Here is a 70,386-nt window from a genome sequence, read left to right on the forward strand (position 1 = left end):
CCCTGCAGCCTGCTCCCCCAAACCCCCACTCTGCTCCTCCCCACCCCCTGCCGCCTGCTCCCCCCAACCCTCCCTCTCTGCTCCCCCACCCCCTGCAATCTGCTCCCTCCACCCCCCCACTCTGCACCCCCCACAAAACTCCCCTGCAGTCTGCTCCCGCCTAACCCTCCCACTCTGCTCCCCCCACCAAAACCCCCTGCAGTCTGCTCCCCCCAACTCTGCTCCCCCCACCAAAACCCCCTGCAGTCTGCTACCCCACAACCCCACTCTGCACCCCCCACCCCACACCAAACTGCCCAGCTGGCTTGTGCGGGACAGGATGTTGCCTTACAAAGTGCAGCGGGGCAGCGTGAGGCCGGTTGGGGGTCTGCCTCTGCTGCGCCCTGTTTGAAAACACTGAGGCTGTGTCTACACCGGCGCGATGTCGCGCCAAAACATCCGCTCTTGCGCAGAAACCTGCTGCCTGTCTACACTGGCCGTGTACAACCAGGGCTTCTGAGCACGAACAAGGATGTTCCTGCTTAGGAAGAAGCCTCTTGCGCAAGAGCCCTTCCAGCACAGGCCAGTGCGGACAGGCACCAGGAATTTCTTGCGCAACAAAGGCCGATGGTTAAAATGTCCGGCAGAGCTTTCTTGCGCAAGAGAGCGTCCACACTGGCATGGATGCTCTTGCGCAAAAACACATGCCAGTGCAGACGCTCTCTTAAGAATCCTAGAACCACAGAGTTGGAAGAGACCTCAGAAGGTCATCAAGTCCAGCCCCCTGCGCTAGGCAGGACCAATCCCAACTAAATCAACCCGGCCAGGGCTGTGTCAAGCCGAGACTTAAACACCTCTAGGGATGGAGACTCCACCTCCTCCCTAGGTAACCCATTCCAGTGCTTCCCCACCCTCCTAGTGAAAGAGTTTTTCCTAATATCCAACCTGGACCTCTTCCACCACAACTTGAGACCATTGCTCCTTGTTCTGCCCTCTGTCACCACTGAGAACAGCCTTTCTGCAGCCTCCTTGGAACCTCCCTTCAGGAAGTTGAAGGCTGCTATCAAATCCCCCCTCACTCTTCGCTTCTGCAGACTAAACAGACCCAACTCCCTCGGCCTCTCCACTCCGTCCACCTCCTTTTTGTAGTGGGGGGCCGAGAATTGCACACAATACTCCAGATGTGGCCTCACCAGAGCCGAATAAAGGGGAATAATGACATCTCTGGATCTGCTGGCAATGCTCCTCTTAATGCACCCTACTATGCCATTAGCCTTCTTGGCTACCAGAGCACACTGTCGTCTCCTATCCAGCTTCTCATCCCCTGTAGCCCCCAGGTCCTTTCTGCAGAACTACTACTTAAGCTGGTTGGTCCCCAGCCTGGAACTCGTCTGGAAGAGCTTATTTTGTTTCCCGAAGAAAAAGCTGAAATACTGGACCGTCCAGTTCAAAGCCGGTCACCTGGTGTGACGGCACGTTGGGGGTTCCCCGTCTCCTGCACCCCGAAATGGCACAAACAGACTTCACCAGCCGGTGGAATAGAGGAAGTTTATTGCCTCTCCAGGATACAGCACAGCACAGATGTAGTCTGGTCACAGAGCTGGGCTAGGATGCCTCAGGCCCCCTTGAGATGGGGGAGACTGGGCCCCTAAACTCCAGCCCCTTCTCCTAGGCTCTCCTCCATGCTCTCCCACAGTAACTAACTAAATTCCCTTGCAGCCCTGCCCCCCAGTCAGGGCAGCATTCCACCTTCCTTTGTTCCTCTCCATGGGGGGTGTCTGGCCACTGGTTCAACAAGTTTGGCATTACCTCTGCCTAGCGAGGTTTTCCCTGCTGGGTCTTGCTCCAGACAGCAGGGGTCACCACAGCCCAGCAAGTACCCCCACTACGTCACAGTTCTCCCCCCTCCGAGAGCGAACTGAGCAGGGTCACTCCGCTCGTGACCTAGGGAAGTTCGGGTCCTCTGCGTGGGAACCCGCCCCGGGGACATGGGTGCTCCCCTTGACTCAGGCCGGCCGTGGCAAGGCCCCACATGAGCTGGCTTCCCTCTGTCCACTCACCGCCCCGCTCCAGGGCGACTGGCGCAGGCCTGTCCTCGGGGGTCACACCCACCCTTCCGCTGGCCTTGATCTCTGGCCAGGGTCTCTCGGGCCGGGGCCATGAGCCCAGTGAGCCTTCTCTGGACAACCAGGGCGGCTTCCACCCCCGAAGCTCCATCCAGGGAGGTCTTCCCCTCCCATAACTCTCTCTCAGCAAGCCCAGAGGGTCTATCTGGGGTAGAGACCCCCAAGCCGCTTTCCTCCTGTCTTGGGCCTTCCCGCCCCTCTGGCAGGAGTCACAGGACCGGCAGTACCGCTGCACGGCTGTAAAGATTCCCGGCCAATAGAAGTGCTGGAGCAGCGTCAGCCGGGTGCTCCGGATCCCCCGGTGGCCCCCAACGGGGACATCGTGGGCCAAATACAGCAGCTTGAGGCGATACTTTCGGGGGACGACCAGCTGCCGCTGGACCCCCCATGCCCTCGCCTTCCTGGGGGGGAGCCACTCACGGAACAGGAGCCCACGCTCCCGCAGGAATCTCTCCTGGCCACCCTTCCCCCGGGGCTGAGCTGCATGGAGGCCAGCCTGGTCCCTCAGCCTCTGCAAGGAGGGGTCTGCCTGCACCTCAGCCTGGAATTCAGCTGCTGAGGCAGGGATCGGGACCTGTCCCCCACCTCTGCCTAGGTCCGGAGTCCCAGCCTGGCTGGACCCCGTGTCCACTGGGATGGGACCCTGAGGACGCTGCCAGGAGTCCTTCCCTGGACCCACGTTGTCAGCCCCCCGCTGGCTCTGGCTCCGGGTAGTGACTAGAGCCCGCTGGGATTCATGGGGCCACTCCTCTAGGTCATTCCCCATCAGCACCTCGGTGGGCAAGTGCGGGTGCACCCCCACTTCCTTGAGGCCCTCCTTGGCCCCCCATTTCAGATGCACCCTGGCTACAGGCACCTTAAACGGGGACCCGTCTATGCCCTTCAGGATCAGCTGCGCGTGGGGTAGTATCCGCTCCGGGGCCACTATGTCGGATCGGGCCAGAGTCACCTCCGCCCCCGTGTCCCAGAAGCCCGTCACCTTCCTACCATCCACCTCCAGGGGTATGAGGCACTCGCTCCGCAGGGGCCGTCCTGCCCCCACCCGGTACACGGAGAAATCCGCCTCCTGAGAATCAGACCTCCCAGGGGAGGTGCACTGAGCATCCTTCCCCTCCCTCTGAGCTGAGGTTTGCCTGCCAGCCTCTGCCTCTGGGGCAGCCTGCCCTTCCTCCCGCCCCAGCCAGTTAACCCTGGAAAGTCCCCGGTGCTGGGACCTGGTGCACTGAGCCCTCTTGTGGCCTTTTTGCCCACAGCGATGGCAAGTTAGGCTTTGGGCTGTCTCTGTCCAGGCCCTGGCTGGTTCTCTGGGGCGCAGACGACCTGTTCCTTGGTCTCGCCCCGTAGTTGACTCCCTCCGTCGCTCAGCCGAGATCCGGTCTCTGCGCGGTTCCCTCTCTCTCCGGGACTCCCGTTCACACCCGGACCGGCTCTCCGTGAACTCATCCGCCAGTCTCCCGGCCTCCTGGGGGTTCTCTGGTCTCCGGTCCTTGAGCCACAGCCTCAGTTTGGGTGGGCACGCTTCATAGAACTGCTCCATCATGACCAGCTTGAGCAGCTCCTCTGCGGTCTGGGCTCCGAGTCCAGACACCCACTTACGGCAGTATTGCGCCAGGCGGGAGGCCAGGTCCACATAGGTCTCCCGTGGCCCTTTCTGTACCCCCCGGAACTTCTTCCTGTACATCTCGGGGGTCAGCCCGAACTTGTGCAGCAGGGCCTCCTTGACTCGGTTGTAATCCCCTGGCTGTAGGTCCTCCAGCTGACTGAGCACTCCGGCCGCCTCCTGGTTCAGTGCGGGGATGAGCTCCTGCAGCCAGTCAGCTGGGGGGACCCGTTGCAGTCCACAGGCCCTCTCAAAGGCACTGAGGAACCCGTCGATGTCACCCATGTCCTTCAGTTGGGCCACCACGAGCCTCTCCAAGCGTCTGGCAGTCCTGGGACCCTGGGGCCCATCCGCACTTGACGCAGCCGGTGCCCCGCCGGTTCTCCGCTCTGCCATGGGCAGCTCATGCTGTCGCTGCCTCTCTCGATCTTGGCGCTCCTTCTCTCGATCTTGGCGCTCCCTCTCTCGGTCCTGGCGGTCCTTCTCTCGGTCCTCTACTTCCAATTCCCTGATCCGCAGCTGGATCTCCAGCCGCCGCAGCTCCGCTGGGCTGGCCCCTGCCCTAGATGGGCTACGGCTTGCAGGCCTCCCGGGAGACGCTGTCTCATCTCTCCGGTGGGTTCCAGCACTCCTCCCCCTCTCTGAGCCTGACACACTCTCGGGGGGGTCTGGCTGCTTCTCCTGGGGACAAGATCCTGGCCCCGTGGCTGGTCATTCTCTTCCAGCTGGGTAATCAGCTGGGCTTTGGTTGCTTTCCGCACAGGCAAGCCCCTCTCTCTGCACAGACCCACCAGCTCTGCCTTCAAGAGTCGGGCGTAGGCCATCTGCCCGCTGGGCCCCTCGGTGCAGACTCACCAGTCTAGTGCTGCAGCGCCCCACGACTCCCAGGAACCGCTTCGCTCTGTCTCCAGCACGCCTGGCCCCAGGGCTCTTGCTTCTACTGCGCCTTGTCGCTTGCCGCTGGAAGCTCCATCCACGGGGTGCAGTGCATCCCACTTCTGACACCAGTGTGACGGCGCGTTGGGGGTTCCCCGTCTCCTGCACCCCGAAATGGCACAAACAGACTTCACCAGCCGGTGGAATAGAGGAAGTTTATTGCCTCTCCAGGATACAGCACAGCACAGATGTAGTCTGGTCCCAGAGCTGGGCTAGGATGCCTCAGGCCCCCTTGAGATGGGGGAGACTGGGCCCCTAAACTCCAGCCCCTTCTCCTAGGCTCTCCTCCATGCTCTCCCACAGTAACTAACTAAATTCCCTTGCAGCCCTGCCCCCCAGTCAGGGCAGCATTCCACCTTCCTTTGTTCCTCTCCATGGGGGGTGTCTGGCCACTGGTTCAACAAGTTTGGCATTACCTCTGCCTAGCGAGGTTTTCCCTGCTGGGTCTTGCTCCAGACAGCAGGGGTCACCACAGCCCAGCAAGTACCCCCACTACGTCACACCTGGCAACCATAAGCAGAACGGTGCCTTGTCGGAGCGGTTCCAGCCTCCATAGCCGCTCGGTTACGGTCTCTGGTGTCCCTCCTCAGATCCCCCCGTACCACAGGAGCTGGGGGGTTACACTGGCTGCACCGCCGCAGGAAACCTCCGACCCCAGTCGCTGTCCCAGCCAGGCACGCCGAGTCTGAACCCGTCCCGCCTGGCCCCGTGTCTCCCTCTGCCTGTCACTCGCAGACCCGGTGCCAGCTGAGCGCTCGCCGGAGCCAATCGACTCCGAGCCCTGTTCCCGGGGGACGCGATTGGGGCACGTACCTGGGCACCTTCCGGTCACGGTTCCCAGTCGGTTGCTGTCAGGCCGTGGATCGAGCAAACATCACTTCCGGTCCCTGGGACGGGGCGCGGGCGTCCACCCTGCGAGGGATGCGAGACGCACAGCTCCTGCCTCGTGCCACAACGCGCCACGGGAGTTCCAATCCCCCAGCCTACATCAGTGCATCATGGGAGACCGAGTGGGGTTCCCATGTGTGAACTGTCAAAACAAGAGACCCCCTGAGAGGGCGCGTGTCCGTCTCAGTGTCTGCCAGCTCCCGCTGTAGTCACGGGTGGGGCCCTGAGCCCGAGTCCCTGTCCCGCCTGCCTCTTCCCTCTGGCCCTCTCAGACTGTCTGGGCCATTGCAGGCTCCGGCTGGGGAGGGCAGGGGTGTTGCTCTCCAGGAGTGGGACCCCAGTATCCGCCTGGCACTGCTGCCATGGCTCCGTCTGACTGTCACGCCCCCTCTCTGCACACTCCTCAGGCACAGGCAGCAGCATGGGCAGGCAGGCAGGCAGCTCTGCGAAGCCAGCACCAGCTCCTGCCTCCCCCTCTTGCCTCTAGAAGAGGCAGCAAGGGGATTGACAGGTGGGTCCATGAAGCCACCACACACAGTGCTCATGCACATCAGTTCCCGCCTTCCTCCTCCCACCATACTGCTTCCTCTGTATCAGAGGCAGCAGCACAGAGGTGGGGGAATAGGCCGATCCAATGCTTGTGGGGCGCTGATCAACTGTACAACCGCGCCCTCTTGTGACAAGCTGACTTCAAAGCTGGCTTCCCACAGGTATCAGCTCACGCCTCCTCCCTCCTTGCTGCCTCTGACAGAGACAGCAGGTGAGAGGGGAGAATGCGTGTAATCCACAGGATTGACCAATAAGTTGAGGCTTATTGGTTAATCGTGTAGTCCTCTGTACATTGACATTCCTAGAGAAAGCCACTAAATCTGGTGTGGTGAGCTTAGCCCCTAACCAGCCAGCAGCGAGCAATACCTCTGAGCTGATAAGTGCTGGGAACAGAACAGCTAAAAAGTCAGTGATAACATCTAACTCTAAAATGGTGAGCAATAAATTAAAACAGAAGCTCTTAAATATGAATAAACTGCAACACCCGTGCAAAAGAATATGAACAGAAGACTAGGCATTTAGATTTCTTTCAAAATTAAAAGGTTTGTGTATTACTAGGGTAAAACATACATAAAAATGCGATGTTAAACTCATGTAAGCGATTGCTGGAACATGGATTACAGCAGGGGTTCTCAAAATTCGTGATACCACTACCCCCTAAAATGCTAAACGAATTTGTGTGGCCACCCACCCTCACTGCCCTGGGTCGCTTCCTCCCCCCCTTCTCACCAGACTCCTTGCCCTCCTGGGGTTCCTTCATGGCATGTGCAGTCCTTAACGCCCTCCCCCCTGCAGGCTCCTTTCCCCCATCTCTTTCTCCTCTGTGCCTCTTTTCTGCTCCGCATCCCACTCTCCAGCTGCCTTGCTCCTGGAGTCCCATGGCCCCGGCCACGCTGTGCGGCTTGCTGGCAGCGGCCTTCCGCCGCCCTGCCGCTCTTCATAGCCCGGGGAAGAGGGATCGCAAGTGAAAAAGCCAATCCAGCTGCAACCCCCCCCCCCCCAAGTTGCTCACAACCCCCCAAATAGGATAGTCAGGGCTCCCTGAAACAACCAGTTTCCTATGCCAGAGAAATTGGACAAGTTATTTAGCCATTTCCACAGGGAACTTGGCTCTTCGTGGGGATGGTACGCAATCTGTTCCAAGTGGCTAGCGCGATCTATTACATCATTGGTGTTGTCAGGTATATATACACAACGTTCTTTGCCAATGAGAGCTCAGGTCCCTCCTTTTGCTGCCAGAACTATACCCAATGCCTGACGGTTTTGGAGGGCCAGCTGTCAGATCGCTCCTGTTTCTTTGGCCAGGGCCCTTAAACTTTCTCTAGTTTCATTTGCCATGATTTCAACTACTGCTTGTAACCTCACAAGCCTTTTTGCATGATGTATTACTCCCCCAAATGGGATAAAGGAACCACCAATAGTCTCTTCCCAAGTTAAGAGGCTTATGTGATTCACATACCATTGGGCATCTGACAAGTCCCTTCTTTTTCGCCTAAAATGACGGAGGCGTTCAAGTGGGAAGGAATTGTGGGAAGAGTTAGGCCGGATAACAGATACCCGACCAGTTAACTGGTAACGCAGTATAGGCTTTTGTCCCGCAGACCCACTGAGGCCCTATCAAAGCTGGGAAGGGTCGGTTGCACCCCTTTGCCATATAGGTGTCTACAAAGGAGGAGTAATATCCCCCGAAGGGCACACGGTGATTCTCCTTACGGGGAGTGGTGTTATTTGCATGGCATTGAAAGATTGTACTGTTCTCACTAGGGTGGCTGTAGGGGGAGCATGAGAGTGATTTCATTCTCCAATCTTAGACAACTGCTCCTCCCCAGATTCAGCCCCGTCCCATTCCACACCCAACACCAGTGACCTTTTCCCTCCTCCACACTTATCCATTTAGATACATTGATTCCCACTACTTCCCAAGTGTCGTTACTGTTCCATGTCTTGTTAAACGGATGAGGTCCTCCGGTGAGGCCTGGGGAATTAAGTGGGATTGCCAAGACAGGAACCAGCTTGTGAGTGGGCTGGGATGTGGCTGCAGACCCAGCAATTAGAGATATTAAGGGTCTGAGCGATCCATACTTGCTGGTGGATAAAAGAATTGTCATTGTCATTGTGGATTCCCCAGACCTTAAGACACCAGTGGCCAAGGAACAGGCCCCACCAGAGGCACATGTTGGAGGCAAGACCCTTTTGGTTCTGGCAACCTCAGCTGAGGGAACCGCAGTCACGGTTTTATGTCCACCGGGCAGCAGGCGCTAGGCTCACTACTGCTTCTTCTTGGGCCTTCCTTTTGGTCCTCGTCTGCTTCAGGCAACCCTTACGCGAACGTAGGTTGTAAGGTATCGCAGGCTGTTCCTCTACGTCTTCTTCTGGAGTCAAAATTGACTCTGCGTGGTCCTAAGGCGATGATTGGTCCGCAGGGGGTGGTGCCTTCTTACTCTGCGAAGCCTGTATCCATGCTGCGATGCCGGATAGCTTAACAGCCGTCTGGGTAGAGAGCAGCACCTGATGCGGGCCCTTCCACCGGGGTTCCAAGGCGTGTTTGATGGTGGTGTCGTACGTAGACCCAATCATCTGTCTCGAGAGCGTGGCAGGCATCAGAGGCGGGTTCCGTCGGAGGCATCAGAGGTGGGAACCTGTGAATGGAAGTGACTTACAGCTTCCATTAGTCCCTTGCAGTACTGAAGGAGTATACTGTGAGTCAAGTTCAAAGTCTGAGACTGGAGTAATGGTAGCCATTGTTCTCAATTTCAAAAGGACTTAATTTATGTCTTTGGGATGGGGTGGATTGAATTTCCATAAAGGCCAATGGTAAGGCTGCTGGCCAGCTTAACCCTGTAGAGTCACAACATTTTTTGCAAGCTTATTTTTTTTAATCACACCATTTCATTTTTCAACTGCACCTGCGCTCTCTGGGTGGTAGGGACAGTGCAGCAGGTGTGTGACATGTAACACACGAGCCAGGTGCTGAACAAGTTGTTCAGTAAAATGTGTACCCCGGTCACTGGACAGAGTGGCAGGAATTCCTTTGGCAGGCATAATATGATTTAACAAACATTTGGCAACAGACAGTGAATCAGCTTTGCGACAAGGAAAGGCTTCAATCCATCCTGAAAATAAGCATACCATAACCAAAATAAATTCATATCGTTGACACTTAGGCATTTGTACAAAATCAAGCTGCCAATGCAAGAACGGTGCTTGGGGCAGGCCCCAGAACCCGTGAGCTACCTTTACAGGTTTGCCAACATTGTAGCTTTGGCAAGTGGCATAGGCGGTAAAGTGGCGGGCTGCAAAACAGCTGAAATGTGGGGCTCACCATCCTGCCTTAGTTACAGCAGAGACCATCCCCTCCTTTCCGACATGCGAAACATCGTGAAGGGGGGTTGAGGAAAAGGGGGCCACAAAGGTACCAGTAGGCGAGCACCGACGGGAATCGGGGTATAGAGAGCAACCCTGGGTGACCCAGGAGTCTTTTTCTGCTTCTGGGACAGAGTCTTGAAGCAGGATGAGGTCAGAAAGGTGGTACAGAAACAGAAAGGGAACCGAGAAACGCACCTGGGGAAGGTTCTAGGGCAGTATTACGCCTAGCAACATCAGTATCTGCTGTGGAGTGGCCAGGGCACTTAACAGCTAATGCAGATGGGAGTAAAACTGCATACAGGAGAGCAGCAATGTAGGGGCCATTCTTGATAGGGGCACCAGCAGAGGTAAGGAAACCTCGAGCTTGCCAGAGGGTGCCAAAGTCACGTACAACCTGTAGAAGCTATGTTTAGCTAGAAGCCATTTTGTGTATTAGAAACCATTTTAGCTTTTTTTTTTTTAAGCACGTAAACCAGAGTGAATTTTTTTACCCCGTGAGAAGAGGCCTACAGGATGGGGCCTATTGGTATGTGTTAATTGGGCTGGTTGGGACAGGAGATGTACTCCCTCGTACCTGTCCGCCATCTTGTTGATAAGGCTTTGTTTTTCCAAATTTAATTAAGAATTTCTGTAATTGGATGCCCTGACGTCAGACTGTTTGGCTAAGGGTATAAAAATACTAGGATTAATTGTATTAGCAGCTTTACTGGGCGGGCCCGGCTTTGCTGGGACCACGTTTGGCTCACTTTGCTTTACTAATTAATAAAGCAATCAGTTGTTAGCCGCCTAAACAGAGAGGAGCGTGTTTTTGCTTCGACAGGAATCTCGGTGGAACCTCCAAATTAACGCGCCACTTGCCTGTATGGATGGACCGGCACTCCACTTCCAAACCTCTCAGAGCGCTCAATAAAAGGTAAAGGGAATACCTGTTACGAAATCTCCTGGTGAGGGCTTGGGATTTGGAGTGACGGCCGGCCATCGGGGTAAGGGGAGCTACGAAATTCAAATTTTGTGAAGCGGCTAACATTTTTGTCTGTCTGTGTCTGTCTTTGTCTATTAGGCCTGTCTTATGCATCACAGTTCCAAAAGGGCACACCGGTGTCTCTAGTAAGGCAGCCATGCGCTGGATCCTCTGTGTTCGGATGCTAAAAGCTGGTGTGGTGCCAGTACTCTCTCTCGGCACACGGAAGCTTTGCTGTCTCTCTCTGTTATTTGTGGGCGTAGTACTGACCTCTGAGGCTAACCCCAGGCCATAGTACCCCATTCCGCCAGGCTGTCTCCAGGCGCCAGGACGTGGTGTTCTGCCGGGCTGGGGCAGGTGCCGGAAACCCCTGCGAGCCAGGTGCACTTTAAGTCCAGTGCCTCGCAACCAAAAGGGGGAGGGGGACCAGTGCGAGCAGGTAAATTCTTAATTCGGTGACTCGCAGAGCGAGCAGGCAGATTCTGATTCAGTGACTCGCAGAGCGAGCAGGCGGATTCTGATTCGGTAACTTTCAAAAGAAGGTGTAAGCAGGCGGACTTTTAGTTCGGTGCCTTACAAAATTAAGCGCGCGCAGAAAATGGGGGTAGGTCAGTCTACAGGAATTCCAGTGCCTTGATAATAAAAGCCTTCTGGTATAGGATCCTAATAAAGCCTGATATTATGTGCCGGATGTCTTAGGGCAGCGCCACTTAATAGAAACACCCATAAGAATTGAACAATACAAAAAAATGCATCTAAATGTGGAAACTGTAGGAAAAATGTAAAAAAAGGAAACAAAAATTGTAAAAAATAAAGAAAAAGTGTGTAAAAAATAAGTATAAATGTAATAAGTGAAAAATAAATGCCTCTGCATAGGTCTAAGACTTAAGCTAATCCCAGCTGCACCAGGGCTCTCCCACAAGGGAGCTCTGAACGCAAGGGGGGGAGGTCAGCAGAGCCTCAAGACTCAACGGATATGTGAGAGCATAAGAACGGCCGTACTGGGTCAGACCAAAGGTCCATCTAGCCCAGTATCCTGTCTACCAACAGTGGCCAGCACCAGGTGCCCCAGAGAGGGTGGACCGAAGACAATGATCAAGCGATATGTCTCCTGCCATCCCTCTCCAGCCTCTGACAAACAGAGGCCAAGGACACCATTTTATCCCCTGGCTAATAGCCTTTTATGGACCTAACCTCCATGAAATTATCTAGCTTCTCTTTAAACTCTATTATTGTCCTAGCCTTCACAGCCTCCTCTGGCAAGGAGTTCCACAGGTTGACTACACGCTGTGTGAAGAAGAACTTTCTTTTATTACTTTTAAACCTGCTACCCATTAATTTCATTTGGTGTCCTCTAGTTCTTCTAATTAAGAAATAATTTTTCTTTATCAGCCCTCTCCACACCACTCATGATTTTATAGACCTCTATCATATCCCTCCCCAGTCTCCTCTTTTCTAAACTGAAAAGTCCCAGTCGCTTTAACCTCTCCTCATATGGGACCCGTTCCAAACCCCTAATCATTTTAGTTGCCCTTTTCTGAACCCTTTCCAAGGCCAAAATATCTTTTTTGAGGTGAGGAGACCACATCTGTACACAGTATTCAAGATGTGGGCGTACCATAGTTTTATACAGGGGCAGTAAGATATTCTGGGTCTTATTTTCTATCCCTTTCTTAATAATTCCCGGCATCCTATTTGCCTTTTTGACCGCCGCTGCACACTGCCTGGAAGATTGCAGAGAACTGTCCACGATAACTCCAAGATCCCTTTCCTGATTTGTCGTAGCCAAATTAGCCCCCATCATACTGTACGTATAATTGGAGTTATTTTTCCCGATGTGCATTACTTTACATTTATCCACATTAAATTTCATTTGCCAACTCCCCTTATTTCATAAGCTGCTAAGGTCTAACACTCTAGACCCGGCAGACTCTCTCTTTGGAGTGTGTAAAGTTAGTTTAAGTGGGGGTTAGTCTAAACACCCCCCACTCTGCCAAAAGGCTCCCCTGTGTACTACATGTACGTGCATAATGGTCCAAGGACCTGTAAGCATTTAACAAATTGAAAAAGAGGAAAAATTCAAGCCCTGAGGAATAAAAGTAAAGCTCAGAAAAGCAAAAAATCCTCCCTGCAGTAAAATAGGTAACTTAAAAGTTGCTGCAGCACCTCTGTGACAAAATAATGCACAAAAAGTTAAAAAAAAAAAATTCTCAGTTAGCACACCCATATCAACCAAGCTTGGGGGGAAAATCTGGCACAACATCGCCCCTCTATTCCTCTTTACAACGCATACACAGGTTAAAAAAAAATCATAAAAAATAACTAAAAGAAATTAGCTCTTCCCTTTAAAAACACGGGCTCCTGTAAACAAACTTGCCCAATCCAAAGCAAAACACAAAGTTTAAAATAAGTTTAACAGTTTAAAAAAAGTGTTTCTCCAAATCCTAAGGGGGAGGGGAAAAAAAAACCTGCTTTAAAAAATAACTCCTTGTTTCTTGCAGCCTCTTTTAATCACCTTAGCAATAAAACAGTCAAGTAAAACATTTGGCTACAAACACTTTGTTAAATCTATTGAAAAAAATAAAAAATTCTACTAAACCTTAATTGGTTAACCGCATAAAAAAATAAAATCTATACATTGTAAATTTGTAAAACCTGCACCCTAAGGGTTAAATGTGTCTTCCAAGAAACCTAATTATTGTTTAAAAAATCCAAGCCCAAAAACTTCACAGTGTTTCTGTTCAAGGCTAAGCTAATAGCACTTTTGGCTTGCTTTCAAATCCAAGGTCGTGTGTGTCTGCAAACTGCCTGTCTGTTCTGGAAGGGGGGGAGCACTGTCCCCTATAAGTAAGTCTGTAACATTGCATGTAATTCTTTTCAGAAAAAAAAACTTTTTTTGCTTGCTGGAATAGTAACTAGCAACCACCTTGTTCTAAAAAAGTTTCTGTGGCAGTAAAAACAAATAAAATAAAATAAAATAAAATAAAAAGCCTGGTCTGCAGTACAAGAGGGAAACTAAGGCATGCCACCTTTAACTTAATAATTAAACAATAAAGTAAGTTACTCAAATGCTCTAAAGCTAGTGTTCAAAATAAAAGCATACCATTGGGTAACAGCAGGCTGATCAAAAAGTAGCAAAAAGCTGTAAAAAAAAAAGTGTTCTAAAATATAATGCACCACCCCAACATGGGTAAAAAATGTTTTCTTTGTCTTTCAAATCATCAAGAAGCGCTAATATCATCTAAAAATTAACTAAAAAAACCCCACGGTTCTGTGTCATAACATAATAAGTTTGTGTTCTGGGTTCTGTCCAAATTTGTCTTGTGTGTGTCTTAATTGTAATATATGTATTTCTAACATTGTTGTGTGTACAATATTGTTGTTTTAATAAAAAAATAATTTAAGTCCCTTAAATAATCTTAACTTCGTGCTTTACACAGATGGCTTTTTTGCTTTTATAATTTTAGTAAAGTTTTAGTAGCAGGCTATGCAGTTTGTATTGTCTAAAATGTAGTAAAATCTGCTCCTCTACCTGCTGTTTTTCCCTTCTCTCCTACCATCGCCAGCTCCTTTGCCGTCTCTGTCAGAACTGGCCCTCCTGCAACACCAAGCCCCAGAATCGGAAAAGCAAAAGTAAAAACCGGCAGGGTGCACATTGCACCCAAACCACTTGTGGTACAGCTCTAATGGCCACATTGTTGGCCCAGTGGTCTTGCTAACTCACCTTGCCCCCGTGCTCCATAAACTTTCGCACGTTGGCAAAGGGGGTAGCAATCCTTAAAACAAAATTGGTTTGCTCCCAAATTCTCCCAAGCAGCCAAAGATTACTGTCTGGCTTGCCCTGTCTGCCAAGCCCACAACGTGGGTAAACCTGTAAAAACAGTTCCGGCAACCAGACCTCCGCCTTTGGGACCATTTCTGAATTTACAAATGGACTTTATTCAATTGCTTAAATGTCAATCTTTTTAATAATGTGCTGGTTATTGTTTGCTTGGTTTTGAGAGGAGTAGAAGCTTATTCCTGCAGGAAAGCTGATGCCATCACAGTGGCAAAGAAACTTCTAAATCATTACATCCCATCATGGGAAATACACCTTGTGATCTCCAGTGATAAAGGTACCCACTTTACTGGGCAAATTGTTCAAAAAAACTGGGAAAGTACTACTCTACCAGACAAGCACTGCACTGTGCACGACACCTGGAGAGCGCAGAAGCAGTAAAAAGATGAAACAGGATTTTAAAGAACGAACTTGCTAAAATATGTAAGAACTCTGGCTTAATATAGACAGTAGCACTCCAGATTGCCCCAATGAGCATGAGAGCCACTCCTAATCAGAAAACTGGACTCAGGCCACATAAAATTGCACGTGGCCGACCTATAAGACTGTTAAGCAGCCCAGAAATTAACCTGGCTGATGCCACACTTGTTAAAGGCAAGAATTGTCAGGAACTTATGAGGTGTGTACAGTCTTATCATTCACAGGTTAAGAACGCCTTCCAGGAGGCCCCGACTGAGCCGTGCCATAAACTACAACCAGGAGACTGGGTTTGCGTGAAAGTTCACAAGCGAAAGACTGCCCTGGAACCCAGGTGAAAGGGGCCCTACCAAGTTCTTCTGACCACTCATACTGCTGTAAAGTGCAAGGAATTGCCCGCCTGGATTCACACCTCCCACTGCAAACCAGTTCCAGCCCCTACAAAGGTTGGCCCCAACAAGGAGCACCGCAGACCTGGTACCAGAGACCCAGGTCCAGAAGCAGATGGGAATCACCACAGACCTGGTACCAAAAACCCAGGTCCAAAAGGAGACAAGGATCAGCGCAGCCTTGGTACCGGCAATCCAGGCCCAAAAGCAAACGAGCCTTAAAAATCCAAGGCTAAGGTACCAGCTGCGGCCCAGAAGAACCTGCCAGCGATAGGAGAAGCAAACTACGAAGTCCTAAAAAACAGCCAGCATAAGGCTGAACAAACAATTCATGTTAAGCTTATGCTTAATCTTGGTTTTAATACCTAGCAGTAATAACCTGTATAGTTTAAATGTGTTTATGCTTTTAATAAACCAAGTTTCCCAAGAATTTAATTCCACAGGTTGCTGGATATGTGCTCACAGTCCTGTACATTCAGAAGGAGGCATCCCAATAATTCCAGTCCCACTAAACAACACTCAAATAAATGGCACACTGTTTAGTAAACTAAGCCAAATAATACTTGGCAGGATAAAGGCTTTACTAACCCAGGGTATATCCGCCTAGCCTTGACCCCAATTGTTAAGTACTGCTGGACATGTAATGGTTCAGAAGCCAGGGTAAAAAAAAGCCAAAACCAAATGGCCCTAAACTATGTCCTAGCTAGTAAGGGCGGGGTTTGTGCCTTAGTAAGAAAAAAATGCTGTGGGTATATTTCTGACACCAGTAAACAAGTAAGAAAAAAGGTCTCAAAATTTTTAAAAAAACTGTGAAACTGTGAAACGCCTAAGGGGGAAGACTGAACCCTCTGGGATTGGTTGGGAGGCTGGTTTGAACATGTGGGAACTTGGATTTTGCAAGGTATAGTTTTAGTATTAGCTATATTCTTTTGTGCCTATTTTTGTTTCTTGCTAATCAATTGCTTTATTTCTTGTATTCTAAAAAACACAAAACAGACCCTTACCAAAGGGAATGTGAAACACGTGATGTTAAAATAGAATAAGCAGAGAAAGGAACAAGAAATTTACATAAATACTTTAATGGAAAATGAAGGTATAAAATGGTTTCAAGGTTAGCCTTTAAAAGGCTAAAAGGGGGGAGTTGTAGAAGCTATTTTATGTTTAGCTAGAAGCCATCTTGTATATCAGAAACCATTTCAGCTTTTCTCTCAAGCACGTAAACCAGAGTGAACTTTCTGTCACCCCGTGAGAAGAGGCCTACAGAATGGGCTATTGGTAAGTGTTATTTGGGCTGGTTGGGACAGGAGATGTACTCCCTCGTACCTGTCCGCCATCTTGTTGATAAGGCTTTGTTTTTCCAAATTTAATTAAGGATTTCTATAATTGGATGCCCTGACATCAGACTGTTTGGCTAAGGGTATAAAAATACTAGGATTAATTGTATTAGCAGCTTTACTGGGCCCGGCTTTGCTGGGACCACGTTTGGCTCACTTTGCTTTACTAATCAATAAAGCAATCAGTTGTTAGCCGCCTAAACAGAGAGGAGTGTGTTTTTGCTTCGACAAACCCCAAAGGCATAACGAGAATCAGTATAAATGGTGGCGGAGTGCCCGTCAGCCAGAAAGCAAGCGCGGGTTAGGGCAACTAGTTCAGCGACTTGCGCTGTCACAGAAGGTAATGGCACAGCTTCTAGGGTTTCAGAGAGTGATACCGCAGCATATCCTGCAAGGAGACGACCTTGTCTATCCCGAAAGCAGGAACACAAGGTCGGAGTTAGAGAGAGGGACTTCAGAAAGGTCAGGGCGCGGACGGTGACAGCAGAGACAGCTGCAAGGCAGTCGTGGGGTACACCGTCATCAGACAGAGGAAGGAGAGTGGCAGGGTTCAACTGAGAACAGCGCTTTATGGTGATATGCGAAGCCGAAAGCAGGAAAAGTTCGTACCTAGTGAGGCGGGCGGAGGAAAGGTGAGCTGTATTACGTTGTAGCAGGAGAGTTTCTATAGAGCGGGGGACCATGAGAGAAAGAGGAGAGCAGAGGACAAGGGACTCAGCCATTTCGACTAGGCGTGCCGCAGCAGCCACAGCACGCAGGCAGGGGGGTAAACCCTGGGCAACAGGGTCCAAGGTGGCAGAGAAATAGGCCACTGGATGATTTTTGTCACCATGCTCCTGAGTAAGAGCCCCAAGTGCACAACCAGATTGCTCATGGCAGAAAAGAGTAAAAGGCTTACAGTAGTTAGGTAACCCTAAGGTGGGGGGGGGGCAGTGAGAAGCACTAAAGAGTCAGTTTCTGAGGCCGATAATGAAGGGGAACAGAGGAGTAGATCATTTACATATTGGACCAATGTGGACCCAGAGGGGAAGACCAGGTCAGTGAGGTCTCTGGCTAATGCTTGGGAAAAGAAAGACGGGCTTTCTGTATACCCCTAGGGAAGCATGGTCCATGTGTACTGCTGCCCCTTGTAAGAAAAGGCAAAAAGATACTGGGACTTAGGGTGAACCGGGACAGAAAAGAAAGCAGAACACAGATCAACAACAGTAAAAGGAGTTGCATCTGGTTGGATAGGAGCCAGAATAGTTGCTGGGTTAGGGACTACAGGAAAGGTGGGTACAACAATGCAGTTAATGGCTTGAAGATCCTGAACAAACAGCCATGATTTCTCATCAGGCTTTCAAACTGGGAGGATAGGGGCGTTACGGCACTGGAACACGGGACAATAATGTCTTGTTCCCGCAGGGTGAATATGACCGGAGCTGAAACCTCTAAATCCCAAAAACCCAGTCCCACGACCCCTTCTCCGACCTCATCCCCGTTCTTGGTACCCTCCCCGTTCCCGGTACTGTCTGCCCTGCCCTGAATAATGCTGTATTTGCAGAGCCATTAACTTTTGTGAGGACTGCTCCTCTTTCCCTTTTAGAGTGCGGTGGCAATGCTCTGCCACTGCTTGCAATTTGTCCATGGTCTTGGCCTCCCATCCAACACTTATTGGCTTTAACATACTGCCAATAGCAGGTAGGAGGCCATTAACAAACGCATGCGCCAGGGCGCCCTGTCCATTTTCACCCGGTCGCTGTATACCAGAATGTTGCAGAAAAAAAGCCCATCGGTCAGTCGGGTATGATAGTTCCCCGGGTTTTCTCTCTGTTGCTGTTTACAGCAATGTATGGCCGCCCAGTTGGTTTTTGGAGTCCATACTTGGGGAATGGCCTCACGCAGGCACTTAGCTTGATTCTTACATTTGTTCCAGTAGGCAGCGTCAGGACCAGTGTCTTGTAAATTAGAAGGATGCTCAGTGGTGGGCCAATTTGCTATCAGGAGCCTTTTGTTTTTCTTGCTCGCTAGGGTTTTTAAGTAGCTTACACAGTTGCAGGAGGTCTGCTTCAGAGGATTCGTAGGCATTGCGCACTAGCAAAAATTCCTCTGCAAATTTGGTAGGGTTTTCCTGGGGCTTTGGAAAACCTTTTACAATTGAGTGGAGCTCCCTGTGGGTCCACGGTTTATAGCTCCAAGTGGGACCGGTCTGAGTCTTCTCGGAGAACGGGGTAAAGGGAAGCGCTTGGTCTGGTGGTGGGAGAGGAGGTTTCCAATAAAGCTTTTCACTTATAATTAGAATTTTTAAGGGAGGCGAGCTTCGATTCAGTCCATCTAAGATTTGCCTCAAAGCAATCTACCTCTCCTCTAGCCAATTCAGCTTTGGGAAGGCCAAGTTTGGCTTTTAAGACGTCCACTTGGTCTTTGTTCCAAGATCCTAACAGTGGCCACTGAGTTTTGGGATCCCCCAGAGTCAATCTAGATCATTTTTCTAGAAATGTACAGGGGTCTGGACCCTTTCTAAAATATATAAACTGAGCCGGGGTCGCTTTAGGGAACTATCCCTGCTTAGACGTCTGCTTACCCATACAGGAGGACTTCATACACCAATCACACAAGGAGGAAATTCGGGTTCGTCAGAGCGGTGCCCAGTGCAACACACAGAAGAAGCCCACAGGCTACTGCCTCAATCGCCCTTGCGCTCACTCCAAGGATTTTATCCAAGGTGCGGTGCGGCTGCGATTGTGCAGATTCCAGTCACACAGACCGCGGGGACAGGAGCCCCTTGGTCAGCCAGTCCCCGGACAGGGATGGCTCCCAGACTCACTCACACCCCACAGGGAAGACGGATAGACACAGAGACAAGACAGTCCTCAGTCCGGACAAAACATAGAAATAATTACCTGATCAGAGTCCTGATGTTAGATCCCGGGATCCCTACCAGAACAGAGCGGGAACCAACAGGTTCGATGGAGTAGACTTCGCTGTGGTTGTGCACCTTTCCATTCTGGCAGAGAACCGCTCCAGCCAAATGCCCAGGTGCCGGCTACCACGGTCATCCTGAAAGACAGTCAGGGATCACACAGTTCCAGCGAAGACAGTTGCCATCTCGGTGGAACCTGCAAATTGTCAAAGTCAGAAAGAACTCACAGATTTGTCTGTTTATTAGCAAAGCTGCTCTGCTAAATGCACTCAGAAAATGTGAGTGCCATTCAAGTTTCAAACCCCTCGATTTATACAGTCAAAAGAAAGTCAAAAGTATCGCTGTCCTGGTCAGGTGGTCGGTAATATATCCCTACTGCTAATTTCTTATTATTGGAGCATGGAATTACTATCCATAGCGATTCTACTGAACATATTTTTATTTCATTTGATTCTACATTATCTTTCACATACAGTGCCAGTCCGCCACCCACCCGGCCCGCTCTATCCTTTCTATATATTTTATATCCCGGTATGATTGTGTCCCACAGATTTTCCTCATTCCAGCAGGTTTCAGTGATGCCTATTATGTCAATCTCCTCATTTAATACGTAGTACTCTAGTTCACCCATCTTATTAGTCAGACTCCTAGCATTTGTGTACAAGCACTTTCAAAATTTGCCACTGCTTCTTTGTCTGCCCTTCCCTGATGCATTGGATTCCTTTGGATGCGGTTGTTTGTCTGCTCTGGCCCATGGTTTGCCCTCTCCCCTCCTCTCTTTCTGCTTACAGCTTAGAGAATCTCTATCTATGGATTCCCCTCTAAGAGAAGTCTCCCTCCGATTGACGTGCATCTCCGCACCAATCGGCTTTCCCCCATCTCTTAGTTTAAAAACTGCTCTACGGCCTTTTTAATGTTTAGTGCCAGCAGTCTGGTTCCACCCTGGTTTAGGTGGAGCCCATCCTTCCTCTAGAGGCTCTCCCTCTCCCAAAAGTGTCCCCAGTCCCTAATAAATCTAAACCCTTCTTCCCTACACCATCGTCTCATCCACGCATTGAGACTCTGAAGCTCTGCCTGCCTACCTGGCCCTGCGCGTGGAACTGGAAGCATTTCCTAGCAGCCTAAATTTGGCCTCCAGGACATCTCTGCTACCCTTCCCTATGTCATTGGTAGGGGACCATGACCACGACCACCGGCTCCTCCCCAGCAGTACACATAAGTCTGTCTAGATGCCTCGAGAGATCCGCAACCTTCGCACCAGGCAGGCAAGTGACCATACGGTTCTCCCGGTCATCACAAACCCAACTATCTATGTTTCTAACGATCGAATCACCCACTACTAACACCTGCCTCTTCCTAACTGGCATTCCCTCCCCCTCAGAGGTATCCTCAGTGCGAGAGGATACCGCAACATCCTCTGGGAGGAGGGTCCCAACTACGGAATGGTTTCCCTCTGCTCCCATTGAATGCTCTTTTCCCTTGAGACTGTCATCCTCCTTCATCTCCTTGGCGGAGATGGAGTTCACCTTTCCAGGAGCGGGAAGGCCTTGTTTGGACACAGACTGGCTAACCTTGTGAGGAGGGCTTTAAACTAGGTTCGACGGGGGCAGGTGAGCAAAGCCCACAGGTAAGTGCTGCATGTGCGGGACTGGGAGATGGGTTGGAAATGGGGGGGACTACGGGCTATAATGGCAAGGAGAAAGGAGGGTCAGGGCACAACAGGGAGGCAAGATCAAATCAGTATCTCAGATGCCTATATACAAATGCGAGAAGTATGGGTAATAAGCAGGAAGAACTGGAATTGTTAACCAATAAATACAACTATGATATCATTGGTATTACAGAAACCTGGTGGGATGGGACACATGATTGGAATGTTGGTATGGAAGGGTATGGCTTGCTCAGGAAGGACAGACAGGGAAAAAAGGGAGGAGGGGTTGCCTTGTATATTAAAAATTTACACACTTGGACTGAAGTGGAGATGAACGTAGGAGATAGCTGTGTAGAGAGTCTCTGGGTTAAGCTAAAAGGAGTAAAAAACAAGGGTGATATCATGCTAGGAGTCTACTACAGGCCACCTAGCCAGGTGGAAGAGGTGGATGAGGCCTTTTTTAAACAATTAACAAAACTACCCAAAGCCCAAGATTTGGTGGTGATGGGGGACTTCAACTATCCAGACATATGTTGGGAAACTAACACAGCGAGGCACAGGCTATCCAATAAGTTTCTGGACTGCATTGGAGACAACTTTCTGTTTCAGAAGGTTGAAAAAGCTACCAGAGGAGAAGCTGTTCTGGATTTGGTTTTAACAAATAGGGAGGAACTAGTTGAGAACTTGAAAGTGGAAGACAGCATAGGGGACAGTGATCACGAAATAATAGAGTTCATGATCTTAAGGAAAGGTAGAAGGGAGACCAGCACAATTGAGGTAATGGATTTCAGGAAGGCAGATTTTGATAAGCTCAGAGAACTTGTAGGTAAGGTCCCATGGGAAGCAAGACTGAAGGGAAAAACAACTGAGGAGAGTTGGAAGTATTTCAAAGGGACGTTGTTAAGGGCCCAAAAGCAAACAATTCCGCTGTGTAGGAAAGATAGAAAATATGGCAAAAGACCAGCTTGGCTTAACAAGGAGATCTTGCATGATCTCAAAATAAAAAAGGAGTCATATAAAAAATTCAAACTAGGACAACTAACAAAGGATGAATATAAGCAAGCAACACGGGAATGCAGGGGCAAGATTAGAAAGGCAAAGGCACAAAATGAGATCAAACTAGCTACAGGCATAAAGGGAAACAAGAAGACCTTTTATAAATACATTAAAAGCAAGAGGAAGACCAAGGACAGGGTAGGCCCACTGCTTAGTGAGGAGGGAGAAGCAGTAACAGGGAACTTGGAAATGGCGGAGATGCTCAATGACTTCTTTGTTTCGGTCTTCACCGAGAAGTCTGGAGGTGTGCCTAACGTAGTGAATACAAGCAGAGAGAGGGTAAGTTTAGAAGATAGGATACACAAAGAACAAGTTAAAAATCACTTAGGAAAGTTAGATGTCAGCAAGTCACCAGGTCCTGATGAAATGCATCCCAGGATACTCAAGGAGCTGATAGAGGAGGTATCTGAGCCTTTAGCTATGATCTTTGAAAAATCATGGCAGACAGGGGAGATTCCAGAAGACTGGAAAAGGGCAAATATTGTACCCATCTATAAAAAGGGGAATAAGAACAACCCAGGAAACTACAGACCGGTCAGTTTAACGTCTGTCCCAGGGAAGATAATGGAGCAGGTAATTAAGGAAATCATATGCAAACACTTGGAAGGTAATAAAGTGATAGGGAATAGCCAGCATGGGTTTGTGAAGAACAAGTCATGCCAAACTAATCTGATAGCTTTCTTTGATAAGATAACGAGCCTTGTGGATAAGGGAGAAGCGGTGGATGTCATATACCTAGACTTTAGTAAGGCATTTGATACGGTCTCGCATGATATTCTTATTGATAAACTAGGCAAATATAACTTAGACAGGGCCACGATAAGGTGGGTGCATAATTGGCTGGATAACCGTAGTCAGAGAGTTGTTGTTAATGGTTCTAAATCCTGCTGGAAAGGGATAGCAAGTGGAGTTCCTCAAGGGTCTGTTTTGGGACCCGTACTGTTCAATATCTTCATCAATGATGTAGATATTGGGATAGAGAGTACGCTTATTAAGTTTGCAGATGATACCAAACTGGGTGGGGTTGCAACTTCTTTGGAGGATAGGGACATAATTCAAAATGACCTGAGCAAGTTAGAGAAATGGTCAGAGGTAAACAGGATGAGGTTTAATAAAGAGAAATGCAAAGTGCTCCACTTAGGAAGGAACAATCAGTTCCATACATACAAGATGGGAAGCGACTGTCTAGGAAGGAGCATGGCGGAAAGGGATCTAGGGGTCATAGTGGACCACAAGTTGAATATGAGTCAACAGTGTGATGCTGTTGCAAAAAAAGCAAATATGATTCTAGGTTGTATCAACAGGTGTGTTGTAAGCAAAACTCGTGAAGTCATTCTGCCGCTCTACTCTGCACTAGTTAGGCCTCAGCTGGAGTACTGTGTCCAGTTCTGGGCGCCACATTTCAAGAAAGATGTGGAGAAATTGGAAAGGGTACAGAGAAGAGCGACAAGAATGATTAAAGGTTTAGAGAACATGACCTATGAAGTCAGGCTTCATGAACTGGGCTTGTTTAGTTTGGAAAAAAGAAGATTAAGGGGGGACATGATAGCGGTTTTCAAATATCTAAAAGGGTGTCACAAGGAGGAAGGAGAAAATTTGTTCCTCTTGGTTTCTGAGGACAGGACAAGGAGTAATGGGCTTACAGTGCAGCAGGGGAAGTTTAGATTGGACATTAGGAAAAAATTCCTAACTGTTAGGGTGGTCAAATATTGGAATAAATTGCCAAAGGAGGTGGTGGAATCTCCCTCTCTGGAGATATTTAAGAACAGGTTAGATAGACATCTGTCAGGGATGGTGTAGACGGAGCGTGGTCCTGCCTTGAGGGCGGGGGGCTGGACTCGATGACCTCTTGAGGTCCCTTCCAGTCCTATTATTCTATGATTCTATGATTCTAAGAGCACTGGGGCTCTCAGACTGGAGGTGGGACAGTACTACAGTGTCCCGGAAAGTCTCATCAACATAGCTCTCTACCTCCCTTAGCTCCTCCAGTTCAGCCACCCTGGCCTCCAAAGCCCGAACTCGGTCTCTGAGGGTCAGGAGCTCCTTGCAACGGGTGCACACATATGCCACCCGCCCACAGGGCAGGTAATCATACATGTTACACTCGACACAATAAACAGGATAGCCCCCACTCTGCTGCTGGGCTTCTGTCTCCATTTTTCTAATGAATAAGTTTAAGTATAAACTGGGATTCTTTTTACACCTCTGGAATATAGATTATTCTAAGAGTTATGTTTTAAAGAAGGTCAGAAGTCACTAGTGCCCTCTAAACTCCCTCTCCAAACTCTCCTGTTAGCTGTTCCTGGTCGCCGAGTATAGCTCTGGTAGTCCCTCCCCCTGACTGAGGCTCAGCCAATTAACAGAGTCGTCTAGATTTCAAACCTTTTAGCCTTCAAACAACAAAGCAAACAAACCAACCAACCAACCAGACAAACACAAGCTCAGCACACTTCAAATAACTCCCCCCCCCCACACACAAACACACACTCGAGACAGCCACTTACCACAAGGGTCCCGTTGTTCCTCCTCTTTTACCTGGAGAACTCCCTCTCCAAACTCTCCTGTTAGCTGTTCCTGCTCGCGCTCTCCCTGGTCGCCGAGTCACAGAGGCTGGTAGGTCGCAGACCTGGCGAGATAGGGGTGTGCGGGTTGGGAAGGAAGCCAACAGGGAGCTGAGAGGCCCCACGTACGGGGGATGGGAAGGAATAGGGCGCAGGTCGGGATCAGCTGGGGGGGTGTTGCAGGGAGCAAAATGGGGGAATGGAGAAAGAGGCTAGGGGGGACATGTTGGTTTGGGCATTGTGGAGAGGAAGGATAAAAATATGGTTCATGCAAGGGAGGGCCCGCATGGGGGATAAGATTGGCTTGGGGGTGTTGTAATGCACTGGGAAAGTGAGGGAAGGGAGGTGCCGGATTGGCTGCAGCGCAGATAATGGGGGGGGGGGGGGGCGGATTGGGCTGAGGTAGAAGGAGTGGGGGTGCTGTTGCACTGGGGGTGTGATGGATTGGGTGGGGTGAAAGGGGGTGTGGGTTGGGCTGAGGGTGTTGAATGCACTGGGGGCAGATAGGGCTAGGGATGCAGGTTGGACTGGGAAGCGGGGGAACGGGGGTGTACGTTGGACTAGGGGTGCTGAATGGACTGGAGAGTGAGAAGAATGGGGGTGCAGGTTGGGTTGAGGTGTTGAGTGCACAGAGGGTGGGGGAGGGGCTTGCAGGTTGGGTGGGGGGTGTTGAAAGCACTGGGGGGGTAACAGGGGCAGGTTGGGCAGGGGGGTGTTGAATGGAGCGTGGGATTCAGGTCGGGTGGAAGGTGGGGGAGGGGGGTGAAGCTCGGGGGGGCTGTGCAGAGCAGGGGGGGGCAGACAGGGGCGGGGCCTGAGTAGCGCAGCGGGGGCGGCCTATGATGCAGTTGGGGCCGGGGAGAGGCTGGAACGCAATGGGCGTGGCTATGATTGGGGCGGGGCGGACGGAGACACGAACCGGGAGGCCGCACTGTAGCAACTACAACTCCCAGGATGCATCGCTCACGCTGGCCTGTGATGTCACTTCCGCTGCGCCCGCCCACACGCTGTGTTGTCACTTCCGCTGCGCCCGCCCAGGGAGCTGCGGATTGCGGCACTGAACGTTTCCCACAAGCCACCGCGGCTACTTTCCCTGCTCCCCCCGGACTCTCCCGCCTCAGAAAGCCCCCCCCCAAACTGCCCATTCGGCTTGTCCTGTGGCATCAGGACTTGCAAACCCCCCCCCCACTCTACCCCCCCACCAAAACCCCCTGTAGTCTGCCCCCCAAATCCGCATTCCGCCCCCCCAGCCCCCTCTGCAGTCTGCCTCCCAACCCCCCCACTCTCCTCCCCCCCAGCCCCCTGCAGTCTGCCCCCACAACTCCCCCACTCTGCTCCCCCCACCAAACCGCCCTGCAGGCTGCTCCCCCCAACCCCCTACTCTGCTCCTCCCCACCCCCTGCCGCCTGCTCCCCCCAAACCCCCATTCCGCCCCCTTAGCAGTCTGCCCCCCAACCTCCCCACTCTCCTCCCCCCCTGCCCCCTGTAGTCTGCCCCCCAACCTCCCCACTCTCCTCCCCCCGCCCCCTGTAGTCTGTCCCCCAAACCCCCCACTCTGCTTCCCCCACGAAACCCCCCTGCAGCCTGCTCCCCCATCCCCTCCTGCAGTCTCCCCCAACACCCCCTCTCTGCTCCCCCCACCAAACCCCCCTGCAGCCTGCTCCCCCAAACCCCCACTCTGCTCCTCCCCACCCCCTGCCGCCTGCTCCCCCCAACCCTCCCTCTCTGCTCCCCCACCCCCTGCAATCTGCTCCCTCCACCCCCCCACTCTGCACCCCCCACAAAACTCCCCTGCAGTCTGCTCCCGCCTAACCCTCCCACTCTGCTCCCCCCACCAAAACCCCCTGCAGTCTGCTCCCCCCAACTCTGCTCCCCCCACCAAAACCCCCTGCAGTCTGCTACCCCACAACCCCACTCTGCACCCCCCACCCCACACCAAACTGCCCAGCTGGCTTGTGCGGGACAGGATGTTGCCTTACAAAGTGCAGCGGGGCAGCGTGAGGCCGGTTGGGGGTCTGCCTCTGCTGCGCCCTGTTTGAAAACACTGAGGCTGTGTCTACACCGGCGCGATGTCGCGCCAAAACATCCGCTCTTGCGCAGAAACCTGCTGCCTGTCTACACTGGCCGTGTACAACCAGGGCTTCTGAGCACGAACAAGGATGTTCCTGCTTAGGAAGAAGCCTCTTGCGCAAGAGCCCTTCCAGCACAGGCCAGTGCGGACAGGCACCAGGAATTTCTTGCGCAACAAAGGCCGATGGTTAAAATGTCCGGCAGAGCTTTCTTGCGCAAGAGAGCGTCCACACTGGCATGGATGCTCTTGCGCAAAAACACATGCCAGTGCAGACGCTCTCTTAAGAATCCTAGAACCACAGAGTTGGAAGAGACCTCAGAAGGTCATCAAGTCCAGCCCCCTGCGCTAGGCAGGACCAATCCCAACTAAATCAACCCGGCCAGGGCTGTGTCAAGCCGAGACTTAAACACCTCTAGGGATGGAGACTCCACCTCCTCCCTAGGTAACCCATTCCAGTGCTTCCCCACCCTCCTAGTGAAAGAGTTTTTCCTAATATCCAACCTGGACCTCTTCCACCACAACTTGAGACCATTGCTCCTTGTTCTGCCCTCTGTCACCACTGAGAACAGCCTTTCTGCAGCCTCCTTGGAACCTCCCTTCAGGAAGTTGAAGGCTGCTATCAAATCCCCCCTCACTCTTCGCTTCTGCAGACTAAACAGACCCAACTCCCTCGGCCTCTCCACTCCGTCCACCTCCTTTTTGTAGTGGGGGGCCGAGAATTGCACACAATACTCCAGATGTGGCCTCACCAGAGCCGAATAAAGGGGAATAATGACATCTCTGGATCTGCTGGCAATGCTCCTCTTAATGCACCCTACTATGCCATTAGCCTTCTTGGCTACCAGAGCACACTGTCGTCTCCTATCCAGCTTCTCATCCCCTGTAGCCCCCAGGTCCTTTCTGCAGAACTACTACTTAAGCTGGTTGGTCCCCAGCCTGGAACTCGTCTGGAAGAGCTTATTTTGTTTCCCGAAGAAAAAGCTGAAATACTGGACCGTCCAGTTCAAAGCCGGTCACCTGGTGTGACGGCACGTTGGGGGTTCCCCGTCTCCTGCACCCCGAAATGGCACAAACAGACTTCACCAGCCGGTGGAATAGAGGAAGTTTATTGCCTCTCCAGGATACAGCACAGCACAGATGTAGTCTGGTCACAGAGCTGGGCTAGGATGCCTCAGGCCCCCTTGAGATGGGGGAGACTGGGCCCCTAAACTCCAGCCCCTTCTCCTAGGCTCTCCTCCATGCTCTCCCACAGTAACTAACTAAATTCCCTTGCAGCCCTGCCCCCCAGTCAGGGCAGCATTCCACCTTCCTTTGTTCCTCTCCATGGGGGGTGTCTGGCCACTGGTTCAACAAGTTTGGCATTACCTCTGCCTAGCGAGGTTTTCCCTGCTGGGTCTTGCTCCAGACAGCAGGGGTCACCACAGCCCAGCAAGTACCCCCACTACGTCACAGTTCTCCCCCCTCCGAGAGCGAACTGAGCAGGGTCACTCCGCTCGTGACCTAGGGAAGTTCGGGTCCTCTGCGTGGGAACCCGCCCCGGGGACATGGGTGCTCCCCTTGACTCAGGCCGGCCGTGGCAAGGCCCCACATGAGCTGGCTTCCCTCTGTCCACTCACCGCCCCGCTCCAGGGCGACTGGCGCAGGCCTGTCCTCGGGGGTCACACCCACCCTTCCGCTGGCCTTGATCTCTGGCCAGGGTCTCTCGGGCCGGGGCCATGAGCCCAGTGAGCCTTCTCTGGACAACCAGGGCGGCTTCCACCCCCGAAGCTCCATCCAGGGAGGTCTTCCCCTCCCATAACTCTCTCTCAGCAAGCCCAGAGGGTCTATCTGGGGTAGAGACCCCCAAGCCGCTTTCCTCCTGTCTTGGGCCTTCCCGCCCCTCTGGCAGGAGTCACAGGACCGGCAGTACCGCTGCACGGCTGTAAAGATTCCCGGCCAATAGAAGTGCTGGAGCAGCGTCAGCCGGGTGCTCCGGATCCCCCGGTGGCCCCCAACGGGGACATCGTGGGCCAAATACAGCAGCTTGAGGCGATACTTTCGGGGGACGACCAGCTGCCGCTGGACCCCCCATGCCCTCGCCTTCCTGGGGGGGAGCCACTCACGGAACAGGAGCCCACGCTCCCGCAGGAATCTCTCCTGGCCACCCTTCCCCCGGGGCTGAGCTGCATGGAGGCCAGCCTGGTCCCTCAGCCTCTGCAAGGAGGGGTCTGCCTGCACCTCAGCCTGGAATTCAGCTGCTGAGGCAGGGATCGGGACCTGTCCCCCACCTCTGCCTAGGTCCGGAGTCCCAGCCTGGCTGGACCCCGTGTCCACTGGGATGGGACCCTGAGGACGCTGCCAGGAGTCCTTCCCTGGACCCACGTTGTCAGCCCCCCGCTGGCTCTGGCTCCGGGTAGTGACTAGAGCCCGCTGGGATTCATGGGGCCACTCCTCTAGGTCATTCCCCATCAGCACCTCGGTGGGCAAGTGCGGGTGCACCCCCACTTCCTTGAGGCCCTCCTTGGCCCCCCATTTCAGATGCACCCTGGCTACAGGCACCTTAAACGGGGACCCGTCTATGCCCTTCAGGATCAGCTGCGCGTGGGGTAGTATCCGCTCCGGGGCCACTATGTCGGATCGGGCCAGAGTCACCTCCGCCCCCGTGTCCCAGAAGCCCGTCACCTTCCTACCATCCACCTCCAGGGGTATGAGGCACTCGCTCCGCAGGGGCCGTCCTGCCCCCACCCGGTACACGGAGAAATCCGCCTCCTGAGAATCAGACCTCCCAGGGGAGGTGCACTGAGCATCCTTCCCCTCCCTCTGAGCTGAGGTTTGCCTGCCAGCCTCTGCCTCTGGGGCAGCCTGCCCTTCCTCCCGCCCCAGCCAGTTAACCCTGGAAAGTCCCCGGTGCTGGGACCTGGTGCACTGAGCCCTCTTGTGGCCTTTTTGCCCACAGCGATGGCAAGTTAGGCTTTGGGCTGTCTCTGTCCAGGCCCTGGCTGGTTCTCTGGGGCGCAGACGACCTGTTCCTTGGTCTCGCCCCGTAGTTGACTCCCTCCGTCGCTCAGCCGAGATCCGGTCTCTGCGCGGTTCCCTCTCTCTCCGGGACTCCCGTTCACACCCGGACCGGCTCTCCGTGAACTCATCCGCCAGTCTCCCGGCCTCCTGGGGGTTCTCTGGTCTCCGGTCCTTGAGCCACAGCCTCAGTTTGGGTGGGCACGCTTCATAGAACTGCTCCATCATGACCAGCTTGAGCAGCTCCTCTGCGGTCTGGGCTCCGAGTCCAGACACCCACTTACGGCAGTATTGCGCCAGGCGGGAGGCCAGGTCCACATAGGTCTCCCGTGGCCCTTTCTGTACCCCCCGGAACTTCTTCCTGTACATCTCGGGGGTCAGCCCGAACTTGTGCAGCAGGGCCTCCTTGACTCGGTTGTAATCCCCTGGCTGTAGGTCCTCCAGCTGACTGAGCACTCCGGCCGCCTCCTGGTTCAGTGCGGGGATGAGCTCCTGCAGCCAGTCAGCTGGGGGGACCCGTTGCAGTCCACAGGCCCTCTCAAAGGCACTGAGGAACCCGTCGATGTCACCCATGTCCTTCAGTTGGGCCACCACGAGCCTCTCCAAGCGTCTGGCAGTCCTGGGACCCTGGGGCCCATCCGCACTTGACGCAGCCGGTGCCCCGCCGGTTCTCCGCTCTGCCATGGGCAGCTCATGCTGTCGCTGCCTCTCTCGATCTTGGCGCTCCTTCTCTCGATCTTGGCGCTCCCTCTCTCGGTCCTGGCGGTCCTTCTCTCGGTCCTCTACTTCCAATTCCCTGATCCGCAGCTGGATCTCCAGCCGCCGCAGCTCCGCTGGGCTGGCCCCTGCCCTAGATGGGCTACGGCTTGCAGGCCTCCCGGGAGACGCTGTCTCATCTCTCCGGTGGGTTCCAGCACTCCTCCCCCTCTCTGAGCCTGACACACTCTCGGGGGGGTCTGGCTGCTTCTCCTGGGGACAAGATCCTGGCCCCGTGGCTGGTCATTCTCTTCCAGCTGGGTAATCAGCTGGGCTTTGGTTGCTTTCCGCACAGGCAAGCCCCTCTCTCTGCACAGACCCACCAGCTCTGCCTTCAAGAGTCGGGCGTAGGCCATCTGCCCGCTGGGCCCCTCGGTGCAGACTCACCAGTCTAGTGCTGCAGCGCCCCACGACTCCCAGGAACCGCTTCGCTCTGTCTCCAGCACGCCTGGCCCCAGGGCTCTTGCTTCTACTGCGCCTTGTCGCTTGCCGCTGGAAGCTCCATCCACGGGGTGCAGTGCATCCCACTTCTGACACCAGTGTGACGGCGCGTTGGGGGTTCCCCGTCTCCTGCACCCCGAAATGGCACAAACAGACTTCACCAGCCGGTGGAATAGAGGAAGTTTATTGCCTCTCCAGGATACAGCACAGCACAGATGTAGTCTGGTCCCAGAGCTGGGCTAGGATGCCTCAGGCCCCCTTGAGATGGGGGAGACTGGGCCCCTAAACTCCAGCCCCTTCTCCTAGGCTCTCCTCCATGCTCTCCCACAGTAACTAACTAAATTCCCTTGCAGCCCTGCCCCCCAGTCAGGGCAGCATTCCACCTTCCTTTGTTCCTCTCCATGGGGGGTGTCTGGCCACTGGTTCAACAAGTTTGGCATTACCTCTGCCTAGCGAGGTTTTCCCTGCTGGGTCTTGCTCCAGACAGCAGGGGTCACCACAGCCCAGCAAGTACCCCCACTACGTCACACCTGGCAACCATAAGCAGAACGGTGCCTTGTCGGAGCGGTTCCAGCCTCCATAGCCGCTCGGTTACGGTCTCTGGTGTCCCTCCTCAGATCCCCCCGTACCACAGGAGCTGGGGGGTTACACTGGCTGCACCGCCGCAGGAAACCTCCGACCCCAGTCGCTGTCCCAGCCAGGCACGCCGAGTCTGAACCCGTCCCGCCTGGCCCCGTGTCTCCCTCTGCCTGTCACTCGCAGACCCGGTGCCAGCTGAGCGCTCGCCGGAGCCAATCGACTCCGAGCCCTGTTCCCGGGGGACGCGATTGGGGCACGTACCTGGGCACCTTCCGGTCACGGTTCCCAGTCGGTTGCTGTCAGGCCGTGGATCGAGCAAACATCACTTCCGGTCCCTGGGACGGGGCGCGGGCGTCCACCCTGCGAGGGATGCGAGACGCACAGCTCCTGCCTCGTGCCACAACGCGCCACGGGAGTTCCAATCCCCCAGCCTACATCAGTGCATCATGGGAGACCGAGTGGGGTTCCCATGTGTGAACTGTCAAAACAAGAGACCCCCTGAGAGGGCGCGTGTCCGTCTCAGTGTCTGCCAGCTCCCGCTGTAGTCACGGGTGGGGCCCTGAGCCCGAGTCCCTGTCCCGCCTGCCTCTTCCCTCTGGCCCTCTCAGACTGTCTGGGCCATTGCAGGCTCCGGCTGGGGAGGGCAGGGGTGTTGCTCTCCAGGAGTGGGACCCCAGTATCCGCCTGGCACTGCTGCCATGGCTCCGTCTGACTGTCACGCCCCCTCTCTGCACACTCCTCAGGCACAGGCAGCAGCATGGGCAGGCAGGCAGGCAGCTCTGCGAAGCCAGCACCAGCTCCTGCCTCCCCCTCTTGCCTCTAGAAGAGGCAGCAAGGGGATTGACAGGTGGGTCCATGAAGCCACCACACACAGTGCTCATGCACATCAGTTCCCGCCTTCCTCCTCCCACCATACTGCTTCCTCTGTATCAGAGGCAGCAGCACAGAGGTGGGGGAATAGGCCGATCCAATGCTTGTGGGGCGCTGATCAACTGTACAACCGCGCCCTCTTGTGACAAGCTGACTTCAAAGCTGGCTTCCCACAGGTATCAGCTCACGCCTCCTCCCTCCTTGCTGCCTCTGACAGAGACAGCAGGTGAGAGGGGAGAATGCGTGTAATCCACAGGATTGACCAATAAGTTGAGGCTTATTGGTTAATCGTGTAGTCCTCTGTACATTGACATTCCTAGAGAAAGCCACTAAATCTGGTGTGGTGAGCTTAGCCCCTAACCAGCCAGCAGCGAGCAATACCTCTGAGCTGATAAGTGCTGGGAACAGAACAGCTAAAAAGTCAGTGATAACATCTAACTCTAAAATGGTGAGCAATAAATTAAAACAGAAGCTCTTAAATATGAATAAACTGCAACACCCGTGCAAAAGAATATGAACAGAAGACTAGGCATTTAGATTTCTTTCAAAATTAAAAGGTTTGTGTATTACTAGGGTAAAACATACATAAAAATGCGATGTTAAACTCATGTAAGCGATTGCTGGAACATGGATTACAGCAGGGGTTCTCAAAATTCGTGATACCACTACCCCCTAAAATGCTAAACGAATTTGTGTGGCCACCCACCCTCACTGCCCTGGGTCGCTTCCTCCCCCCCTTCTCACCAGACTCCTTGCCCTCCTGGGGTTCCTTCATGGCATGTGCAGTCCTTAACGCCCTCCCCCCTGCAGGCTCCTTTCCCCCATCTCTTTCTCCTCTGTGCCTCTTTTCTGCTCCGCATCCCACTCTCCAGCTGCCTTGCTCCTGGAGTCCCATGGCCCCGGCCACGCTGTGCGGCTTGCTGGCAGCGGCCTTCCGCCGCCCTGCCGCTCTTCATAGCCCGGGGAAGAGGGATCGCAAGTGAAAAAGCCAATCCAGCTGCAACCCCCCCCCCCCCAAGTTGCTCACAACCCCCCAAATAGGATAGTCAGGGCTCCCTGAAACAACCAGTTTCCTATGCCAGAGAAATTGGACAAGTTATTTAGCCATTTCCACAGGGAACTTGGCTCTTCGTGGGGATGGTACGCAATCTGTTCCAAGTGGCTAGCGCGATCTATTACATCATTGGTGTTGTCAGGTATATATACACAACGTTCTTTGCCAATGAGAGCTCAGGTCCCTCCTTTTGCTGCCAGAACTATACCCAATGCCTGACGGTTTTGGAGGGCCAGCTGTCAGATCGCTCCTGTTTCTTTGGCCAGGGCCCTTAAACTTTCTCTAGTTTCATTTGCCATGATTTCAACTACTGCTTGTAACCTCACAAGCCTTTTTGCATGATGTATTACTCCCCCAAATGGGATAAAGGAACCACCAATAGTCTCTTCCCAAGTTAAGAGGCTTATGTGATTCACATACCATTGGGCATCTGACAAGTCCCTTCTTTTTCGCCTAAAATGACGGAGGCGTTCAAGTGGGAAGGAATTGTGGGAAGAGTTAGGCCGGATAACAGATACCCGACCAGTTAACTGGTAACGCAGTATAGGCTTTTGTCCCGCAGACCCACTGAGGCCCTATCAAAGCTGGGAAGGGTCGGTTGCACCCCTTTGCCATATAGGTGTCTACAAAGGAGGAGTAATATCCCCCGAAGGGCACACGGTGATTCTCCTTACGGGGAGTGGTGTTATTTGCATGGCATTGAAAGATTGTACTGTTCTCACTAGGGTGGCTGTAGGGGGAGCATGAGAGTGATTTCATTCTCCAATCTTAGACAACTGCTCCTCCCCAGATTCAGCCCCGTCCCATTCCACACCCAACACCAGTGACCTTTTCCCTCCTCCACACTTATCCATTTAGATACATTGATTCCCACTACTTCCCAAGTGTCGTTACTGTTCCATGTCTTGTTAAACGGATGAGGTCCTCCGGTGAGGCCTGGGGAATTAAGTGGGATTGCCAAGACAGGAACCAGCTTGTGAGTGGGCTGGGATGTGGCTGCAGACCCAGCAATTAGAGATATTAAGGGTCTGAGCGATCCATACTTGCTGGTGGATAAAAGAATTGTCATTGTCATTGTGGATTCCCCAGACCTTAAGACACCAGTGGCCAAGGAACAGGCCCCACCAGAGGCACATGTTGGAGGCAAGACCCTTTTGGTTCTGGCAACCTCAGCTGAGGGAACCGCAGTCACGGTTTTATGTCCACCGGGCAGCAGGCGCTAGGCTCACTACTGCTTCTTCTTGGGCCTTCCTTTTGGTCCTCGTCTGCTTCAGGCAACCCTTACGCGAACGTAGGTTGTAAGGTATCGCAGGCTGTTCCTCTACGTCTTCTTCTGGAGTCAAAATTGACTCTGCGTGGTCCTAAGGCGATGATTGGTCCGCAGGGGGTGGTGCCTTCTTACTCTGCGAAGCCTGTATCCATGCTGCGATGCCGGATAGCTTAACAGCCGTCTGGGTAGAGAGCAGCACCTGATGCGGGCCCTTCCACCGGGGTTCCAAGGCGTGTTTGATGGTGGTGTCGTACGTAGACCCAATCATCTGTCTCGAGAGCGTGGCAGGCATCAGAGGCGGGTTCCGTCGGAGGCATCAGAGGTGGGAACCTGTGAATGGAAGTGACTTACAGCTTCCATTAGTCCCTTGCAGTACTGAAGGAGTATACTGTGAGTCAAGTTCAAAGTCTGAGACTGGAGTAATGGTAGCCATTGTTCTCAATTTCAAAAGGACTTAATTTATGTCTTTGGGATGGGGTGGATTGAATTTCCATAAAGGCCAATGGTAAGGCTGCTGGCCAGCTTAACCCTGTAGAGTCACAACATTTTTTGCAAGCTTATTTTTTTTAATCACACCATTTCATTTTTCAACTGCACCTGCGCTCTCTGGGTGGTAGGGACAGTGCAGCAGGTGTGTGACATGTAACACACGAGCCAGGTGCTGAACAAGTTGTTCAGTAAAATGTGTACCCCGGTCACTGGACAGAGTGGCAGGAATTCCTTTGGCAGGCATAATATGATTTAACAAACATTTGGCAACAGACAGTGAATCAGCTTTGCGACAAGGAAAGGCTTCAATCCATCCTGAAAATAAGCATACCATAACCAAAATAAATTCATATCGTTGACACTTAGGCATTTGTACAAAATCAAGCTGCCAATGCAAGAACGGTGCTTGGGGCAGGCCCCAGAACCCGTGAGCTACCTTTACAGGTTTGCCAACATTGTAGCTTTGGCAAGTGGCATAGGCGGTAAAGTGGCGGGCTGCAAAACAGCTGAAATGTGGGGCTCACCATCCTGCCTTAGTTACAGCAGAGACCATCCCCTCCTTTCCGACATGCGAAACATCGTGAAGGGGGGTTGAGGAAAAGGGGGCCACAAAGGTACCAGTAGGCGAGCACCGACGGGAATCGGGGTATAGAGAGCAACCCTGGGTGACCCAGGAGTCTTTTTCTGCTTCTGGGACAGAGTCTTGAAGCAGGATGAGGTCAGAAAGGTGGTACAGAAACAGAAAGGGAACCGAGAAACGCACCTGGGGAAGGTTCTAGGGCAGTATTACGCCTAGCAACATCAGTATCTGCTGTGGAGTGGCCAGGGCACTTAACAGCTAATGCAGATGGGAGTAAAACTGCATACAGGAGAGCAGCAATGTAGGGGCCATTCTTGATAGGGGCACCAGCAGAGGTAAGGAAACCTCGAGCTTGCCAGAGGGTGCCAAAGTCACGTACAACCTGTAGAAGCTATGTTTAGCTAGAAGCCATTTTGTGTATTAGAAACCATTTTAGCTTTTTTTTTTTTAAGCACGTAAACCAGAGTGAATTTTTTTACCCCGTGAGAAGAGGCCTACAGGATGGGGCCTATTGGTATGTGTTAATTGGGCTGGTTGGGACAGGAGATGTACTCCCTCGTACCTGTCCGCCATCTTGTTGATAAGGCTTTGTTTTTCCAAATTTAATTAAGAATTTCTGTAATTGGATGCCCTGACGTCAGACTGTTTGGCTAAGGGTATAAAAATACTAGGATTAATTGTATTAGCAGCTTTACTGGGCGGGCCCGGCTTTGCTGGGACCACGTTTGGCTCACTTTGCTTTACTAATTAATAAAGCAATCAGTTGTTAGCCGCCTAAACAGAGAGGAGCGTGTTTTTGCTTCGACAGGAATCTCGGTGGAACCTCCAAATTAACGCGCCACTTGCCTGTATGGATGGACCGGCACTCCACTTCCAAACCTCTCAGAGCGCTCAATAAAAGGTAAAGGGAATACCTGTTACGAAATCTCCTGGTGAGGGCTTGGGATTTGGAGTGACGGCCGGCCATCGGGGTAAGGGGAGCTACGAAATTCAAATTTTGTGAAGCGGCTAACATTTTTGTCTGTCTGTGTCTGTCTTTGTCTATTAGGCCTGTCTTATGCATCACAGTTCCAAAAGGGCACACCGGTGTCTCTAGTAAGGCAGCCATGCGCTGGATCCTCTGTGTTCGGATGCTAAAAGCTGGTGTGGTGCCAGTACTCTCTCTCGGCACACGGAAGCTTTGCTGTCTCTCTCTGTTATTTGTGGGCGTAGTACTGACCTCTGAGGCTAACCCCAGGCCATAGTACCCCATTCCGCCAGGCTGTCTCCAGGCGCCAGGACGTGGTGTTCTGCCGGGCTGGGGCAGGTGCCGGAAACCCCTGCGAGCCAGGTGCACTTTAAGTCCAGTGCCTCGCAACCAAAAGGGGGAGGGGGACCAGTGCGAGCAGGTAAATTCTTAATTCGGTGACTCGCAGAGCGAGCAGGCAGATTCTGATTCAGTGACTCGCAGAGCGAGCAGGCGGATTCTGATTCGGTAACTTTCAAAAGAAGGTGTAAGCAGGCGGACTTTTAGTTCGGTGCCTTACAAAATTAAGCGCGCGCAGAAAATGGGGGTAGGTCAGTCTACAGGAATTCCAGTGCCTTGATAATAAAAGCCTTCTGGTATAGGATCCTAATAAAGCCTGATATTATGTGCCGGATGTCTTAGGGCAGCGCCACTTAATAGAAACACCCATAAGAATTGAACAATACAAAAAAATGCATCTAAATGTGGAAACTGTAGGAAAAATGTAAAAAAAGGAAACAAAAATTGTAAAAAATAAAGAAAAAGTGTGTAAAAAATAAGTATAAATGTAATAAGTGAAAAATAAATGCCTCTGCATAGGTCTAAGACTTAAGCTAATCCCAGCTGCACCAGGGCTCTCCCACAAGGGAGCTCTGAACGCAAGGGGGGGAGGTCAGCAGAGCCTCAAGACTCAACGGATATGTGAGAGCATAAGAACGGCCGTACTGGGTCAGACCAAAGGTCCATCTAGCCCAGTATCCTGTCTACCAACAGTGGCCAGCACCAGGTGCCCCAGAGAGGGTGGACCGAAGACAATGATCAAGCGATATGTCTCCTGCCATCCCTCTCCAGCCTCTGACAAACAGAGGCCAAGGACACCATTTTATCCCCTGGCTAATAGCCTTTTATGGACCTAACCTCCATGAAATTATCTAGCTTCTCTTTAAACTCTATTATTGTCCTAGCCTTCACAGCCTCCTCTGGCAAGGAGTTCCACAGGTTGACTACACGCTGTGTGAAGAAGAACTTTCTTTTATTACTTTTAAACCTGCTACCCATTAATTTCATTTGGTGTCCTCTAGTTCTTCTAATTAAGAAATAATTTTTCTTTATCAGCCCTCTCCACACCACTCATGATTTTATAGACCTCTATCATATCCCTCCCCAGTCTCCTCTTTTCTAAACTGAAAAGTCCCAGTCGCTTTAACCTCTCCTCATATGGGACCCGTTCCAAACCCCTAATCATTTTAGTTGCCCTTTTCTGAACCCTTTCCAAGGCCAAAATATCTTTTTTGAGGTGAGGAGACCACATCTGTACACAGTATTCAAGATGTGGGCGTACCATAGTTTTATACAGGGGCAGTAAGATATTCTGGGTCTTATTTTCTATCCCTTTCTTAATAATTCCCGGCATCCTATTTGCCTTTTTGACCGCCGCTGCACACTGCCTGGAAGATTGCAGAGAACTGTCCACGATAACTCCAAGATCCCTTTCCTGATTTGTCGTAGCCAAATTAGCCCCCATCATACTGTACGTATAATTGGAGTTATTTTTCCCGATGTGCATTACTTTACATTTATCCACATTAAATTTCATTTGCCAACTCCCCTTATTTCATAAGCTGCTAAGGTCTAACACTCTAGACCCGGCAGACTCTCTCTTTGGAGTGTGTAAAGTTAGTTTAAGTGGGGGTTAGTCTAAACACCCCCCACTCTGCCAAAAGGCTCCCCTGTGTACTACATGTACGTGCATAATGGTCCAAGGACCTGTAAGCATTTAACAAATTGAAAAAGAGGAAAAATTCAAGCCCTGAGGAATAAAAGTAAAGCTCAGAAAAGCAAAAAATCCTCCCTGCAGTAAAATAGGTAACTTAAAAGTTGCTGCAGCACCTCTGTGACAAAATAATGCACAAAAAGTTAAAAAAAAAAAATTCTCAGTTAGCACACCCATATCAACCAAGCTTGGGGGGAAAATCTGGCACAACATCGCCCCTCTATTCCTCTTTACAACGCATACACAGGTTAAAAAAAAATCATAAAAAATAACTAAAAGAAATTAGCTCTTCCCTTTAAAAACACGGGCTCCTGTAAACAAACTTGCCCAATCCAAAGCAAAACACAAAGTTTAAAATAAGTTTAACAGTTTAAAAAAAGTGTTTCTCCAAATCCTAAGGGGGAGGGGAAAAAAAAACCTGCTTTAAAAAATAACTCCTTGTTTCTTGCAGCCTCTTTTAATCACCTTAGCAATAAAACAGTCAAGTAAAACATTTGGCTACAAACACTTTGTTAAATCTATTGAAAAAAATAAAAAATTCTACTAAACCTTAATTGGTTAACCGCATAAAAAAATAAAATCTATACATTGTAAATTTGTAAAACCTGCACCCTAAGGGTTAAATGTGTCTTCCAAGAAACCTAATTATTGTTTAAAAAATCCAAGCCCAAAAACTTCACAGTGTTTCTGTTCAAGGCTAAGCTAATAGCACTTTTGGCTTGCTTTCAAATCCAAGGTCGTGTGTGTCTGCAAACTGCCTGTCTGTTCTGGAAGGGGGGGAGCACTGTCCCCTATAAGTAAGTCTGTAACATTGCATGTAATTCTTTTCAGAAAAAAAAACTTTTTTTGCTTGCTGGAATAGTAACTAGCAACCACCTTGTTCTAAAAAAGTTTCTGTGGCAGTAAAAACAAATAAAATAAAATAAAATAAAATAAAATAAAAAGCCTGGTCTGCAGTACAAGAGGGAAACTAAGGCATGCCACCTTTAACTTAATAATTAAACAATAAAGTAAGTTACTCAAATGCTCTAAAGCTAGTGTTCAAAATAAAAGCATACCATTGGGTAACAGCAGGCTGATCAAAAAGTAGCAAAAAGCTGTAAAAAAAAAAGTGTTCTAAAATATAATGCACCACCCCAACATGGGTAAAAAATGTTTTCTTTGTCTTTCAAATCATCAAGAAGCGCTAATATCATCTAAAAATTAACTAAAAAAACCCCACGGTTCTGTGTCATAACATAATAAGTTTGTGTTCTGGGTTCTGTCCAAATTTGTCTTGTGTGTGTCTTAATTGTAATATATGTATTTCTAACATTGTTGTGTGTACAATATTGTTGTTTTAATAAAAAAATAATTTAAGTCCCTTAAATAATCTTAACTTCGTGCTTTACACAGATGGCTTTTTTGCTTTTATAATTTTAGTAAAGTTTTAGTAGCAGGCTATGCAGTTTGTATTGTCTAAAATGTAGTAAAATCTGCTCCTCTACCTGCTGTTTTTCCCTTCTCTCCTACCATCGCCAGCTCCTTTGCCGTCTCTGTCAGAACTGGCCCTCCTGCAACACCAAGCCCCAGAATCGGAAAAGCAAAAGTAAAAACCGGCAGGGTGCACATTGCACCCAAACCACTTGTGGTACAGCTCTAATGGCCACATTGTTGGCCCAGTGGTCTTGCTAACTCACCTTGCCCCCGTGCTCCATAAACTTTCGCACGTTGGCAAAGGGGGTAGCAATCCTTAAAACAAAATTGGTTTGCTCCCAAATTCTCCCAAGCAGCCAAAGATTACTGTCTGGCTTGCCCTGTCTGCCAAGCCCACAACGTGGGTAAACCTGTAAAAACAGTTCCGGCAACCAGACCTCCGCCTTTGGGACCATTTCTGAATTTACAAATGGACTTTATTCAATTGCTTAAATGTCAATCTTTTTAATAATGTGCTGGTTATTGTTTGCTTGGTTTTGAGAGGAGTAGAAGCTTATTCCTGCAGGAAAGCTGATGCCATCACAGTGGCAAAGAAACTTCTAAATCATTACATCCCATCATGGGAAATACACCTTGTGATCTCCAGTGATAAAGGTACCCACTTTACTGGGCAAATTGTTCAAAAAAACTGGGAAAGTACTACTCTACCAGACAAGCACTGCACTGTGCACGACACCTGGAGAGCGCAGAAGCAGTAAAAAGATGAAACAGGATTTTAAAGAACGAACTTGCTAAAATATGTAAGAACTCTGGCTTAATATAGACAGTAGCACTCCAGATTGCCCCAATGAGCATGAGAGCCACTCCTAATCAGAAAACTGGACTCAGGCCACATAAAATTGCACGTGGCCGACCTATAAGACTGTTAAGCAGCCCAGAAATTAACCTGGCTGATGCCACACTTGTTAAAGGCAAGAATTGTCAGGAACTTATGAGGTGTGTACAGTCTTATCATTCACAGGTTAAGAACGCCTTCCAGGAGGCCCCGACTGAGCCGTGCCATAAACTACAACCAGGAGACTGGGTTTGCGTGAAAGTTCACAAGCGAAAGACTGCCCTGGAACCCAGGTGAAAGGGGCCCTACCAAGTTCTTCTGACCACTCATACTGCTGTAAAGTGCAAGGAATTGCCCGCCTGGATTCACACCTCCCACTGCAAACCAGTTCCAGCCCCTACAAAGGTTGGCCCCAACAAGGAGCACCGCAGACCTGGTACCAGAGACCCAGGTCCAGAAGCAGATGGGAATCACCACAGACCTGGTACCAAAAACCCAGGTCCAAAAGGAGACAAGGATCAGCGCAGCCTTGGTACCGGCAATCCAGGCCCAAAAGCAAACGAGCCTTAAAAATCCAAGGCTAAGGTACCAGCTGCGGCCCAGAAGAACCTGCCAGCGATAGGAGAAGCAAACTACGAAGTCCTAAAAAACAGCCAGCATAAGGCTGAACAAACAATTCATGTTAAGCTTATGCTTAATCTTGGTTTTAATACCTAGCAGTAATAACCTGTATAGTTTAAATGTGTTTATGCTTTTAATAAACCAAGTTTCCCAAGAATTTAATTCCACAGGTTGCTGGATATGTGCTCACAGTCCTGTACATTCAGAAGGAGGCATCCCAATAATTCCAGTCCCACTAAACAACACTCAAATAAATGGCACACTGTTTAGTAAACTAAGCCAAATAATACTTGGCAGGATAAAGGCTTTACTAACCCAGGGTATATCCGCCTAGCCTTGACCCCAATTGTTAAGTACTGCTGGACATGTAATGGTTCAGAAGCCAGGGTAAAAAAAAGCCAAAACCAAATGGCCCTAAACTATGTCCTAGCTAGTAAGGGCGGGGTTTGTGCCTTAGTAAGAAAAAAATGCTGTGGGTATATTTCTGACACCAGTAAACAAGTAAGAAAAAAGGTCTCAAAATTTTTAAAAAAACTGTGAAACTGTGAAACGCCTAAGGGGGAAGACTGAACCCTCTGGGATTGGTTGGGAGGCTGGTTTGAACATGTGGGAACTTGGATTTTGCAAGGTATAGTTTTAGTATTAGCTATATTCTTTTGTGCCTATTTTTGTTTCTTGCTAATCAATTGCTTTATTTCTTGTATTCTAAAAAACACAAAACAGACCCTTACCAAAGGGAATGTGAAACACGTGATGTTAAAATAGAATAAGCAGAGAAAGGAACAAGAAATTTACATAAATACTTTAATGGAAAATGAAGGTATAAAATGGTTTCAAGGTTAGCCTTTAAAAGGCTAAAAGGGGGGAGTTGTAGAAGCTATTTTATGTTTAGCTAGAAGCCATCTTGTATATCAGAAACCATTTCAGCTTTTCTCTCAAGCACGTAAACCAGAGTGAACTTTCTGTCACCCCGTGAGAAGAGGCCTACAGAATGGGCTATTGGTAAGTGTTATTTGGGCTGGTTGGGACAGGAGATGTACTCCCTCGTACCTGTCCGCCATCTTGTTGATAAGGCTTTGTTTTTCCAAATTTAATTAAGGATTTCTATAATTGGATGCCCTGACATCAGACTGTTTGGCTAAGGGTATAAAAATACTAGGATTAATTGTATTAGCAGCTTTACTGGGCCCGGCTTTGCTGGGACCACGTTTGGCTCACTTTGCTTTACTAATCAATAAAGCAATCAGTTGTTAGCCGCCTAAACAGAGAGGAGTGTGTTTTTGCTTCGACAAACCCCAAAGGCATAACGAGAATCAGTATAAATGGTGGCGGAGTGCCCGTCAGCCAGAAAGCAAGCGCGGGTTAGGGCAACTAGTTCAGCGACTTGCGCTGTCACAGAAGGTAATGGCACAGCTTCTAGGGTTTCAGAGAGTGATACCGCAGCATATCCTGCAAGGAGACGACCTTGTCTATCCCGAAAGCAGGAACACAAGGTCGGAGTTAGAGAGAGGGACTTCAGAAAGGTCAGGGCGCGGACGGTGACAGCAGAGACAGCTGCAAGGCAGTCGTGGGGTACACCGTCATCAGACAGAGGAAGGAGAGTGGCAGGGTTCAACTGAGAACAGCGCTTTATGGTGATATGCGAAGCCGAAAGCAGGAAAAGTTCGTACCTAGTGAGGCGGGCGGAGGAAAGGTGAGCTGTATTACGTTGTAGCAGGAGAGTTTCTATAGAGCGGGGGACCATGAGAGAAAGAGGAGAGCAGAGGACAAGGGACTCAGCCATTTCGACTAGGCGTGCCGCAGCAGCCACAGCACGCAGGCAGGGGGGTAAACCCTGGGCAACAGGGTCCAAGGTGGCAGAGAAATAGGCCACTGGATGATTTTTGTCACCATGCTCCTGAGTAAGAGCCCCAAGTGCACAACCAGATTGCTCATGGCAGAAAAGAGTAAAAGGCTTACAGTAGTTAGGTAACCCTAAGGTGGGGGGGGGGCAGTGAGAAGCACTAAAGAGTCAGTTTCTGAGGCCGATAATGAAGGGGAACAGAGGAGTAGATCATTTACATATTGGACCAATGTGGACCCAGAGGGGAAGACCAGGTCAGTGAGGTCTCTGGCTAATGCTTGGGAAAAGAAAGACGGGCTTTCTGTATACCCCTAGGGAAGCATGGTCCATGTGTACTGCTGCCCCTTGTAAGAAAAGGCAAAAAGATACTGGGACTTAGGGTGAACCGGGACAGAAAAGAAAGCAGAACACAGATCAACAACAGTAAAAGGAGTTGCATCTGGTTGGATAGGAGCCAGAATAGTTGCTGGGTTAGGGACTACAGGAAAGGTGGGTACAACAATGCAGTTAATGGCTTGAAGATCCTGAACAAACAGCCATGATTTCTCATCAGGCTTTCAAACTGGGAGGATAGGGGCGTTACGGCACTGGAACACGGGACAATAATGTCTTGTTCCCGCAGGGTGAATATGACCGGAGCTGAAACCTCTAAATCCCAAAAACCCAGTCCCACGACCCCTTCTCCGACCTCATCCCCGTTCTTGGTACCCTCCCCGTTCCCGGTACTGTCTGCCCTGCCCTGCCCTGAATAATGCTGTATTTGCAGAGCCATTAACTTTTGTGAGGACTGCTCCTCTTTCCCTTTTAGAGTGCGGTGGCAATGCTCTGCCACTGCTTGCAATTTGTCCATGGTCTTGGCCTCCCATCCAACACTTATTGGCTTTAACATACTGCCAATAGCAGGTAGGAGGCCATTAACAAACGCATGCGCCAGGGCGCCCTGTCCATTTTCACCCGGTCGCTGTATACCAGAATGTTGCAGAAAAAAAGCCCATCGGTCAGTCGGGTGTGATAGTTCCCCGGGTTTTCTCTCTGTTGCTGTTTACAGCAATGTATGGCCGCCCAGTTGGTTTTTGGACTCCATACTTGGGGAATGGCCTCACGCAGGCACTTAGCTTGATTCTTACATTTGTTCCAGTAGGCAGCGTCAGAACCAGTGTCTTGTAAATTAGAAGGATGCTCAGTGGTGGGCCAATTTGCTATCAGGAGCCTTTTGTTTTTCTTGCTCGCTAGGGTTTTTAAGTAGCTTACACAGTTGCAGGAGGTCTGCTTCAGAGGATTCGTAGGCATTGCGCACTAGCAAAAATTCCTCTGCAAATTTGGTAGGGTTTTCCTGGGGCTTTGGAAAACCTTTTACAATTGAGTGGAGCTCCCTGTGGGTCCACGGTTTATAGCTCCAAGTGGGACCGGTCTGAGTCTTCTCGGAGAACGGGGTAAAGGGAAGCGCTTGGTCTGGTGGTGGGAGAGGAGGTTTCCAATAAAGCTTTTCACTTATAATTAGAATTTTTAAGGGAGGCGAGCTTCGATTCAGTCCATCTAAGATTTGCCTCAAAGCAATCTACCTCTCCTCTAGCCAATTCAGCTTTGGGAAGGCCAAGTTTGGCTTTTAAGACGTCCACTTGGTCTTTGTTCCAAGATCCTAACAGTGGCCACTGAGTTTTGGGATCCCCCAGAGTCAATCTAGATCATTTTTCTAGAAATGTACAGGGGTCTGGACCCTTTCTAAAATATATAAACTGAGCCGGGGTCGCTTTAGGGAACTATCCCTGCTTAGACGTCTGCTTACCCATACAGGAGGACTTCATACACCAATCACACAAGGAGGAAATTCGGGTTCGTCAGAGCGGTGCCCAGTGCAACACACAGAAGAAGCCCACAGGCTACTGCCTCAATCGCCCTTGCGTTCACTCCAAGGATTTTATCCAAGGTGCGGTGCGGCTGCGATTGTGCAGATTCCAGTCACACAGACCGCGGGGACAGGAGCCCCTTGGTCAGCCAGTCCCCGGACAGGGATGGCTCCCAGACTCTCTCACACCACAGGGAAGACGGATAGACACAGAGACAAGACAGTCCTCAGTCCGGACAAAACATAGAAATAATTACCTGATCAGAGTCCTGATGTTAGATCCCGGGATCCCTACCAGAACAGAGCGGGAACCAACAGGTTCGATGGAGTAGACTTTGCTGTGGTTGTGCACCTTTCCATTCTGGCAGAGAACCGCTCCGGCCAAATGCCCAGGTGCCGGCTACCACGGTCATCCTGAAAGACAGTCAGGGATCACACAGTTCCAGTGAAGACAGTTGCCATCTCGGTGGAACCTGCAAATTGTCGAAGTCAGAAAGAACTCACAGATTTGTCTGTTTATTAGCAAAGCTGCTCTGCTAAATGCACTCAGAAAATGTGAATGCCATTCAAGTTTCAAACCCCTTGATTTATACAGTCAAAAGAAAGTCAAAAGTATCGCTGTCCTGGTCAGGTGGTCGGTAATATATCCCTACTGCTAATTTCTTATTATTGGAGCATGGAATTACTATCCATAGCGATTCTACTGAACATATTTTTATTTCATTTGATTCTACATTATCTTTCACATACAGTGCCAGTCCGCCACCCACCCGGCCCGCTCTATCCTTTCTATATATTTTATATCCCGGTATGATTGTGTCCCACAGATTTTCCTCATTCCAGCAGGTTTCAGTGATGCCTATTATGTCAATCTCCTCATTTAATACGTAGTACTCTAGTTCACCCATCTTATTAGTCAGACTCCTAGCATTTGTGTACAAGCACTTTCAAAATTTGCCACTGCTTCTTTGTCTGCCCTTCCCTGATGCATTGGATTCCTTTGGATGCGGTTGTTTGTCTGCTCTGGCCCATGGTTTGCCCTCTCCCCTCCTCTCTTTCTGCCTACAGCTTAGAGAATCTCTATCTATGGATTCCCCTCTAAGAGAAGTCTCCCTCCGATTGACGTGCATCTCCGCACCAATCGGCTTTCCCCCATCTCTTAGTTTAAAAACTGCTCTACGGCCTTTTTAATGTTTAGTGCCAGCAGTCTGGTTCCACCCTGGTTTAGGTGGAGCCCATCCTTCCTCTATAGGCTCTCCCTCTCCCAAAAGTGTCCCCAGTCCCTAATAAATCTAAACCCTTCTTCCCTACACCATCGTCTCATCCACGCATTGAGACTCTGAAGCTCTGCCTGCCTACCTGGCCCTGCGCGTGGAACTGGAAGCATTTCCTAGCAGCCTAAATTTGGCCTCCAGGACATCTCTCCTACCCTTCCCTATGTCATTGGTAGGGGACCATGACCACGACCACCGGCTCCTCCCCAGCAGTACACATAAGTCTGCCTAGATGCCTCGAGACATCCGCAACCTTCGCACCTGGCAGGCAAGTGACCATACGGTTCTCCCGGTCATCACAAACCCAACTATCTATGTTTCTAACGATCGAATCACCCACTACTAACACCTGCCTCTTCCTAACTGGCATTCCCTCCCCCTCAGAGGTATCCTCAGTGCGAGAGGATACCGCAACATCCTCTGGGAGGAGGGTCCCAACTACGGGATGGTTTCCCTCTGCTCCCATTGAATGCTCTTTTCCCTTGAGACTTTCATCCTCCTTAAGAGCACTGGGGCTCTCAGACTGGAGGTGGGACAGTACTACAGTGTCCCGGAAAGTCTCATCAACATAGCTCTCTACCTCCCTTAGCTCCTCCAGTTCAGCCACCCTGGCCTCCAAAGCCCGAACTCGGTCTCTGAGGGTCAGGAGCTCCTTGCAACGGGTGCACACATGCCACCCGCCCACAGGGCAGGTAATCATACATGTTACACTCGACACAATAAACAGGATAGCCCCCACTCTGCTGCTGGGCTTCTGTCTCCATTTTTCTAATGAATAAGTTTAAGTATAAACTGGGATTCTTTTTACACCTTTGGAATATAGATTATTCTAAGAGTTATGTTTTAAAGAAGGTCAGAAGTCACTAGTGCCCTCTAAACTCCCTCTCCAAACTCTCCTGTTAGCTGTTCCTGGTCGCCGAGTATAGCTCTGGTAGTCCCTCCCCCTGACTGAGGCTCAGCCAATTAACAGAGTCGTCTAGATTTCAAACCTTTTAGCCTTCAAACAACAAAGCAAACAAACCAACCAACCAACCAAACACAAGCTCAGCACACTGCAAATAACTCCCCCACACACAAACACACACTCGAGACAGCCACTTACCACAAGGGTCCCGTTGTTCCTCCTCTTTTACCTGGAGAACTCCCTCTCCAAACTCTCCTGTTAGCTGTTCCTGGTCGCGCTCTCCCTGGTCGCCGAGTCACAGAGGCTGGTAGGTCGCAGACCTGGCGAGATAGGGGTGTGCGGGTTGGGAAGGAAGCCAACAGGGAGCTGAGAGGCCCCACGTACGGGGGATGGGAAGGAATAGGGCGGAGGTCGGGGTCAGCTGGGGGGGTGTTGCAGGGAGCAAAATGGGGGAATGGAGAAAGAGGCTAGGGGGGACATGTTGGTTTGGGCATTGTGGAGAGGAAGGATAAAAATATGGTTCACGCAAGGGAGGGCCCGCATGGGGAATAAGATTGGCTTGGGGGTGTTGTAATGCACTGGGAAAGTGAGGGAAGGGAGGTGCCGGATTGGCTGCAGCGCAGATAATGGCGGGAGGGGGGGGGCGGATTGAGCTGAGGTAGAAGGAGTGGGGGTGCTGTTGCACTGGGGGTGTGATGGATTGGGGGTGGGGTGAAAGGGGGTGTGGGTTGGGCTGAGGGTGTTGAATGCACTGGGGGCAGATAGGGCTAGGGATGCAGGTTGGACTGGGAAGCGGGGGAACGGGGGTGTACGTTGGACTAGGGGTGCTGAATGGACTGGAGAGTGAGAAGAATGGGGGTGCAGGTTGGGTTGAGGTGTTGAGTGCACAGAGGGTGGGGGAGGGGCTTGCAGGTTGGGTGGGGGGTGTTGAAAGCACTGGGGGGGTAACAGGGGCAGGTTGGGCAGGGGGGTGTTGAATGGAGCGTGGGATTCAGGTCGGGTGGAAGGTGGGGGAGGGGGTGAAGCTCGGGGGGGCTGTGCAGAGCAGGGGGGGGCTGAGGACAGCGGGGGCGGGGGCAGACAGGGGCGGGGCCTGAGTAGCGCAGCGGGGGCGGCCTATGATGCAGTTGGGGCCGGGGAGAGGCTGGAACGCGATGGGCGTGGCTATGATTGGGGCGGGGCGGACGGAGACACGAACCGGGAGGCCGCACTGTAGCAACTACAACTCCCAGGATGCATCGCTCACGCTGGCCTGTGATGTCACTTCCGCTGCGCCCGCCCAGGGAGCTGCGGATTGCGGCACTGAACGTTTCCCACAAGCCACCGCGGCTACTTTCCCTGCTCCCCCCGGACTCTCCCGCCTCAGAAAGCCCCCCCCCCAACCGCCCATTCGGCTTGTCCTGTGGCATCAGGACTTGCAAACCCCCCCCCCCACTCTACCCCCCAACCAAAACCCCCTGTAGTCTGCCCCCCAAATCTGCATTCCGCCCCCCAACCCCCTCTGCAGTCTGCCTCCCAACCCCCCCACTCTCCTCCCCCCCAGCCCCCTGCAGTCTGCCCCCACAACTCCCCCACTCTGCTCCCCCCACCAAACCGCCCTGCAGGCTGCTCCCCCCAAACCCCCTGCCGCCTGCTCCCCCCAAACCTCCATTCCGCCCCCTTAGCAGTCTGCCCCCCAACCTCCCCACTCTCCTCCCCCCCAGCCCCCTGCAGTCAGCCCCCACAACCCCCCCACTCTGCTACCCACAAACGCCCCGTAGTCTGTCCCCCAAACCCCCCACTCTGCTTCCCCCATGAAACCCCCCTGCAGCCTGCTCCCCCATCCCCTCCTGCAGTCTCCCCCAACCCCCCCTCTACTCCCCCCACCAACCCCCCCTGCAGCCTGCTCCCCCAAACCCCCAGTCTGCTCCTGCCGCCTGCTCGCCCCAACCCTCCCTCTCTGCTCCCCCACCCCCTGCAATCTGCTCCCTCCACCCCCCCACTCTACACCCCCCACAAAACCCCCCTGCAGTCTGCTCCCGCCTAACCCTCCCACTCTGCTCCCCCCACCAAAACCCCCTGCAGTCTGCTCCCCCCAACTCTGCTCTCCCCACCAAAACCCCCTGCAGTCTGCTCCCCCCACAACCCCACTCTGCACCCCCCACCCCACACCAAACTGCCCAGCTGGCTTGTGCGGGACAGGATGTTGCCTTACAAAGTGCAGCGGGGCAGCGTGAGGCCGGTTGGGGGGGGCTGCCTCGGCTGCGCCCTGTTTGAAAACAATGAGGCTGTGTCTACACCGGCGCGATGTCGCGCCAAAACGTCCGCTCTTGCACAGAAACTTGCTGCCTGTCTACACTGGCCGTGTACAACCAGGGCTTCTGAGCACGAACAAGGATGTTCCTGCTCAGGAAGAAGCCTCTTGCGCAAGAGCCCTTCCAGCACAGGCCAGTGCGGACAGGCACCAGGAATTTCTTGCGCAACAAAGGCCGATGGTTAAAATGTCCGGCAGAGCTTTCTTGCGCAAGAGAGCGTCCACACTGGCATGGATGCTCTTGCGCAAAAACACATGCCAGTGCAGACGCTCTCTTAGAATCCTAGAACCACAGAGTTGGAAGAGACCTCAGAAGGTCATCAAGTCCAGCCCCCTGCGCTAGGCAGGACCAATCCCAACTAAATCAACCCGGCCAGGGCTGTGTCAAGCCGAGACTTAAACACCTCTAGGGATGGAGACTCCACCTCCTCCCTAGGTAACCCATTCCAGTGCTTCCCCACCCTCCTAGTGAAAGAGTTTTTCCTAATATCCAACCTGGACCTCTTCCACCACAACTTGAGACCATTGCTCCTTGTTCTGCCCTCTGTCACCACTGAGAACAGCCTTTCTGCAGCCTCCTTGGAACCTCCCTTCAGGAAGTTGAAGGCTGCTATCAAATCCCCCCTCACTCTTCGCTTCTGCAGACTAAACAGACCCAACTCCCTCGGCCTCTCCACTCCGTCCACCTCCTTTTTGTAGTGGGGGGCCGAGAATTGCACACAATACTCCAGATGTGGCCTCACCAGAGCCGAATAAAGGGGAATAATGACATCTCTGGATCTGCTGGCAATGCTCCTCTTAATGCACCCTACTATGCCATTAGCCTTCTTGGCTACCAGAGCACACTGTCGTCTCCTATCCAGCTTCTCATCCCCTGTAGCCCCCAGGTCCTTTCTGCAGAACTACTACTTAGCTGGTTGGTCCCCAGCCTGGAACTCGTCTGGAAGAGCTTATTTTGTTTCCCGAAGAAAAAGCTGAAATACTGGACCGTCCAGTTCAAAGCCGGTCACCTGGCAACCATAAGCAGAGCGGTACCTTGTCGGAGCGGTTGCAGCCTCCATAGCCGCTCGGTTACGGTCTCTGGTGTCCCTCCTCAGATCCCCCCGTACCACAGGAGCTGGGGGGTTACACTGGCTGCACCGCCGCAGGAAACCTCCGACCCCAGTCGCTGTCCCAGCCAGGCACGCCGAGTCTGAACCCGTCCCGCCTGGCCCCGTGTCTCCCTCTGCCTGTCACTCGCAGACCCGGTGCCAGCTGAGCGCTCGCCGGAGCCAATCGACTCCGAGCCCTGTTCCCGGGGGACACGATTGGGGCACGTACCTGGGCACCTTCCGGTCACGGTTCCCAGTCGGTTGCTGTCAGGCCGTGGACAGAGCAAACATCACTTCCGGTCCGTGGGACGGGGCGCGGGCGTCCACCCCGCGAGGGATGCGAGACGCACAGCGCCTGCCTCGTGCCAGAACGCGCCACGGGAGTTCCAATCCCCCCGCCTACATCAGTGCATCATGGGAGACCGAGTGGGGTTCCCATGTGTGAACTGTCAAAACAAGAGACCCCCTGAGAGGGCGCGTGTCCGTCTCAGTGTCTGCCAGCTCCCGCTGCAGTCACGGGTGGGGCCCTGAGCCCGAGTCCCTGTCCCGCCTGCCTCTTCCCTCTGGCCCTCTCAGACTGTCTGGGCCATTGCAGGCTCCGGCTGGGGAGGGCAGGGGTGTTGCTCTCCAGGAGTGGGACCCCAGTATCCGCCTGGCACTGCTGCCATGGCTCCGTCTGACTGTCACGCCCCCTCTCTGCACACTCCTCAGGCACAGGCAGCAGCGTGGGCAGGCAGGCAGGCAGCTCTGCGAAGCCAGCACCAGCTCCTGCCTCCCCCTCTTGCCTCTAGAAGAGGCAGCAAGGGGATTGACAGGTGGGTCCATGAAGCCACCACACACAGTGCTCATGCATATCAGTTCCCGCCTGCCTCCTCCCACCATACTGCTTCCTCTGTATCAGAGGCAGCAGCACAGAGGTGGGGGAACAGGCCGATCCAATGCTTGTGGGGCGCTGATCAACTGTACAACCGCACCCTCTTGTGACAAGCTGACTTCAAAGCTGGCTTCCCACAGGTATCAGCTCACGCCTCCTCCCTCCTTGCTGCCTCTGACAGAGACAGTGGGTGAGAGGGGAGAATGCGTGTAATCCACAGGATTGACCAATAAGTTGAGGCTTATTAGTTAATCGTGTAGTCCTCTGTACATTGACATTCCTAGAGAAAGCCACTAAATCTGGTGTGGTGAGCTTAGCCCCTAACCAGCCAGCAGCGAGCAATACCTCTGAGCTGATAAGTGCTGGGAACAGAACAGCTAAAAAGTCAGTGATAACATCTAACTCTAAAATGGTGAGCAATAAATTAAAACAGAAGCTCTTAAATATGAATAAACTGCAACACCCGTGCAAAAGAATATGAACAGAAGACTAGGCATTTAGATTTCTTTCAAAATTAAAAGGTTTGTGTATTACTAGGGTAAAACATACATAAAAATGCGATGTTAAACTCATGTAAGCGATTGCTGGAACATGGATTACAGCAGGGGTTCTCAAAATTCGTGATACCACTACCCCCTAAAATGCTAAACGAATTTGTGTGGCCACCCACCCTCACTGCCCTGGGTCGCTTCCTCCCCCCCTTCTCACCAGACTCCTTGCCCTCCTGGGGTTCCTTCATGGCATGTGCAGTCCTTAACGCCCTCCCCCCTGCAGGCTCCTTTCCCCCATCTCTTTCTCCTCTGTGCCTCTTTTCTGCTCCGCATCCCACTCTCCAGCTGCCTTGCTCCTGGAGTCCCATGGCCCCGGCCACGCTGTGCGGCTTGCTGGCAGCGGCCTTCCGCCGCCCTGCCGCTCTTCACAGCCCGGGGAAGAGGGGTCGCAAGTGAAAAAGCCAATCCAGCTGCAACCCCCCCCCCCCAAGTTGCTCACAACCCCCCAAATAGGATAGTCAGGGCTCCCTGAAACAACCAGTTTCCTATGCCAGAGAAATTGGACAAGTTACTTAGCCATTTCCACAGGGAACTTGGCTCTTCGTGGGGATGGTACGCAATCTGTTCCAAGTGGCTAGCGCGATCTATTACATCATTGGTGTTGTCAGGTATATATACACAATGTTCTTTGCCAATGAGAGCTCAGGTCCCTCCTTTTGCTGCCAGAACTATATCCAATGCCTGACGGTTTTGGAGGGCCAGCTGTCAGATCGCTCCTGTTTCTTTGGCCAGGGCCCTTAAACTTTCTCTAGTTTCATTTGGCATGATTTCAACTACTGCTTGTAACCTTACAAGCCTTTTTGCTTGATGTATTACTCCCCCAAATGGGATAAAGGAACCACCAATAGTCTCTTCCCAAGTTAAGGGGCTTATGTGATTCACATACCATTGGGCATCTGACAAGTCCCTTCTTTTTCGCCTAAAATGACGGAGGCGTTCAAGTGGGAAGGAATTGTGGGAAGAGTTAGGCCGGATAACAGATACCCGACCAGTTAACTGGTAACGCAGTATAGGCTTTTGTCCCACAGACCCACTGAGGCCCTATCAAAGCTGGGAAGGGTCGGTTGCACCCCTTTGCCATATAGGTGTCTACAAAGGAGGAGTAATATCCCCCGAAGGGCACACGGTGATTCTCCTTACGGGGAGTGGTGTTATTTGCATGGCATTGAAAGATTGTACTGTTCTCACTAGGGTGTCTGTAGGGGGAGCATGAGAGTGATTTCATTCTCCAATCTTAGACAACTGCTCCTCCCCAGATTCAGCCCCGTCCCATTCCACACCCAACACCAGTGACCTTTTCCCTCCTCCACACTTATCCATTTAGATACATTGATTCCCACTACTTCCCAAGTGTGGTTACTGTTCCATGTCTTGTTAAACGGATGAGGTCCTCCGGTGAGGCCTGGGGAATTAAGTGGGATTGCCAAGACAGGAACCAGCTTGTGAGTGGGCTGGGATGTGGCTGCAGACCCAGCAATTAGAGATATTAAGGGTCTGAGCGATCCATACTTGCTGGTGGATAAAAGAATTGTCATTGTCATTGTGGATTCCCCAGACCTTAAGACACCAGTGGCCAAGGAACAGGCCCCACCAGAGGCACATGTTGGAGGCAAGACCCTTTTGGTTCTGGCAACCTCAGCTGAGGGAACCGCAGTCACGGTTTTATGTCCACCAGGCAGCAGGCGCTAGGCTCACTACTGCTTCTTCTTGGGCCTTCCTTTTGGTCCTCGTCTGCTTCAGGCAACCCTTACGCGAACGTAGGTTGTAAGGTATCGCAGGCTGTTCCTCTACGTCTTCTTCTGGAGTCAAAATTGACTCTGCGTGGTCCTGAGGCGATGATTGGTCCGCAGGGGGTGGTGCCTTCTTACACTGCGAAGCCTGTATCCATGCTGCGATGCCGGATAGCTTAACAGCCGTCTGGGTAGAGAGCAGCACCTGATGCGGGCCCTGCCACCGGGGTTCCAAGGCGTGTTTGATGGTGGTGTCGTACGTAGACCCAATCATCTGTCTCGAGAGCGTGGCAGGCATCAGAGGCGGGTTCCGTCGGAGGCATCAGAGGTGGGAACCTGTGAATGGAAGTGACTTACAGCTTCCATTAGTCCCTTGCAGTACTGAAGGAGTATACTGTGAGTCAAGTTCAAGTCTGAGACTGGAGTAATGGTAGCCATTGTTCTCAATTTCAAAAAGACTTAATTTATGTCTTTGGGATGGGGTGGATTGAATTTCCATAAAGGCCAATGGTAAGGCTGCTGGCCAGCTTAACCCTGTAGAGTCACAACATTTTTTGCAAGCTTATTTTTTTTATCACACCATTTCATTTTTCAACTGCACCTGCGCTCTGTGGGTGGTAGGGACAGTGCAGCAGGTGTGTGACATGTAACACACGAGCCAGGTGCTGAACAAGTTGTCCAGTAAAATGTGTACCCCGGTCACTGGACAGAGTGGTAGGAATTCCTTTGGCAGGCATAATATGATTTAACAAACATTTGGCAACAGACAGTGAATCAGCTTTGCGACAAGGAAAGGCTTCAATCCAACCTGAAAATAAGCATACCATAACCAAAATAAATTCATATCGTTGACTGTGAGGGGGTCACTCACCACCGTAGCGGGGGTCCGTCGTCTGTCCCCGGAATCAGTCCATTCCGCCCACGCAGGCCTCCGCTCACGTGGCGTTTCCCCTCTGGAATCTTCTGGTCGCGTTGCTCTCTTCGCCACACTGCCCTCCGGCAGTGCCCAAGTCACTCGCTCTGAGCCCCCCTTCCGGGGGTTTGGTGTCTCTCCAGCAGGCCTGTCCGCAGGCCTAGCAGGCTGGCCGGTTGGCTGTCCGAGCGCCCTGGCCCAGCCTGACTCTCTAGCCCTGCCCTAGCTCCAGAGAGCGTCCTGCTCCCTTGGCAGCCAGGCTCACACCCTTGCCGCAGGCCTAGCAGGCTGGCCCTTTGGCTGTCCAAGCGTCCTGGCCCAGCCTGACTCTCTAGCCCTGCCCTAGCTCCAGAGAGCGTCCTGCTCCCTCGGCAGCCAGGCTCACACTGCCTTGGCTGAAGCAGCCCTTCCTTTTTATAGCCCCCAGCTGGGCCTTAATTGGCCAACGCCGCCCAGCTGGGCTGAACTCCCCGGGCCTGCTCCAGGCTGGGGTTTGGCTCTTAAGGGGCCAGTACAGGGCAGCTGCCCTGTTACACACCCTCCCCCTTAAATATCTTCCGGGGGGGGGGGGTTCCCCTGCTGCCTGCCCTGTTCCACAAGTCCCCGCCCCCATCCCGCTATGAGGCGGGGCCACAGGTCCATGCGTCCATATCGAGTCCTCCTCCCAGAGTGGACCCAGGACGGCCCCGGGGGAGGAAGGGGGGGCGCAGGCCCTCCCGTCTCACTGCGCCCCGGCCCAGGGACCCTGAGTGCAGCTGCGTCGCTGCGATTGGCTCAGTCCGGGCCTTGCTGGCCGTGGCGGCTCTCCTGCCTGAGCGATCCCTGGGCCCCTTCTTTCCCCCCTTCCTGGGTACCTGTAGCCTCTGCGGGCCCGTCGGGCTGTCGAGCTGTCCCCGTTGTTTTAGTAGGGTCTGGGCGGCCCGCTCCAGTGGTCAAGGGTTGGGTCCCGGGAGGTCCCGCCGGCGGTTCGGCCATGGCGTTCCAGCACCCACCGGGGATCTAGCTGGTCCAGCACGTCGGGCTCGTCCTCGGGGTCCAGGGGTGCTCCTGCGGCTGGTCTGCGCCCGGCCTCCGTACCCCGTTCAGGGAAGTTTTGGCCGGCCTCCAGGAACTCAGCTGGGGGCAGCCCAGCCCGGGCCTCAGCCTCCCCAGGCAGGAGTTCGGGGTCTGCCTCCCGCTCCTCCAGTGGCTGGGCCCTGACTGCCCTCTCCCGCCGTCCTCTTAACCTCCTTGCCCCGCCCTCTGGGTTCCGGTCAGGTGACGGAGTGGGGTCCGCCTCTGTCCACCCGGGCGTCCTGAGGGGTTCCTCCTCCTCTGGTTCCGTGGGCGGCCAGTCCGCCCTGCTACCTGCCCTCCCCCATAAGTCCCGGTCCCCCCCCTCGGGGTTGGATTCTTGTTCCTCCTCCAGGCGGGACAATGCGTCCGCATTGGAGTTGGCCTTGCCCGCCCTGTGGTGTATGGAAAACACATAGGGTTGAAGGGCTAAATACCACCTCATAAGGCGGCTATTGGTGTCCCGCATAGTTTGTAGCCACTTTAGCGGGGCATGGTCTGTCAATAGGGTAAACTCACCCCCTAGCAGGTAGTACCTTAGGGCTTCAACTGCCCATTTGATCGCCAGGGCCTCTCTTTCTATTACGGAGTACTGGCGTTCTCGGGGAAACAGCTTACGGCTGATAAAGACCACCGGATGCTCTTCTCCACCGACCTCCTGGGAGAGTACGGCGCCCAGCCCAGTGGCGGAGGCGTCTGTCTGTAGACAAAAAGGTTTATTGAAGTCTGGGCTAAGCAAAATGGGCTCGCTACACAGGGCTTCTTTAAGTTGTTGAAAGGCCGAGTCACACTCTGTGTCCCACCTCACTCTCTGAGGTTTGTCCTTCGTGAGCAGAGAGGTGAGCGGCGCCGCTATGGTAGCAAATTGGGGGACAAATCGGCGGTAATACCCCGCCAGTCCCAGAAATTGTCGGACCTTCCTTTTTGTGGTCGGTGTGGGGTAATTTCGTATGGCCTCTACCTTCCCCACCAGGGGCCGGACTAGCCCACGCCCCAAACGATAACCCAGATAGGTGGTCTCTTGCGCGCCGATTTTACACTTTTTGGGGTTAGCCGTGAGACCCGCGTCGCGGAGCGTCCGTAACACGGCCGCCACTTGGTTTATGTGGTCCTCCCAGTCGCGACCATAGATGACCACGTCATCCAGGTAAGTGGCGGCATACTCCAGATGAGGGGCGAGCAGGCGATCCAGCATCCGCTGAAAGGTGGCGGGTGCCCCATGGAGGCCGAATGGCATGCGCACGAAGTGGAAGAGCCCGGACGGGGTGGTGAAAGCTATCTTCTCCTGGGACTCCTGATCCAGCGGGATCTGCCAATAGCCCTTGGTCAGGTCGAGGGTTGTTATGAACTTGGCTTTTCCCAGGCGCTCCAGCAGTTCATCCGTCCGTGGCATCGGATAGGCGTCAAACTTCGATATCGCGTTCACCTTTCGAAAGTCGATGCAAAACCTAATGCTTCCATCTGGCTTAGGGACCAATACGACTGGGCTCCTCCACTCACTTCTGGATCGCTCGATCATTCCCAGCTCCAACATGGTGCGAACCTCTTGTTCTACGACGTCGCGCATCCGTTGGGGAAGAGGTCGGTTTCCCTCACGAACGACCTGTCCGGGTGGGGTTCGGATGGTGCGCGTTATCACCGAGGTTCGGCCCGGACGTGAAGTAAAGGTCCTGGTGAACGTTTCGATGAGCACCTGGGCTACACGCCATTGGTCCTTAGACAGGGTGTCCGCGAGCTGGGGTATCTCCTCCTCCTTGGCGTCAGGGACCCTAGGACCTAACACGGGCTCCGACGGGTAGGGCGCAACCAACAGGCCTTCTCGCCCTCGCCAAGATTTGAGGAGGTTCACATGGTATATTTGTTTTTTTCTTCGCCGGTCCGGCTGATGAATCTCATAGGTGACCAGGCCCGCTCATCGGGAGACCTCATACGGCCCCTGCCAGCGGGCCAGCAACTTTGACTCCTCTGAGGGGAGTAACAGCAGCACCCGATCCCCGGGTTCAAACACTCTTTCCTGGGCCCCCCGGTTATACCCTCGCTCCTGCGCTCCCTGGGCCGCCTGTATGTTCTCTTGAGCCAAGGCCCCCACCTGCGTGAGTCTCTCCTGAAGCCGGAGTACGTACTGCAGAAGCCCGACCGAGGAGGAGGGGGCCCGTTCCCAGGACTCTCTGACCAGGTCCAGGACGCCACGAGGTCGTCGGCCGTACAGGAGCTCGAAGGGGGAAAATCGTGTGGAGGCCTGTGGCACCTCCCGTATCGCCATCAAGAGCAGAGGGATGAGCTGGTCCCAGTGCTTCATGTCCGCCGGTGGAAATCTTCTCAGCATCCCTTTCAGGGTGCGGTTGAACCGCTCGACCAGCCCGTCGGTTTGGGGGTGGTAGACGGAAGTTTGCAGCTTGTGAATGCCCAGGATGTCGCAGACCTGACGCAGCAATCGGGACGTAAAGTTCGTTCCTTGGTCTGTCAGTAATTCCCGAGGTAGCCCCACCCAGGCAAAAATCCGAACCAACTCGTTCACGATTGTGCGGGCCCGGGTGTTTCGAAGGGGGATGGCCTCGGGGAACCGGGTTGCATAGTCCATGATCGTTAAAATAGATCGAAATCCAGCCGCGCTCCGCGGAAAGGGCCCCACTATGTCCAAGGCAATCCTTTCGAAGGGGGTCCCTACCACGGGCAAAGGGACGAGGGGAGCCTTCTGCACCCCGGGGGCTGCGGCGAGCTGGCAGGCTGGACATGACTGGCAATAGTCTTTGACCTCTTTGTACACCCCGGGCCAGAAGAAGCGGGCCAAGACTCGGGCCAGGGTCTTCTCATGCCCGAGGTGCCCGGCGGCCGGAAGGTCGTGCGCCAACCTCAGCACGGTTCGTCGATGGACCTGGGGTACCAACAACTGGGCCTCTTCTTCCTGCGTCTGCGGGTTCCGCCCGACCCGGTAGAGCCGGTCGGCTTGTAGCTCAAACCGGGGCCAGTGTGCCGCCCTCTGTGGATCCACCACCGTCCCATCAACACAAGCAAGCTGGACGTAGGCCTCCCGCAGGGTGCTCCCGCTGGTCGCGGGGAAAATCCGCCGAGTCCAGTGCAATCGGCACGTCCTCCGTGTCTGAGCGCCCTGGGTCGGCCGGGTCAGATGCATTGCGCTTGGCGGGGCCTTCCCGGTCGAGCGACCCCTGCGGTCGGTCTGCCTGGAGTTCCTCCCCTAGGAGTTCCACATGGGGCTCGGTCGGCGCTGTTAGTCTGTAATGAGAGCAGTAAGACCTGGCCAGTCGCGACCCAGCACCATAGGGTATGGTAGGTGCGGCACCACACCCACTCGCATCATTCGGGTGACTCCCCGCACCCTCAAGGGGAGCCGGACCTGAGGATAGGTCTTCACATCCCCATGGACGCACCGCAGCTGCATCTCCCCCTCGGGCGCCGCGGTGTCAGGCAGTACATCGGGGCGGATAAGCGTCTGGCTGCATCCCGAGTCGAGGAGGGCAAACACCGCGGGGTCCCCCGCGGGTCCCCGTGTGGTCAGGGATGGGGAGCTAGCCGGTGGAGTCGGGGCGGACCCCATACCGGCCTGGTCCTGCTCCGCCACCTCCTGAAGAGCCTGGCGGTACTGGGCATCCAGCTGCTGTACCAGCCTCTGCTGTTGTCGGAGCTGCGCCGCCAATCGTTGGGCTCGCAGCTTCACTGGCGGCGGTCGCCCCTTAGTCAGTCCTTCGGGCATTGCCTCTCCCACCATGGCCCTCCCGCCCGAGCTCACCAAGAGGGGAGGAGGGAACCCCGCAAACTTCTCTCTCTTTGCGTGAGGGTTTTTTTTTTTTTTTTTTTGTATTAGGGTCCACTGAGGCACACGTGGAGCCCTTACGTCAGGGCCAGGATCGCGTATCTTCAAGTGTCCACATTCTCCACCATCTGTGAGGGGGTCACTCACCACCGTAGCGGGGGTCCGTCGTCTGTCCCCGGAATCAGTCCATTCCGCCCACACAGGCCTCCGCTCACGTGGCGTTTCCCCTCTGGAATCTTCTGGTCGCGTTGCTCTCTTCGCCACACTGCCCTCCGGCAGTGCCCAAGTCACTCGCTCTGAGCCCCCCTTCCGGGGGTTTGGTGTCTCTCCAGCAGGCCTGTCCGCAGGCCTAGCAGGCTGGCCGGTTGGCTGTCCGAGCGCCCTGGCCCAGCCTAACTCTCTAGCCCTGCCCTAGCTCCAGAGAGCGTCCTGCTCCCTTGGCAGCCAGGCTCACACCCTTGCCGCAGGCCTAGCAGGCTGGCCGGTTGGCTGTCCAAGCGTCCTGGCCCAGCCTGACTCTCTAGCCCTGCCCTAGCTCCAGAGAGCGTCCTGCTTCCTTGGCAGCCAGGCTCACAGCCTTGCCGCAGGCCTAGCAGGCTGGCCGGTTGGCTGTCCAAGCGTCCTGGCCCAGCCTGACTCTCTAGCCCTGCCCTAGCTCCAGAGAGCGTCCTGCTCCCTCGGCAGCCAGGCTCACGCTTTTGCCGCAGGCCTAGCAGGCTGGCCGGTTGGCTGTCCAAGCGTCCTGGCCCAGCCTGACTCTCTAGCCCTGCCCTAGCTCCAGAGAGCGTCCTGCTCCCTCAGCAGCCAGGCTCACACTGCCTTGGCTGAAGCAGCCTTTCCTTTTTATAGCCCCCAGCTGGGCCTTAATTGGCCAACGCCGCCCAGCTGGGCTGAACTCCCCGGGCCTGCTCCAGGCTGGGGTTTGGCTCTTAAGGGGCCAGTACAGGGCAGCTGCCCTGTTACATTGACACTTAGGCATTTGTACAAAATCAAGCTGCCAATGCAAGAACGGTGCTTGGGGCAGGCCCCAGAACCCGTGAGCTACCTTTACAGGTTTGCCAACATTGTAGCTTTGGCAAGTGGCATAGGCGGTAAAGTGGCGGGCTGCAAAACAGCTGAAATGTGGGGCTCACCATCCTGCCTTAGTTACAGCAGAGACCATCCCCTCCTTTCCGACATGCGAAACATCGTGAAGGGGGGTAGAGTGAAAAGGGGGCCACAAAGGTACCAGTAGGCGAGCACCGACGGGAATCGGGGTATAGAGAGCAACCCTGGGTGACCCAGGAGTCTTTTTCTGCTTCTGGGACAGAGTCTTGGAGCAGGATGAGGTCAGAAAGGTGGTACAGAAACAGAAAGGGAACCGAGAAACGCACCTCGGGAAGGTTCTAAGGCCAGGGCACTTAACAATAGCTAATGCAGATGGGAGTAAAACTGCATACAGGAGAGCAGCAATGTAGGGGCCATTCTTGATAGGGGCACCAGCAGAGGTAAGGAAACCCCGAGCTTGCCAGAGGGTGCTAAAGTCACGTACAACCTGTAGAAGCTATGTTTAGCTAGAAGCCATTTTGTGTATTAGAAACCATTTTAGCTTTTTTTTTTAAGCACGTAAACCAGAGTGAACTTTTTTTACCCCGTGAGAAGAGGCCTACAGGATGGGGCCTATTGGTATGTGTTAATTGGGCTGGTTGGGACAGGAGATGTACTCCCTCGTACCTGTCCGCCATCTTGTTGATAAGGCTTTGTTTTTCCAAATTTAATTAAGAATTTCTGTAATTGGATGCCCTGACGTCAGACTGTTTGGCTAAGGGTATAAAAATACTAGGATTAATTGTATTAGCCGGCCATCGGGGTAAGGGGAGCTACGAAATTCAAATTTTGTGAAGCGGCTAACATTTTTGTCTGTCTGTGTCTGTCTTTGTCTATTAGGCCTGTCTTATGCGTCACAGTTCCAAAAGGGCACACCGGTGTCTCTAGTAAGGCAGCCATGCGCTGGATCCTCTGTGTTCGGACGCTAAAAGCTGGTGTGGTGCCAGTACTCTCTCTCAGCACACGGAAGCTTTGCTGTCTCTCTCTGTTATTTGTGGGCGTAGTACTGACCTCTGAGGCTAACCCCAGGCCATAGTACCCCATTCCGCCAGGCTGTCTCCAGGCGCCAGGACGTGGTGTTCTGCCGGGCTGGGGCAGGTGCCGGAAACCCCTGCGAGCCAGGTGCACTTTAAGTCCAGTGCCTCGCAACCAAAAGGGGGAGGGGGACCAGTGCGAGCAGGTAAATTCTTAATTCGGTGACTCGCAGAGCGAGCAGGCAGATTCTGATTCAGTGACTCGCAGAGCAAGCAGGCGAATTCTAATTCGGTGACTCGCAGAGAGAGCAGGCGGATTCTGATTCGGTAACTTGCAAAAGAAGGTGTAAGCAGGCGGACTTTTAGTTCGGTGCCTTACAAAATTAAGCGCGCGCAGAAAATGGGGGTAGGTCAGTCTACAGGAATTCCAGTGCCTTGATAATAAAAGCCTTCTGGTATAGGATCCTAATAAAGCCTGATATTATGTGCCGGATGTCTTAGGGCAGCGCCACTTAATAGAAACACCCATAAGAATTGAACAATACAAAAAAATGCATCTAAATGTGGAAACTGTAGGAAAAATGTAAAAAAAAGGAACAAAAATTGTAAAAAATAAAGAAAAAGTGTGTAAAAAATAAGTATAAATGTAATAAGTGAAAAATAAATGCCTCTGCATAGGTCTAAGACTTAAGCTAATCCCAGCTGCACCAGGGCTCTCCCACAAGGGAGCTCTGAACGCAAGGGGGGGAAGTCAGCAGAGCCTCAAGACTCAACGGATATGTGAGAACATAAGAACGGCCGTACTGGGTCAGACCAAAGGTCCATCTAGCCCAGTATCCTGTCTACCGACAGTGGCCAGCACCAGGTGCCCCAGAGAGGGTGGACCGAAGACAATGATCAAGCGATATGTCTCCTGCCATCCCTCTCCAGCCTCTGACAAACAGAGGCCAAGGACACCATTTTATCCCCTGGCTAATAGCCTTTTATGGACCTAACCTCCATGAAATTATCTAGCTTCTCTTTAAACTCTATTATTGTCCTAGCCTTCACAGCCTCCTCTGGCAAGGAGTTCCACAGGTTGACTACACGCTGTGTGAAGAAGAACTTTCTTTTATTACTTTTAAACCTGCTACCCATTAATTTCATTTGGTGTCCTCTAGTTCTTCTAATTAAGAAATAATTTTTCTTTATCAGCCCTCTCCACACCACTCATGATTTTATAGACCTCTATCATATCCCTCCCCAGTCTCCTCTTTTCTAAACTGAAAAGTCCCAGTCGCTTTAACCTCTCCTCATATGGGACCCGTTCCAAACCCCTAATCATTTTAGTTGCCCTTTTCTGAACCCTTTCCAAGGCCAAAATATCTTTTTTGAGGTGAGGAGACCACATCTGTACACAGTATTCAAGATGTGGGCGTACCATAGTTTTATACAGGGCAGTAAGATATTCTGGGTCTTATTTTCTATCCCTTTCTTAATAATTCCCGGCATCCTATTTGCCTTTTTGACCGCCGCTGCACACTGCCTGGAAGATTGCAGAGAACTGTCCACGATAACTCCAAGATCCCTTTCCTGATTTGTCGTAGCCAAATTAGCCCCCATCATACTGTACGTATAATTGGAGTTATTTTTCCCGATGTGCATTACTTTACATTTATCCACATTAAATTTCATTTGCCAACTCCCCTTATTTCATAAGCTGCTAAGGTCTAACACTCTAGACCCGGCAGACTCTCTCTTTGGAGTGTGTAAAGTTAGTTTAAGTGGGGGTTAGTCTAAACACCCCCCACTCTGCCAAAAGGCTCCCCTGTGTACTACATGTACGTGCATAATGGTCCAAGGACCTGTAAGCATTTAACAAATTGAAAAAGAGGAAAAATTCAAGCCCTGAGGAATAAAAGTAAAGCTCAGAAAAGCAAAAAATCCTCCCTGCAGTAAAATAGGTAACTTAAAAGTTGCTGCAGCACCTCTGTGACAAAATAATGCACAAAAAGTTAAAAAAAAAAAATTCTCAGTTAGCACACCCATATCAACCAAGCTTGGGGGGAAAATCTGGCACAACATCGCCCCTCTATTCCTCTTTACAACGCATACACAGGTTAAAAAAAAATCATAAAAAATAACTAAAAGAAATTAGCTCTTCCCTTTAAAAACACGGGCTCCTGTAAACAAACTTGCCCAATCCAAAGCAAAACACAAAGTTTAAAATAAGTTTAACAGTTTAAAAAAAGTGTTTCTCCAAATCCTAAGGGGGAGGGGAAAAAAAACTGCTTTAAAAAATAACTCCTTGTTTCTTGCAGCCTCTTTTAATCATCTTAGCAATAAATCAGTCAAGTTAAACATTTGGCTACAAACACTTTGTTAAATCTATTGAAAAAAATAAAAAATTCTACTAAACCTTAATTGGTTAACCGCATAAAAAAATAAAATCTATACATTGTAAATTTGTAAAACCTGCACCCTAAGGGTTAAATGTGTCTTCCAAGAAACCTAATTATTGTTTAAAAAATCCAAGCCCAAAAACTTCACAGTGTTTCTGTTCAAGGCTAAGCTAATAGCACTTTTGGCTTGCTTTCAAATCCAAGGACGTGTGTGTCTGGAAACTGCCTGTCTGTTCTGGAATGGGGGGGAGCACTGTCCCCTATAAGTAAGTCTGTAACATTGCATGTAATTCTTTTCAGAAAAAAAAACTTTTTTTGCTTGCTGGAATAGTAACTAGCAACCACCTTGTTCTAAAAAAGTTTCTGTGGCAGTAAAAACAAATAAAATAAAATAAAATAAAAAGCCTGGTCTGCAGTACAAGAGGGAAACTAAGGCATGCCACCTTTAACTTAATAATTAAACAATAAAGTAAGTTACTCAAACGCTCTAAAGCTAGTGTTCAAAATAAAAGCATACCATTGGGTAACAGCAGGCTGATCAAAAAGTAGCAAAAAGCTGTAAAAAAAAAAGTGTTCTAAAATATAATGCACAACCCCAACATGGGTAAAAAATGTTTTCTTTGTCTTTCAAATCATCAAGAAGCGCTAATATCATCTAAAAATTAACTAAAAAAACCCCACGGTTCTGTGTCATAACATAATAAGTTTGTGTTCTGTGTTCTGTCCAAATTTGTCTTGTGTGTGTCTTAATTGTAATATATGTATTTCTAATATTGTTGTGTGTACAATATTGTTGTTTTAATAAAAAAATAATTTAAGTCCCTTAAATAATCTTAACTTCGTGCTTTACACAGATGGCTTTTTTGCTTTTATAATTTTAGTAAAGTTTTAGTAGCAGGCTATGCAGTTTGTATTGTCTAAAATGTAGTAAAATCTGCTCCTCTACCTGCTGTTTTTCCCTTCTCTCCTACCATCGCCAGCTCCTTTGCCGTCTCTGTCAGAACTGGCCCTCCTGCAACACCAAGCCCCAGAATCGGAAAAGCAAAAGTAAAAACCGGCAGGGTGCACATTGCACCCAAACCACTTGGTGGTGGGGATAGCAGACTGCATGGGGCGGGGAGGAGTTTGGTGGGGGGGGAGCAGACTGCATGGGGCGGGGAGGAGTTTGGTGGCGGGGGGAGCAGACTGCAGGGGGCAGGGAGGAGTTTGGTGTGGAAGGGAGCAGACTGCATGGGGCGGGGAGATAGCAGACTGCATGGGGCGGGGAGGAGTTTGGTGGGGGGGGATCAGACTGCATGGGGCGGGGAGGAGTTTGGTGGGGGGGATCAGACTGCACGGGGCGGGGAGGAGTTTGGTGGTGGGGGGAGCAGACTGCATGGGGCGGGGAGGAGTTTGGTGGTGGGGGGAGCAGACTGCATGGGGCGGGGAGGAGTTTGGTGGTGGGGATAGCAGACTGCATGGGGCGGGGAGGAGTTTGGTGGTGGGGGGGAACAGACTGCATGGGGCGGGGAGGAGTTTGGTGGTGGGGGGAGCAGACTGCATGGGGCGGGGAGGAGTTTGGTGGTGGGGGAGCAGACTGCATGGGGCGGGGAGGAGTTTGGTGGTGGGGATAGCAGACTGCATGGGGCGGGGAGGAGTTTGGTGGTGGGGGGGGAACAGACTGCACGGGGCGGGGAGGAGTTTGGTGGTGGGGGGAACAGACTGCATTGGGCGGGGAGGAGTTTGGTGGTGGGGGGGAGCAGACTGCATGGGGCGGGGAGGAGTTTGGTGGGGGGGGAGCAGACTGCACGGGGCGGGGAGGAGTTTGGTGGGGGGGGGGAACAGACTGCAAGGGGCGGGGAGGAGTTTGGTGGTGGGGGAGAACAGACTGCACGGGGCGGGGAGGAGTTTGGTGGTGGGGGGGGAACAGACTGCATGGGGCGGGGAGGAGTTTGGTGGTGGGGGAGCAGACTGCATGGGGCGGGGGGATAGCAGACTGCATGGGGCGGGGAGGAGTTTGGTGGTGGGGGGGAACAGACTGCACGGGGCGGGGAGGAGTTTGGTGGGGGGGGAGCAGACTGCACGGGGCGGGGAGGAGTTTGGTGGTGGGGATAGCAGACTGCATGGGGCGGGGAGGAGTTTGGTGGGGGGGAGCAGACTGCATGGGGCGGGGAGGAGTTTGGTGGTGGGGGGAGCAGACTGCACGGGGCGGGGAGGAGTTTGGTGGTGGGGGGGGAACAGACTGCACGGGGCGGGGAGGAGTTTGGTGGTGGGGGGGGAACAGACTGCATGGGGCGGGGAGGAGTTTGGTGGGGGGGGAGCAGACTGCACGGGGCGGGGAGGAGTTTGGTGGTGGGGGGAGCAGACTGCACGGGGCGGAGAGGAGTTTGGTGGTGGGGGGGAACAGACTGCACGGGGCGGGGAGGAGTTTGGTGGGGGGGGATCAGACTGCACGGGGTGGGGAGGAGTTTGGTGGTGGGGGGGGAACAGACTGCATGGGGCGGGGAGGAGTTTGGTGGGGGGGGATCAGACTGCACGGGGCGGGGAGGAGTTTGGTGTGGGGGGGATCAGACTGCACGGGGCGGGGAGGAGTTTGGTGGGGGGGGAGCAGACTGCACGGGGCAGGGAGGAGTTTGGTGGTGGGGATAGCAGACTGCATGGGGCGGGGAGGAGTTTGGTGGTGGGGGGGAGCAGACTGCATGGGGCGGGGAGGAGTTTGGTGGGGGGGAGCAGACTGCACGGGGCAGGGAGGAGTTTGGTGGGGGGGGAACATCCTGCATGGGGCGGGGAGGAGTTTGGTGGGGGGGAGCAGACTGCATGGGGCGGGGAGGAGTTTGGTGGTGGGGGAGCAGACTGCATGGGGCGGGGGGATAGCAGACTGCATGGGGCGGGGAGGAGTTTGGTGGGGGGGGAGCAGACTGCACGGGGCGGGGAGGAGTTTGGTGGGGGGGGGGAACAGACTGCACGGGGCGGGGAGGAGTTGGGTGGGGGGGGAGCAAACTGCACGGGGCGGGGAGGAGTTTGGTGGTGGGGATAGCAGACTGCATGGGGCGGGGAGGAGTTTGGTGGGGGGGAAGCAGACTGCATGGGGCGGGGAGGAGTTTGCTGGTGGGGGGAGCAGACTGCACGGGGCGGGGAGGAGTTTGGTGGTGGGGGGGGAACAGACTGCACGGGGCGGGGAGGAGTTTGGTGGTGGGGGGAACAGACTGCATTGGGCGGGGAGGAGTTTGGTGGTGGGGGGGAGCAGACTGCATGGGGCGGGGAGGAGTTTGGTGGGGGGGGAGCAGACTGCACGGGGCGGGGAGGAGTTTGGTGGGGGGGGGGAACAGACTGCAAGGGGCGGGGAGGAGTTTGGTGGTGGGGGAGAACAGACTGCACGGGGCGGGGAGGAGTTTGGTGGTGGGGGGGGAACAGACTGCATGGGGCGGGGAGGAGTTTGGTGGTGGGGGAGCAGACTGCATGGGGCGGGGGGATAGCAGACTGCATGGGGCGGGGAGGAGTTTGGTGGTGGGGGGGAACAGACTGCACGGGGCGGGGAGGAGTTTGGTGGGGGGGGGAGCAGACTGCACGGGGCGGGGAGGAGTTTGGTGGTGGGGATAGCAGACTGCATGGGGCGGGGAGGAGTTTGGTGGGGGGGAGCAGACTGCATGGGGCGGGGAGGAGTTTGGTGGTGGGGGGAGCAGACTGCACGGGGCGGGGAGGAGTTTGGTGGTGGGGGGGGAACAGACTGCACGGGGCGGGGAGGAGTTTGGTGGTGGGGGGGGAACAGACTGCATGGGGCGGGGAGGAGTTTGGTGGGGGGGTAGCAGACTGCACGGGGCGGGGAGGAGTTTGGTGGTGGGGGGAGCAGACTGCACGGGGCGGAGAGGAGTTTGGTGGTGGGGGGGAACAGACTGCACGGGGCGGGGAGGAGTTTGGTGGGGGGGGATCAGACTGCACGGGGTGGGGAGGAGTTTGGTGGTGGGGGGGGAACAGACTGCATGGGGCGGGGAGGAGTTTGGTGGGGGGGGATCAGACTGCACGGGGCGGGGAGGAGTTTGGTGTGGGGGGGATCAGACTGCACGGGGCGGGGAGGAGTTTGGTGGGGGGGGAGCAGACTGCACGGGGCAGGGAGGAGTTTGGTGGTGGGGATAGCAGACTGCATGGGGCGGGGAGGAGTTTGGTGGTGGGGGGGAGCAGACTGCATGGGGCGGGGAGGAGTTTGGTGGGGGGGAGCAGACTGCACGGGGCAGGGAGGAGTTTGGTGGGGGGGGAACATCCTGCATGGGGCGGGGAGGAGTTTGGTGGGGGGGAGCAGACTGCATGGGGCGGGGAGGAGTTTGGTGGTGGGGGAGCAGACTGCATGGGGCGGGGGGATAGCAGACTGCATGGGGCGGGGAGGAGTTTGGTGGGGGGGAGCAGACTGCACGGGGCGGGGAGGAGTTTGGTGGGGGGGGGGAACAGACTGCACGGGGCGGGGAGGAGTTGGGTGGGGGGAGCAAACTGCACGGGGCGGGGAGGAGTTTGGTGGTGGGGATAGCAGACTGCATGGGGCGGGGAGGAGTTTTGGTGGGGGGGAAGCAGACTGCATGGGGCGGGGAGGAGTTTGCTGGTGGGGGGAGCAGACTGCACGGGGCGGGGAGGAGTTTGGTGGTGGGGGGGGAACAGACTGCACGGGGCGGGGAGGAGTTTGGTGGGGGGGGAGCAGACTGCATGGGGCGGGGAGGAGTTTGGTGGGGGGGGAGCAGACTGCATGGGGCGGGGAGGAGTTTGGTGTGGGGGGGATCAGACTGCACGGGGCGGGGAGGAGTTTGGTGGGGGGGAGCAGACTGCATGGGGTGGGGAGGAGTTTGGTGGGGGGGGAGCAGACTGCATGGGGCGGGGAGGAGTTTGGTGGGGGGGGAGCAGACTGCATGGGGCGGGGAGGAGTTTGGTGGTGGGGGGGAGCAGACTGCACGGGGCGGGGAGGAGTTTGGTGGTGGGGGGGGAACAGACTGCACGGGGCGGGGAGGAGTTTGGTGGGGGGGGAGCAGACTGCATGGGGCGGGGAGGAGTTTGGTGGGGGGGGAGCAGACTGCATGGGCCGGGGAGGAGTTTGGTGGTGGGGGGGAGCAGACTGCATGGGGCAGGGAGGAGTTTGGTGGGGGGGGAGCAGACTGCACGGGGCAGGGAGGAGTTTGGTGGGGGGGGAACAGACTGCATGGGGCGGGGAGGAGTTTGGTGGGGGGGAGCAGACTGCATGGGGCGGGGAGGAGTTTGGTGGTGGGGGGGAACAGACTGCACGGGGCGGGGAGGAGTTTGGTGGGGGGAGCAGACTGCACGGGGCGGGGAGGAGTTTGGTGGGGGGGGAGCAGACTGCACGGGGCGGGGAGGAGTTTGGTGGTGGGGGGAGCAGACTGCACGGGGCGGGGAGGAGTTTGGTGGTGGGGGGGAACAGACTGCACGGGGCGGGGAGGAGTTTGGTGGTGGGGGGGGGAACAGACTGCATGGGGCGGGGAGGAGTTTGGTGGGGGGGATCAGACTGCACGGGGCGGGGGAGGGAGTTTGGTGGGGGGGGGATCAGACTGCACGGGGCGGGGAGGAGTTTGGTGGTGGGGGGAGCAGACTGCACGGGGCGGGGAGGAGTTTGGTGGGGGGGGATCAGACTGCACGGGCGGGGAGGAGTTTGGTGGTGGGGGGAGCAGACTGCATGGGGCGGGGAGGAGTTTGGTGGGGGGGATCAGACTGCACGGGGCGGGGAGGAGTTTGGTGGGGGGATCAGACTGCATGGGCGGGGAGGAGTTTGGTGGGGGGGGATCAGACTGCACGGGGCGGGGAGGAGTTTGGTGGGGGGGGGAACAGACTGCATGGGGCGGGGAGGAGTTTGGTGGGGGGGGATCAGACTGCACGGGGCGGGGAGGAGTTTGGTGGGGGGGGGAACAGACTGCACGGGGCGGGGAGGAGTTTGGTGGGGGGGGGATCAGACTGCACGGGGCGGGGAGGAGTTTGGTGGTGGGGGGAGCAGACTGCACGGGGCGGGGAGGAGTTTGGTGGTGGGGGGGAACAGACTGCAGGGGGCGGGGAGGAGTTTGGTGGTGGGGGGAACAGACTGCATGGGGCGGGGAGGAGTTTGGTGGGGGGGGATCAGACTGCACGGGGCGGGGAGGAGTTTGGTGGTGGGGGGGGAACAGACTGCACGGGGCGGGGAGGAGTTTGGTGGGGGGGGATCAGACTGCACGGGGCGGGGAGGAGTTTGGTGGGGGGGAACAGACTGCACGGGGCGGGGAGGAGTTTGGTGGGGGGGGATCAGACTGCACGGGGCGGGGAGGAGTTTGG

The 70,386-nt window shown here is 53.2% G+C and overlaps 2 long non-coding RNA genes across 7 annotated transcripts; both read right to left on the minus strand.

Moving 5' to 3' along the window:
- Positions 1–6,390: 6,390 nt before the first annotated feature.
- On the minus strand, positions 6,391–25,731 carry LOC142824248 (uncharacterized). 4 transcript variants are annotated; one of them, XR_012899176.1, is made up of 4 exons: positions 25,473–25,731; positions 24,528–24,618; positions 19,266–19,481; positions 6,391–9,191 (listed from the first exon to the last, which is right to left on the minus strand). It is a non-coding gene; the product is annotated as an uncharacterized LOC142824248 (long non-coding RNA). The 4 variants fall into 4 exon arrangements; XR_012899174.1 differs by having other exon boundaries at positions 24,497–24,618; XR_012899175.1 differs by lacking the exon at positions 25,473–25,731 and having other exon boundaries at positions 24,528–24,956.
- A 6,860-nt stretch (positions 25,732–32,591) lies between these two features.
- LOC142824249 (uncharacterized) lies at positions 32,592–48,801 on the minus strand. Of its 3 annotated transcripts, none has more exons than XR_012899178.1 (3): positions 47,625–48,801; positions 45,475–45,690; positions 32,592–35,392 (listed from the first exon to the last, which is right to left on the minus strand). It is a non-coding gene; the product is annotated as an uncharacterized LOC142824249 (long non-coding RNA). The 3 variants fall into 3 exon arrangements; XR_012899180.1 differs by having other exon boundaries at positions 45,475–45,631; positions 47,594–48,801; XR_012899179.1 differs by having other exon boundaries at positions 47,594–48,801.
- Between the last annotated feature and the right edge of the window lie 21,585 nt (positions 48,802–70,386).

Source organism: Pelodiscus sinensis, unplaced genomic scaffold (genome assembly GCF_049634645.1).
Source record: "Pelodiscus sinensis isolate JC-2024 unplaced genomic scaffold, ASM4963464v1 ctg47, whole genome shotgun sequence".
In the NCBI taxonomy this organism is placed as follows: Eukaryota; Metazoa; Chordata; order Testudines; family Trionychidae; genus Pelodiscus; species Pelodiscus sinensis.